This window comes from Rhinoraja longicauda, chromosome 2, assembly GCF_053455715.1.
Source record: "Rhinoraja longicauda isolate Sanriku21f chromosome 2, sRhiLon1.1, whole genome shotgun sequence".
Classification (NCBI taxonomy): domain Eukaryota; kingdom Metazoa; phylum Chordata; class Chondrichthyes; order Rajiformes; family Arhynchobatidae; genus Rhinoraja; species Rhinoraja longicauda.
The window spans coordinates 5359594-5431682 of record NC_135954.1 but is presented as its reverse complement, the minus strand read 5'-3'; the positions used below and the strand labels follow the sequence as shown (position 1 = coordinate 5431682).

The 72089-nt window shown below is 46.0% G+C and overlaps 2 protein-coding genes across 4 annotated transcripts; both read left to right on the top strand.

Annotated features, from left to right (window-relative positions):
• The first annotated feature begins 14871 nt into the window (after window positions 1-14871).
• On the top strand, window positions 14872-15636 carry LOC144608771 (regulator of G-protein signaling 9-binding protein C-like). The gene has a single exon (XM_078426859.1). It carries the CDS (start codon window positions 14872-14874, stop codon window positions 15634-15636), a length of 765 nt encoding a protein of 254 aa, XP_078282985.1.
• A 12090-nt stretch (window positions 15637-27726) lies between these two features.
• LOC144608755 (mitochondrial calcium uniporter regulator 1-like) lies at window positions 27727-71599 on the top strand. Of its 3 annotated transcripts, XM_078426829.1 has the most exons (9): window positions 27727-27961; window positions 34467-34583; window positions 52864-52967; window positions 54960-55061; window positions 61028-61069; window positions 63220-63291; window positions 65926-65979; window positions 67004-67118; window positions 70506-71599. In XM_078426829.1, exons 1-9 carry the CDS (start codon window positions 27739-27741, stop codon window positions 70559-70561), a joined length of 885 nt encoding a protein of 294 aa, XP_078282955.1. In that variant the 5' UTR covers window positions 27727-27738; the 3' UTR covers window positions 70562-71599. The 3 variants fall into 3 exon arrangements, with proteins under 3 accessions (XP_078282955.1, XP_078282973.1, XP_078282964.1); XM_078426847.1 differs by lacking the exon at window positions 34467-34583; XM_078426838.1 differs by lacking the exon at window positions 65926-65979.
• Window positions 71600-72089: the final 490 nt, after the last annotated feature.

The following is a 72089-nucleotide window of genomic DNA, read 5'->3' as shown; positions in this document are numbered from 1 at the left end:
AAGGGGAAATCAGGCTTGACTAATCTACTGGAATTTTTCGAGGATGTAACAAGTAGAATGGATAAGGGGGAGCCAGTGGATGTGTTGTATCTGGACTTTCAAAAAGCCTTTGACAAGGTCCCACACAAGAGATTAGTGTGCAAAATTAGAGCACATGGTATTGGGGGTAGGGTATTGACATGGATAGAGAACTGGTTGGCAGACAGGAAGCAAAGAGTAGGAATTAACGGGTCCTTTTCAGAATAGCAGGCAGTGACTAGTGGGGTGCCGCAAGACTCGGTGCTGGGACCCTAGTTATTTACAATATAAACGATTTAGTTGAGGGAATTAAATGTAACATCTCCAAGTTTGCAGATGACACAAAGCTGGGTGGCAGTGTGAGTTGCGAGGAGGATGCTATGAGGCTGCAGGGTGACTTGGAAAGGTTGGGTGATTGGGCACATGCATGGCAGATGCAGTATAATGTGGATAAATGTTAGGTTATTTACTTTGGTGGCAAGAACAAGAAGGCAGATTATTATCTGAATGGTGTCAGATTAGGAAAAGGGGAGGTGCAACGAGACCTGTGTGCCCTTGCACATCAGTTACTGAAAGTAAGCATGCAGGTATAGCAGGCAGTGAAGAAAGCCAATGACATGTTGGCCTTCATTGCGAGAGGATTTGAGTTTAGGAGTAAGGAGGTCCTACTGCAGTTGTACAGGGCCCTGGTGACCAAACCTGGAGTACTGTGTGCAGTTTTGGTCTCCTAATTTGAGGAAGGGCATTCTTGCTATTGAGGGAGTGTAGCGTAGGTTCACCAGGTTAATTCCCAACATGGCGGGACAGACATATGATGAAAGAGTGGATCATCTGGGCTTGTATTGACTGGAATTTAGAAGGTTGAGAGGGGATCTTATAGAAACATGTAAAATTCTTAAGGGATTGGACAGGCTAGATGCCGGAAAAGTGTTCCCGACGTTGGGGGAGTCCAGAGCCAGGGGCCACAGTTGAAGAATAAGGTTGTAGGCCATTTAGGACCGAGATGAGGAAAAACTTTTTCACTGAGAGAGCTGTGAATCTGTGGAATTCTCTGCCACAGAAGGCAGTGGAGGCCAATTCACTGGATGTTTTCAAGAGAGAGTTAGATTTAGCTCTAAGGGCTAATGGAATCAAGGGATGACCAAAATGGCGGCGCTGCCCTAGCAGCTGCGGCTTACCTGCGGTCCATTTGTCTTTGTGTTTTTGTTGTTTTTTTGTGTCTTAATTGTCGATGTGATGTGGTGTTTTTGTGTTTGTGTACTATGTTTGTATGTGGGGGGGAGGGGGGGAACTGTAAAATTGTAAATATGTGTCCCTTCCGAACGGAGACCCGACCTTTGTGTTCTGGGTGTTGTCTCCGTTCCTGCTGCGGCCTACCATCGGCCCAACTCCTGGAGCTGGCGGCCTCCAGGGCTCCGGTTCGCAGAGCCCGCGGACCGGACTTACCATCAGTGGAGCCGGCCGTCCTCGGAGGCTGCGGGAGCGGCTGCGACTCGCCTTAGGCTCGGGCCGCATGGATGCCGACATCGGGAGCTCCGGCAGCGGCAGCGGCAGAGGCAGTGTGTTCGCCCGCCCCGGATCGCGGGGCTTGGGTCGCGGACTTTTCACCGTCCAGCGCGGCCTAAGATAGGCCGCGGGATGTTTCTCTGCTGGGCGGGGTCTTCAATGTCGGGAGCCACGACCGCCCCGACGTGCAGCAACAGCGGCAGCGACAGCGTGTTCGCCCGCCCGGATCGGACTTATCATCGGCGGAGCCGGCCGTCTTCGGAGGCTGCGGGAGCGGCAGGGACTCGCCTTGGGCTGGCCCGCTGCGGACCGTCCGGCGCGGCCTGCAACCACAACAACCTGACTGCGGGAGAGGACAGCAGGAGAAGGGAAAAGACATTGTGGCCTTCCATCACAGTGAGGAGAGAGAGGACTGGAGGAGGAGACTCACTATGATGGATGTTTCTTTGATGGATGTTTCTTTTTTTGTGTGTTTTTGGGGTTGTGTAATTTTAATGCCTATTTAATGCTTTTATTGTTGGACTGTGGGTGACTGAATTTCGTCCAATATTGGATGACAAATAAAGCTATCTTGAATCTTGAATCTTGAATCTTGAATATGGGGAGAAAGCAGGAACGGGGTACTGATTCTGGATGATCAGCCATGATCATATTGAATGGCGGTGCTGGCTCGCAGGGGCGAATGGCCTCCTCCTGCACCAACTTTCTATGTTTCTATGTTTCTATAACCTTTTACGTAGAAACCAATTAACCTACAAACCTGCACGTCTTTGGGATGTGGGAGGAAACCGGAGCACCCGGAAAAGCCCACGCAGGTCACAGGGAGAACGTACAAACCCCGCACAGACAGCGCCCGTAGTCAGGATCGAACCCGGGTCTCCGGCGCCGTGAGGCAGTAGCTCTACCCACTGCGCCACCGTGCCGCCCCTGTTATTCCGCTCTCGCTGTAAACATTATTTTGCTGTAAAGAATTGCCGACCCAAATTGACACCGATCAAAGCACATCGAAACAGATTATTGCAGGGGGAGTTCCCGCCACTCAGTGCAACGTTATTATGTTCTACAAAATATCCTTCACTGTAAAAGGATTTGCCTTGTCAAGCCAGCGGAAGATAATTTCAATGACAGACTCGGAGCTAAAAAGCTAAAAAGCGAGAGAGCTAAAAATCGTACGGCTATTGGCATGATTTAAATTACATAAATGAAAATTGGTTACTGCACTAAAGAAATGGTAGCCTGAGGCATTTCCCGGGTGGCACTCCAATCTTTCATGATTACTCTACGATCTTATATAAGTATTTCACGGATTTTCTTAAAAGCTTCTTCTCAGCTGCAAGATATTGAATCAGTCCGAAATCGACTGTAAGCTGTTTCTTGTCAAAGCTCTCTGAAATGACCTCTTCAACCCATGCTAGCATCTTGATAAACACAAAGTAAATGAATCAGAAAACATTAAGTGCCCTCCTGAGTGTTTCCAGCAAAATGAATCCAAGCAACTCATATGAGGCAGAGTTGGTTTAGACAATAAACAATAGACAATAGGTTCAGGAGGAGGCCATTCGGCCCTTCGAGCCAGCACCGCCATTCAATGTGATCATAGAAACATAGAAACATAGAAAATAGGTGCAGGAGTAGGCCATTCGGCCCTTCGAGCCTGCACCGCCATTCAATATGATCATGGCAGATCATCCAGCTCAGTATCCCGTACCTGCCTTCTCTCCATACCCCCTGATCCCTTTAGCCACAAGGGCCACATCTAACTCCCTCTTAAATATAGCCAATGAACTGGCCTCAACTACCTTCTGTGGCAGAGAATTCCACAGATTCACCACTCTCTGTGTGAAAAAAAACTTTCTCATCTCGGTCCTAAAAGACTTCCCCCTTATCCTTAAACTGTGACCCCTTGTTCTGGACTTCCCCATCATCGGGAACAATCTTCCTGCATCTAGCCTGTCCAACCCCTCATGGCTGATCATTCTCAATCAGTACCCCGTTCCTGCCTTCTCCCCATACCCCCTGACTCCGCTATCCTTAAGAGCTCTATCTAGCTCTTCACAGCACATAAGGCTGGAATTCACATGCAAGGCAGAAAGGTAAGACACAAAAAGCTGGAGTAACTCAGTGGGACAGGCAGCATCTCTGGAGAGAAGGAATGGGTGATGTTTCGGGTCGAGACCCTTCTTCAGACTGGTTAGGGATAAGGGAAACGAGAGAGATAGACGGTGATGTGGAGATAAAGAACAATGAATGAAAGATACGCAAAAAGTAACGATGGTAAAGGTAACATTGTTAGCTGTTTGTAGGGTGAAAATGAGAAGCTAGTGTGACTTGGGTGGGGGAGGGATGGAGAGAGAGGGAATGCCCGGGCTACCTAAAGTGAGAGAAATCAATATCGATACCACTGGGCTATAAGCTGCCCAAGCAAAATATCAGATGCTGTTCCTCCAATTTGCGTTTAGCCTCACACTGACAATGGAGGAGACCCAGGACAGAAAGGTCAGTGTAGGAATGGGAAGGAGACTAAAAGTGTCCAGCAACCGGGAGATCAGGTTGGTTCACGCGGGCTGAGCGAAGGTGTTCCGCGAAACGATCGCCCAGTCTGCGTTTGGTCGCGCCGGTGTATAAGAGTCCACATCTTGAACAACGGATACAGTAGATGTGGTTGGAGGAGGTGCAAGTGAACCTCTGCCTCACCTGAAAGGATTGTTGGGGTCCCTGGACAGTGTCGAGGGGGGAGGTAAAGGGACAGGTGTTGCATCTCCTGCGGTTGCAGGGGAAGGTACCTGGGGAGGGGATGGTTTGGATGGGAAGGGATGAGTTAACCAGGGAGTTGCGGAGGGAACGGTCTCTGTGGAAGGCGGAAAGGGGTGGAGATGGGAAAATGTGGCCAGTGGTGGGATCCCGTTGGAGGTGGCGGAAATTTCGGAGGATAATGTGTTGTATGCGACGGCTGATGGGGTGGAAGGAGAGGACTAGGGGGACTCTGTCTCTGTTGCGACTAGGGGGAGGGGGAGCAAGGGCGGAGCTGCGGGGTACCGAGGAGACACGAGTGAGGGCCTCATCAATGATGGGAGAGGGGAACCCCCGTTTCCTAAAGGATGAGGACATCTCGGATGTCCTGGTATGGAACACCTCATCCTGGGCGCAGATGCGGCGTAGACGGAGGAATCAGGAGTAGGGGACAGAGTCTTTGCCGGAAGCAGTGTGGGAAGAAGTCAGTTGTTGGAGTCAGTGGGTTTGTAATAGACGTCAGTCATTAGTCTAGTTCCTGTGATGGAGACTGTGAGATCAAGAAAGGGGAAGGAGGTGTCGGAGGTGGCCCAAGTAAATGTGAGTGAAGGATGAAAATTGGTGGTGAAGTTGATGAAGTTCCCCCATGTTCTGCATGGATGCAGGAGGCAGCAACGATACAGTCGTCAATGTAACGGAGATAGAGTTTGGGGATAGGGCCGGCGCTGGAAACGATACTGTATTGTACACTCTGTATCTTCCCCTTTGCTCTACCTATTATTACCACTATTATCTACCTTTATCATATCATATCATATATATACAGCCGGAAACAGGCCTTTTCGGCCCACCAAGTCCGTGCCGCCCAGCGATCCACACACATTAACACTATCCTACATTGTTATAGACAATAGACAATAGGTGCAGGAGGAGGCCATTCGGCCCTTGGAGCCAGCACCGCCATTCAATGTGATCATGGCTGATCATTCTCAATCAGTACCCCGTTCCTGCCTTCTCCCTTAAGAACTCTATCTAGCTCTCTCTTGAATGCATTCAGAGAATTGGCCTCCACTGCCTTCTGAGGCAGAGAATTCCACAGATTTACAACTCTCTGACTGAAAAGGTTTTTCCTCATCTCAGTTCTAAATGGCCTACCCCTTATTCTTAAACTGTGGCCCCTGGTTCTGGACTCCCCCAACATTGGGAACATGTTTCCTGCCTCTAACGTGTCCAACCCCTTAATAATCTTATACGTTTCGATAAGATCTCCTCTCATCCTTCTAAATTCCAGTGTATACAAGCCTAGTCGCTCCAGTCTTTCAACATATGATAGTCCCGCCATTCCTGTTAATATTTATTTATTTGTCTGTTTGTTTTATCTTAAATACAGGACTTAAAAAAAATATTGATTATGGGTTTTACAGAGTACTATGTTTACATATCTGCTGTGCTGCTGCAAGTAAGAATTAACAATTTTACTTGAGTTTGGCTTGATTGTATTTATGTATAGAACATACACTGATCAGCCAAAACATTATGACCATTGACAAGTAAAGTGAATAACATTGATTATCTTTTTACAATAGAACCTGTCAAGGGGTGGGATATATTAGGCAGCAAGTGAACAGTCAGGTCTTGAAGTTGATGTGTTGGATGCAGGAGAAATGGGCAGGAGTAAAGACCTGAGCGACTTTGACAAGGGCCAAATTGTTATGGCCAGACGACTGGGTCAGAGCATCTCTGAAACAGCAAGGCTTGTGGGGTGCTCCCGGTCAGCAGTGGTGAGTACCTACCGACAGTGGTCCGAGGAGGGACAAACCACAAACGGGCGACAGGCAGGGTGTTGGGCGCCCAAGGCTCATCGATGCGCGAGGGCAACGAAGGCTATCCCGTCTGGCCCGAACTGACAGAAGGTCGACTGTGGCACAAGTCACGGAAAATGTTAATGGTGGTCACGGGAGGAATGTGTCACAATACACAGTGCATCGCACCCTGCTGCGTATGGGGCTGCACACAGAGGACCAACAGCACATTAGGCAGGTGGGCATAATGTTTTGGCTCATCAGGTCATAATGTTTTGGCTGATCGGTGTATATAGAACGATATGTATTGTCACAGAAGGCTGTGGAGCCAAAGTCAGTGGATATTTTTAAGGAAAGAGATAGATTCTTAATCAGTGCGGGTGTCAGGAGTTATGGGGAGAAGGCAGGAGAATGGGGTTAGGAGGGAGAGGTAGATCAGCCGTGATTGAATGACAGAGTAGACTTGATGGGCCGAATGGCCTAATTCTACTCCTATTACTTTTGATCTTATGATCTTACAGCATTATCTGATCTGATTGGAAAACATGCAAAGCAGGTTCAGTATTAGGTTTGTTATTGTGATGTGTACTGAGGTACAATGGAAAGAACAGACCTAAAAGTTGATGTTGGAAAGGAAAGTTAATAAAATAAAAAAATGCCAGTCCCGATCAGAAACATCACCTCTCTACGTTTAGAGTTTAGACTATAGAGATAGAGCGCCCTTCAGCCATTTGAAAGGTGTAACTTATTCACTCAAAGGGTGATGGGTATATGGAATGAGCTGCCGGAGGAGGTGTAAGAAAATAACTGCAGATGCTGGTACAAATCGAAGGTATTTATTTCACAAAATGCTGGAGTAACTCAGCAGGTCAGGCAGCATCTCAGGAGAGAAGGAATGGGTGACGTTTCGGGTCGAGACCCTTCTTCAGCCGGAGGAGGTAGTTTAGTTCAGTGTAGTTTAGAGATACAGCGTGGAAACAGGGTTCGTGTCGACCAGCGATCCCCGCACACCAACACAATCCTACGCACACGTGGGACAATTTACAATTATACCAAGCAAATGAGCCTACCAACCTTTGGGGTGTGGGTGTGAACCGGAGCACCTGGAGAAAACCCACGCAGGTCACGGGGAGAACGTACAAACTCCGTACAGGCAGCGCCCGTAGTCGGGATGGAACCTGGGTCTCTGGCGCTGTGAGGAAGCAGCTCTACCTGCTGCGCCACCGCGCCGCCCCAGTTGAGGCAGGTCCATGGATAATTTGAGTTTAGTTTACTGTCACATTTACCTGAGGTACCGTGAAAAGCGTTTGTTGCATGGTACAGATGGAAGAGGATTGGAGGGATGTGGGACAAACGCGGGCAGGTGGGACTACTGTAGATGGGACATGTTGGTCGTGGAATTCTCTGCCACAGAAGGCGATGGAGGTCAATTCACTGGATGAATTTAAAAGAGAGTTAGATAGAGCTCTAGGGGCTAGCGGAATCAAGGGATATGGGGACCAACGTGGGCAAGTTGGGCCGATGGGCCTGTTTCCAACCTGTATCCCTCTATGTGGCGTTTGGTAGGTTCCGATATCCTGGTTAAAACATTGTGCTGGAGTTTAGAAGGATGAAAGGGGATCTTATAGAAACGTATAAAATTATAAAAGGCCTGGACAAGCTAGATGCAGGAAAAATGTTCCCAATGTTCGGGGAGTCCAGAACCAGGGGCCACACAGTCTAAGAATAAAGGGGAGGCCATTTAAAACTGAGGTGAGAAAAAAACATTTTCACCCAGAGACTTGTGAATTTGTGGAATTCTCTGCCATAGAGGGCAGTGGAGGCCAATTCACTGGATGACTTTAAAAGAGAGTTAGATAGAGCTCCAGGGGCTAGCGGAATCCAGGGATGTAGGGAGAAGGCAGGCACGGGTTACTGATTGTGGATGATCTGCCATGATCACAATGAAGAGCGGCCTATGAAAAATGGCCTCCTCCTGCACCTATTTTCTATGCTTCCATGTGCTGTGAATTGGGCAGGTTGTTATCACGATCGAGTGCTGGTTCATTCTTTCCACACACTGCTGCTGATGAAGACGCCAGTGAACCATTCCTCCCCTAATCACTGCACCAGCAGCCCAGTGGCACCACGCCTGGGGGTTTGGGTAAGTGTTTGACACCTGTGTCGGTCAGGGAAGAAGCACAAGTTCTTGTACCTGAGCCTTCAGCGCAAGGCTTAGTCCATCAGGAGCACTAATTAGCAACTCCAGTGTGTGTGTGCTCCCTGATTTTCTTTTCATTAAAATTAATGAATGGAATTCACGGAAGGCGCTTTTCCCAATTCCCGAAACATATTCCCAACGGTGAAGCCACAATGCAGGGAAGCCACTGGAACTGTTTTTAACTTTCTATTTATGAACCAAAAGGACACAGAGTGCCGGAGTAACTCAGCGGGTCAGACAGCATCTCTGGAAAACATGGATAGGTGACGTTTCACAGAGTGCTGGAGTAACTCAGCGGGTCAGGCAGCATCTCTGGAAAACATGGATAGGTGACGTTTCACAGAGTGCTGGAGTAACTCAGCGGGTCAGGCAGCATCTCTGGAGAACTTGGATAGGTGACGTTTCACAGAGTGCTGGAGTAACTCAGCGGGTCAGGCAGCATCTCTGGAGAACATGGAGAAGTGACGATTTGGGCCGAGACCCTTCTTGGTTTAGTTTAGTTTATTGTCACGTGTACCGAGGTACAGTGAAAAAAAATGTTGTTCCGTGCTAACCAGTCAGCGGAAAGACCTTACATGATTATTACTGAGCCGTCCACAGTGCACAGGTACATGACGAAGGGAATAACGTGAATAACGTTTAGTGCACGGCAGAGCCAGATCAAAGATAGTCCGAGGGTCTCCAATGTGGTAGATAGTAGTTCAGGACTGCTCTCTGGTTGTTGATAGGATGGTTCAGTTGCCTGATAACAGTTGTGAAGAAACCGTCCCTGAATCTGGAGGTGTGCGTTTTCACACTTCTGTACCTCTTGCCCGATGGGAGAGGAGATGAATGGTCTATCTCCACATTGTATAACTCGAGGAAACTGAGCGGAAACTTTTTTACGTAAAGGGTGGTGGTTCTATGGAACGAGTTACGGGCATTTTTTTGAATGGTGGGGTAGACTTGATGGGCTGAATGACCTCATTCAGTTACCTGAGGCGGTGCAGCTTGGTTTCACCAGGTTGGTCCCCGGGATGGCAGGACTGTCATCTGGGGAGAGGTTGGAGAGACTGGGCTTGTATTCACTGGGGTTTGGAGGGGCGAGAGGGGATCTTGTAGGAACATGTAGAGTTCTTGGTGGAATGGACAGGCTAGATGCAGGGGGGGTGGGGGCGGGGGGGTGTTCCCGATGTTGGGGGCATCCAGAAGCAAGGGCTACACAGTCTGGGAAAGGGGGGGTCGGCCATTTGGGACTGGGATGAGGAGAGGCTTTTTCATCCAGAGAGTTGTGAGTCTGTGGAGTTCTCTGCCACGGAGGGCAGTGGAGGCCGGTTCACTGGATGTTTTAAAGAGAAAGAGTTGGATTTGGCTCTTGGGTCTAGAGGAGTCGGGGGGTATGGGGAGAGGGCAGGAACGGGGTACTGGTTGTGGATGATCGGCCATGGTCATGTTGAGTGGCCGTGCTGGCTCGAAGGGCCGAGTGGCCTACTCCTGCACCTATTTTCGATGTTTCGATGTTTCTAATTCTGCTCCTAGGAGTCATAGGGTCATGGAAACAGGCCCTTCGGCCCAACTTGCCGACACCTGCCAACATGCCCCATCTACACCTGCCAACATGCCGCATCTACACCTGCCAACATGCCCCATCTACACCTGCCAACATGCCCCATCTACACCTGCCAACATGCCCCATCTACACCTGCCAACATGCCCCATCTACACCAGTCCCTGCATTTGGCCCATATCCCTCCAAACCTGTCCTATCTATGTACCTGTCCAAATGTTTCTTAAACGTTGCGATAGAACCCGCCTTGACTATCTCCTCTGGCAACTCGTTCCATACACCCACCACCCTCTGTGTGAAAAAGTCACCCCTCAGGTTCCTATTAAATCTCTCCCCCACCCCTCACCTTAAAACTATGTCCTCTGGTTCTCGATTCCCCTACTCTGGACAAGAGACTCTCTGCATCTACCCAGTCTATACCTCTCATGATTTTGTACACCTCGATAAGATTCATGAGTTCATAAGTTATATGAGCAAAATTAGGCCATTCGGCCCATCAAGTCTACCCAACCATTCAATCATGGCTGATCTATCTTTCCCTCTCAACCCCATTCTCCTGCCTTGTCCCCATAAAACCTGACACCCTCATCCTCCAGTGTTTCAAGGAATAGAGTCATTGCCTGCTCAATCGCTCCCTGTAGCTCAGGCCCTCGAGTCCTATGGCTTATGAACTGATGAACATCTTGGTTAGCATGGGCAAGTTGGGCCAAAGGGCCTGTTTCCACACTGTATTACAAAGAGAAATAAACAGCATCGCTGAAGGAGTGGCACGGTGGCACAACGGCAGAGTTGCCGCCTTACAGCGTCAGAGACCAGGGTTCGATCCCGACTACGGGTGCTGTCTGTACAGAGTTTGTACGTTCTCCTTGTGACCGTGTCGGTTTTCTCCGGGTGCTCCGGTTTCCTCCCACAGTCCAAAGGAGGACAGGCTTATAGGTTAATTGGCTTCGGTAAATTGTAATTTGTCCCTAGTGCGTAGGATGGTGCTAGTGTACGGAGTAAACCTGGGCTGGCATGAACTCATTGGGCCGAAGGACTTTTTTTCGCACTGTATTTCTAAAGACTAAAATCCCTCCTTGGAGCTAATACTCTGTAATCCAGGCAGCATTCTGATAAGCCTCCTCTGCACTCTCTCCAACGTTGGTTTCCACACGGTATCTCTAGAGTCTATCCAGGAACTTGTCCAATTGCCTTAGAAATGTTTAGGAAAAAAACTGCAGATGCTGGTTAAAATCGAAGGGTCTCGACCCGAAACGTCACCCATTCCTTCTCTCCAGAGATGCTGCCTGACCTGCTGAGTTACTCCAGCATTTTGTGTCTACCTGTCTTTTAAATGTTTTATACGATACAATACGATACAATAGACAATAGACAATAGACAATAGGTGCAGGAGGAGGCCATTCGGCCCTTCGAGCCAGCACCGCCATTCAATGTGATCATGGCTGATCATTCTCAATCAGTACCCCGTTCCTGCCTTCTCCCCATACCCCCTGACTCCGCTATCCTTAAGAGCTCTATTTAGCTCTCTCTTGAATGCATTCAGAGAATTGGCCTCCACTGCCTTCTGAGGCAGAGAATTCCACAGATTCACAACTCTCTGACTGAAAAAGTTTTTCCTCATCTCAGTTCTAAATGGCCTACCCCTTATTCTTAAACTGTGGCCCCTTGTTCTAGACTCCCCAATAGAACTTTATTTATCCCAGGAGGGGAATAGATCTGCCAACAGTCATAAAAACACAAAATGCGTGAAACATGAAATTAAAGTGACGAGTGGAAAGGATTGGGGATTATCGTTAGGTTGGTGGGTACATATAGTTTAGTTTAGTTTAGAGATACAGCGCGGAAACAGGCCCTTTCGGCCCACCGGGTCTGCGCCGACCAGCGATCCCCGCACATTATCACTGTCCTACACCCACTAGGGACAATTTTCTTTCATTTACCAAGCCAATTAACCTACAAACCTGTACGTCTTTGGAATTGTGGGAGGAAACCGGAGATCTCGGAGAAAACCCACGCAGGTCATGGGGAGAACGTACAAACTCCGTACAGACATCACCCGTAGTTGGGATTGAACCCGGGTCTCCGGCGCTGCATTCGCTGTAAGGCAGCAACTCTACTGCTGCGCCACCGTGCCGCCTTACATGGAACGAGCTGCCAGAGGAGGCATTTGAGGCAGGAACTGTAACCACATTTAAAAGATACTTGGACAGGTACATGGATAGGAAAAAGGCTTAGATGCATATGGGTGAAAGGTTGGACAGGTGAGACTAGCTTACAGTAGGTAGGACATCTTGGTTGGCATGGGCTAGTTGGGCCAAAGGGCCCGTTTGCACGTTGGATGACTATATGACTCTGCAACCCCCCTGGCTATCTACACTCCTAACCACGGAGTATTCACTCTCAACAGGCTATGTGTAGTTCAGTTTAGTTTATTGTCACGTGTACCGAGCGAGGTACAGTGAAAAGCTTTTGTTGCGTGCTAACCAGTCAGCGAAAAGACAATACCTGATTACAATCGAGCCATTCATAGAAACATAGAAACATAGATGCAGGAGGAGGCCATTCGGCCCTTCGAGCCAGCACTGCCATTATTGTGATCATGGCTGATCATCTACAATCAGTAACCCATGCCTGCCTTCTCCCCATATCCCTTGATTCTACCAGCCCCTAGAGTATCTAACTCTCTTTTAAATTCATCCAGTATACAGATACATGATAAGGGAATAACATTTAGTGCAAGGTAAAGCCAGCAAAGTCCGATCAAGGATAGTCTGAGGGTCACCAATGAGGTAGATAGTAGTTCAGCACTGCCCTCTGGTTGCGGTAGGATGGTTCAGTTGCCTGATAACAGCTGGGAAGAAACTGTCCCTGAATCTGGAGGTGTGCGTTTTCACACTTCTGTACCTCTTGCCCGATGGCAGAGGGGAGAAGAGGGAGTGGCCGGGGTGAGACTGGGCCTTGATTATGCTGCTGGCCTTGCAGAGGCAGCGTGAGGTGTAGATGGAGTCAATGGAAGGGAAGTTGGTTTGTGTGATGGTCTGGGCTGCGTCCACAATTTGCTGCAATTTCTTACAGTCTTGGATGGACAATGTGGTTAACTGCAAATTAGGTGACCATTTCGCTGAACACCTCCGCCCAGTCTGTCTGGACCTATGTGATCTCCTGGTTTGCTAGACACTTTAACTCCCCCTCCCATTCCCAATCTGACCTTTCTGGCACCTCATATTTCGCTTGGGCAGCTCACACCCCAGCGGTATGAACATTGACTTCTCTAACTTCGTAACCCTTGCTTTCCCTCTCTCTCCCCATCTATCCCCATCCTAGTTCTCCGACAACTGTCCTCCTGATTAACTTTACTGTTTGCATGCCTCTTTGTCACTTTCACCTCAGTTAACGATCAACCATTCACCCTCGGACTATCTTGGATCGGACTTCACTGGCTTCACCTTGCACTAAACGTTATTCCCTTTATCATGTACACTGTAAATGGCTTGATTGCAATCATGTACTGTCTTTCCGCTGACTGGTTAGCACGCAACAAAAGCTTTTCACTGTACCTCGGTACACGTGACAATAAACAAAACTGGAACTACATTTACAGAAGGCTCTCGACTCAAAACGTCACCCATTCCTTCTCTCCAGAGATGCTGCCTGTCCCGCTGGGTTACTTCAGCATTTTGTGACTATCTATGGTCTAAACCAGCACCTGCAGTTCTTTCCCACACTCAACATTTTCCCTGATCAACGTCTGCCTTTGATCTGTGTTTTCACACCTTGGCCTTTCATATCTCTATGTCTCCCTCTCCCCTGACTCTCAGTCTGAAGAAGGGTCTCGACCCGAAACGTCACCCAATCCTTCTCTCCAGAGATGCTGCCTGACCCGCTGAGTTACTCCAGCACTCTGTGAAACGTCACCTATCCATGTTCTCCAGAGATGCTGCCCGACCCAATGTTCCCAATGTTGGGGGAGTCCAGAACCAGGGACCACAGTTTAAGAATAAGCGGTAGGCCATTTAGAACGAAGATGAGGACACACTTTTTCAGTCAGAGAGTTGTGAATCTGTGGAATTCTCTGCCTCAGAAGGCAGTGGAGGCCAAGTCTCTGAATGCATTCAAGAGAGAACTAGATAGAGCTCTTAAGGATAGCGGAGTCAGGGGGTATGGGGAGAAGGCAGGAACGGGGTACTGATTGTGAATGATCAGCCATGATCACATTGAATGGCGGTGCTGGCTCGAAGGGCCGAATGGCCTCCTCCTGCACCTATTGTCTATTGTCTATTGACTATTGACCCGCTGAGTTACTCCAGCACTCTGTTGTCTATCTGCAGTTGTAACCCTCCCTGTCGCTTGCGTCACTGGAAGCGCTGTAATCTCAAGAGATGCATTTAAGCAGCTCGCAGCTCGTTGCAAGACCAGGCGAGAGAGAGAGAGTCCGACAGAGAGTCAGGGAGGGACAGAGAGAGAGAGACAGAGAGAGAGAGAGAGAGAGAGAGAGAGAGTGTGGGGGAGAGAAATGCGGACAGAGGTGGGCGCGGCGAAGAGGGATTGTGATCTTCTGCAACGAGGAGTAAGGTGGATCTGAGACTTGTACTTGAACCAAGCAGAACCAGAACTTCCCCAGGAGCTGCAGATTGTGGACGGAGGGGTTGGGAAGAGGTGGGGTTGCATTGAGAAAAAGGTTAGATGTCTCCTCGTTTGCGAGGGTGCCCGCTGCTCCTCTCCGCCCGGTGACAGAAGCGTCTCTCCACCCACCCACTCACCCACCCACCCACCCAAACACCCACCCACCCACTCACCCACTCACCCACCCACCCACCCAAACACCCACCCACCCACCCACCCACCCACCCAAACACCCACCCACCCAAACACCCACCCACCCACCCAAACACCCACCCACCCACCCAAACACCCACCCACCCACCCAAACACCCACCCACCCACCCACCCACCCACCCACCCAAACACCCACCCACCCACCCAAACACCCACCCACCCAAACACCCACCCACCCAAACACCCACCCAAACACCCACCCACCCAAACACCCACCCACCCACCCACCCAAATGCCAATCCACAACACCAGGGTCGCGGATGAAGCCGCCGCCGCCTCTGCCCGGGCGAGGGACGAGTGCAAGTCGCTGGTGGAGTCGCTGGCCAAGCTGACGAGCTGCTACAGGCACCTGGCCATGGGCGTCGGGGGCTCGTCCGACTCGGCCGAGCTGCGGGACGAGTTGTGGAGGACCGGGGAGAAGACCCAGGACGTGTCCGTGGTGGTCAGGGACAAGCTGACGGCTGTGCTGAGGGACAAGCGGCTGGGGGGCGACCAGAGGGCGGAGATGGAGCGCCTGTGGGTCGCCTTCAGCTCTTGCCTGGAGCTGTTCCAGGTGGACCTGTCCAAGGTGCTGAACTTGTGCCGGGGATTCCCACTGGCCGGGAGGTCCCCTCTGCTGGTCCGCACAGGGATGTCGGGGGCGGTGAGCGTCCAGGACAACTGCTCTTCCACGGACCCCCCTCCCAGCGCCCTGGAGCAGGACGAGGAGCTGAGGGAGCAGATCGCCCGGGTGGACAGGATGGTGGAGAGTATGGAGACCAAGGTCAACGTCCTCCGATGGACAGTGGAGTCCAAGGGGGACTCGCCTTACCTGTCGGCGCTCAGCAACGACTCCTCCTCGGTGGCCTTGCTGTCGGTGGACGAGGAGGGTCGGGGTCGGGGTCGGGGTCGGGGCTGGGGCCGGGGCTGGTGGTGTTGCGGCCGGGGTACAATGTGCCTCGGCTCGGTCCTGGTCTGCACCGTCGCCGCCGCCGCCGCCGCGGTGCTCTCGGTGTGAGTGGCCTGGCCTGACCTGGTTCGCTCTTCAACCCCAACCCACCCCCTAACCCCAACCTTCCCCCTCCCAGAAGCGGTGCCACACACAACACAACAAGCAGCGTCCTGGTCTCTCCGGACCAGGACACCGAACCGAGCCGCGCAGAACTGGAGATCTGACTAGCTCTCCTTTTTTTTTGTTTAAAGAGTCATAGAGTGACACCGTGTGGAAACTTGCCCACACCGTCCAACAATGTCCCAGTTCCCAGTTACACTAGTCCCACTTGCCTGCGCTTGGTCCATAGTATCCCTCCAAACCTGTCCTATCCATGTACCTGTCCAACTGTTTCTTGAATGTTGGGATAGTCAACTACTTCCTCTGGCACCTCCTCCGGCTTGTATACACTGGGATTTAGAAGGATGAGAGGAGATCTTATCGAAACGTATAAGATTATTAAGGGGTTGGACATGTTAGAGGCAGGAAACATGTTCCCAATGTTGGGGGAGTCCAGAACAAAGGGCCACAGTTTAAGAATAAGGGATAGGCCATTTAGAACGGAGATGAGGAAAAAAAATTCAGTCAGAGAGTTGTAAATCTGTGGAATTCTCTGCCTCAGAAGGCAGTGGAGGCCAATTCTCTGAATGCATTCAAGAGAGAGCTAGATAGAGCTCTTAAGGATGGCGGAGTCAGGGGGTATGGGGAGAAGGCAGGAACGGGGTACTGATTGAGAATGATCAGCCATGATCACATTGAATGGCGGTGCTGGCTCGAAGGGCTGAATTGCCTCCTCCTGCACCTATTGTCTATTGTCTAACCCCAACCTGCCCCCCAGAAGCTGTGCCACACACAACACAACAAGCAGCATCCTGGAGATCAGACTGACTCTCCTTTTTTTTTGTTTAAAGAGTCATAGAGTGACACCGTGTGGAAACTTGCCCACACCGGCTAACAATGTCCTAGTTCCCAGTTACAATAGTCCCACCTGCCTGCACTTGGTCTATATTATCCCTCCAAACCTGTCTTAGTTCTGCCCTCTGGTCGACGTTTCAGGTCGATCAAATCTCGCACAAACAGACTCAAGAACAGTTTTTACCCCAGAGCCATACATGAACTGAACAATGTCAAACACTGATACGCACTGTTACACTGACTTTCAGCACTAGGTTACACTTTTTAAACTGCACTACAATGTGATCCATATTCATTCCTGTATTTATTTATTTTATTTATTTATCAACTACTCGCTTGTTTGTTACATTTTGTATTTGCATTTATTGTATATGTTTTATTTCTCGTGTGGAAAAAGTTACCCCTCGGATTCCTATTAAATCTTTTACCCTTCACCTTCTGGTCCTCCTACTCTGGGCAAGAGACTCTGTGCATCTACCCGATCTATGCCTCTCATGATTTTGTACACCTCTGTAAGATCTCCCCTCATCCTCCTGCGCTCCATGGAATAGAGACCCAGCTTACTCAACCTCTCGCTGTAGCTCACACCCTCTAGTCCTGGCAACATCCTCGTAATTTGTTTCTGAACCCTTTCAAGCTTGACAATATCTTTCCTATAACATGGTACTCAGAACTGAACACAATTTGTCCTCAGTGGCCCTGGTCCAAACCTGTCCTGTCCATGTTCCATACACCCACCACCCTTTGTGTGAAAAAGCTGCCTCTCAGGTGTAAAAAAAAACTTTCCTTGCCGGAGGAGGTAATAGAGGCAGGGACTGTCGCAATGTTTAAGAAACAATTAGACAGGTACATGGATCGGACAGGTTTAAAAGGATATGGGCCAAACGCAGGTAAGTGGGACTCGTGTAGATGGGGCGTGTTGGTCGGGCGTACATGGATAGGACAGGTTTATAGTCATGGAGTCATACAGTGTGGAAACAGGCCCCTTCGCCAAATCTGTCCACACCGACCAACAATGTCCCATCTACACTAGTCGCACCTGCCTGCGTTTGGCCCATATCCCCCTAAACCTGTCCTACCCATGTACCAAATTTTTTTTTAAAACGTTGTGACATATAAAATTATAAAAGGACTGCACAAGCTAGATGCAGGAAAAATTTTCCCAATGTTGGGCGAGTCCAGAACCAGGGGCCACAGTCTTAGAATAAAGGGGAGGCCATTTAAAACTGAGGTGAGAAAAAACGTTTTCACCCAGAGAGTTGTGAATTTGTGGAATTCTCTGCCACAGAGGGCACTGGATGGATTTAAGAAAGGGTTAGATAGAGCTCTAGGGGCTAGTGGAATCAAGGGATATGGGGAGAAGGCAGGCACGGGTACTGATTGAGAATGATCAGCCATGATCACATTGAATGGCGGTGCTGGCTCGAAGTGCCGAATGGCCTCCTCCTGCACCTATTTTCTATGTTTCTATACCAGCCTCCACTACCTCCCCCTCACCTTAAACCTATGTCCTCTGGTTCTCAATTTCCCTACTCTGGGCAAGAGACTCTGTACGTCTGCACGATCTATTCTTCTCATGATTTTGAACATTTCTTTAAGATCACCCCCCATCCTCCTCAACTCCAAGGAATAGAGTCCCAGCCTGCTCAACCTCTCCCTATAGCTCAGACCCTCGATTCTGGCAACATCCTCGTAAATCTTCTCTGCACCCTTTCCAGCTTGACAACATCTTTCTTATAACAAGGTGCCCAGTACTGAACACAATGCTCAACTTGTGACCTCACCAACCGCAACATGACCTCCCAACCTTTCTAGTCAATGCAGTTGCATTCAGTTTAAAATATCGGTCAAAGTAACAAAAGTTAAATAGAAAAAAGGACACAAAGTGCTGGAGTAACTCAGTGGTTCAAGCAGCATCTCTGCAGGACATGGAGAGAAATCGGAAGAAGAGTCCCAACCTGAAACGTCATCTATCCATGGAGTCGTAGTCATAGAGTGATACAGTGTGGAAACAGGCCCTTCGGCCCAACTCGCCCACACCGGCCAACAATGTCCCAGCGACCCTAGTTCCACTTGCCTGCGCTTGGTCCATAACCCTCCAAACCTGTCCTATCCATGTACCTGTCCAACTGTTTCTTAAACGATGGGATAGTCCCAGCCTCAACTACCTCCTCATGTTTTCCAAAGATGCTGCCTGAAACTGCTGAGTTACTCCAACACTTTGAGTCTATCTTTGGTATAAACCAGCACCTGCAGTTCTTTGTTTCGACCATGGGTAGGCGACGTTTCGGGGTCGAGACCCTTCTTCATAAGCAGCATCTTGGACAAGTTGGGCTCCAAGGGCCTGTTTCCATGCTGTATGACTATGAATCTATGAAGGGTCGGTCTAAAGAAGAGTCCTGACCCAAAACGTCACCTGTCCATGTTCTCCAGAGATGCTGGCCTGACCTGCAAAGTTACTCCAGCACTTTGTGTCTTCTTGTGCATTAACCAGCATCTGCTGTTCTTTGTTTTGACTCTCTAAAGATTAAATATAAGTAGTTTATAGTTTATAGTTTCTAACCAGAGTAATGGAAACAAAATTTCAACGTTCAAAACAGTTTTCGAGAGGTTGTTCCTATAATTTTTTTAATAATCAATTCTCCCCATATGAGTGAGTCAATAATTATTCAATTAAAATGTTTCAAAGTGTTTGATAATATAGAATTTTTAAATGTTTATAATTGTTTTTGAATTCTGTTTTCCACTGGGATTTATTTTTTGCAATACTCCACAGTTTGAATTAAACAATGTAAATTAAGAATTGTACATAATATGAAGATTTAGAAAAAATATTTAATGACTGAAATAAATAGTCATACAGCGGAAACAGGCCCTTCGTCCCAAGGGATACGGGGAAAAAGCAGGAACGGGGTACTGATTTTAGATGATCTGGCATGATCATATTGAATGGTGGTGCTGGCTCGAAGGGCCGAATGGCCTACTCCTGCACCTATCTATTTTTCTATGTTTCTATCCTGGGGAAAAACATTCTGTGCACTCACCACTTATAAACAGCATCACAACAGGGGCAGCTGTAGAGTTGCTGCCTTACAGCGCCAGAGACCCGGGTTCGATCCTGACTACAGGTGCTGTCTGTACGGAGTGTTTGTATGTTCTCACTGTGACCTGTGTGAGTTTTCTCCGGGTGCTCCAGTTTCCTCCCACACTCGAAAGACCTACAGGTTTGTAGGTTAATTGACTTCTGTAAATTGTAAATTGGTCCCTAGTGTATAAGGATGGTGCTCATGTACAGGTGATCGCTGGGTGGCACGGACTCAGTGGGCCGAAGGACCTGTTTCCTCGCTGTATGTCTAAAGTCTAAAGTCAAAAACCAGAAAGGGTTTTTAAATGTTTATAGCATTTACGGTGAATATAGAAAAAAGATGCTGACTTTGTACCTTACTACTGTCAATATTAAATCGGAGACATAACCCTTGTTTGTCTATTATACATATAAAAAGATGTCACAAATGTTTAATGGGCTGATTTGCATGATCTTGAAGCCTGAAAGAGTGATGGGAAAAGATTCACTTGAAACTTTCACAAAGATGATTTGCTGTATCTCAGGAAAGCAATAATGAAAGACAAGGTTACCAATTAAGTGGAGTTAGTTAGCTTGTTCAGATCACAGATGCAGTGTAACTGGCTACCTTTTGGTAAGATTTTGACCTTAAATTGGTTTGTAAGTGCATCAAAGGTTATGGGAAGAAGGCAGGAGTCTGACCTCCTCTGTCATGGGCCTCCTCCATTGTCATAGTGAGGCCCACCGCAAATTGGAGGAACAGCATCTCATATTTCGCTTGAGCAACTTACACCCCAGCGGTATGAACATTGATTTCTCTAACTTTAGATAGCTCTTCTGTCCCTCTCTTCCCCTCCCCTTTCCCAGTTCTCCCACTGTCTTCCTGTCTCCAATTACATCCTTTCTTTGTCCCGCCCCCTCCCCTGACATCAGTCTGAAGAAGGGTCTCGACCCGAAACGTCACCCATTCCTTCTCTCCTGAGATGCTGCCTAACCCGCTGAGTTACTCCGGCATTTTGTGATACCTTGCGGCAGGAGAATGAGGTCGAGATAGAAAAAATAAATCAGCCATGATCGAATGGCGGAACAGACTCGATGGGCCGAATGGACTAATTCCACTCGTATGTTTTATGGTCTTGTGAGACTTTTCAGCCAATCTCACAACTTTGCAGACTAGGAATATTCCAAGAAATGGTTAGACTCTTCCACCAGTGGGAGAACCTTGGATCAGAGGGGGCAGCCTCAGATTAAAAGAACGCACCTTTAGAAAGGAGATGAGGAGAGGGTGATGAATCTGTGAGATTCCCACAATTGTTTGTGGAGGCCAAGTCAATGGGGATTGACAAATTCTTGATTAGTGCGGGTGTCAGGGGTTATGGGGATCGCAGGAGAATGGGGTTGAGAGGGAAAGTTAGATCAGCCATGATTGAATGGTGGAGTAGACTCGATGGGCTGAATGGCCTAATTCAGCTCCTATAAGTTACGTAACGAGCTGATAACTAATTTCTATAATTAATAATTGCGAAGGTTGCAATTACGTGTAGGCCGATGACACGATAGGCAACGAGAACATAGATAATAGACAGATAGGCAATGCAGGCACAGGCACTGGGTGCTGAAGGACCTGCTCCTGCCCTGTGATGTTCTATGTGAAACAGATTTATTGGGAATTTAAATGTAGAGGTTAGTGGGCAAAAATTTGTTACTGTGATCTGAATGCACAGTGCTTGCAGCGCCGGAGACCCGGGTTCGATCCCGACTACACAAGAACACGTCCAAGTTGGGTCGGCATGGTGGCACAGTGGTAGAGTTGCTGCCTCACAGCGCCAGAGACCCGGGTTCGATCCCGACTACGGGCGCTGTCTATACGGAGTTTGTACGTTCTCCCCGTGTGTTTTCTCCGAGATCTTTGGTTTCCTCCCACACTCCAAAGAAGTGTGGGATGTAGGTCACTTGGCTTGGTGCATGTGTAAAATTATCCCTAGTGTGTGTTGGATGGTGATAATGTGCGGGGATCGCTGGTCGGTGCGGACTCAGTGGGCCGAAGGGTCTGTTTCCGCGCTGAATCTCTAAAGCATGTATTCACCCACCGAATCCTCGTCGACCAGCGATCCCCGTACACTAGGGTCAATTACACACTGGGGACAATTTTTCAGAAGGCAATTAACCTACAAACCTGCATGTCTTTGGCATGTGGGAGGAAACGGGAGCACCTGGGAAATGCCCATGCAGTCACGGGGAGAACGTACAAACTCCACACAGACAACACCCGTAGTCGGGATCGAACCCGGGTCTCTGGCGCTGTGAGTCAGCAACTCTACCGCTGCGCCACCGTGCCGACCCAACTTGGACGTGTGTTCTTGTCTGGCTATATGGTGAGGTCAGGACTGAGCATGTATGTGATGCTTGTGTGATTGAATGCCCTGCTAAACTTCACTGTCAATGTTTACATGGATAAAATGGTCATTTTTGCAAAGAAGCAGCAACTTCCTCCAGCTGACGAATGTGAAGACTGGATCACAAAATGAAAGATCACCTTAAAATGAATGAAACATGGTATCTCATGGTGAAGACACCAATGTATTTCTTGCTCATTGAATATTAATAGAAAAATATAGAAAAATAGGTGCATGAGTAGGCCATTTGGCCCTTTGAGCCAGCACTACCAAAATTAATATTAATTTCATCCCATTAAGGCAAAGAATTGTACACATTATGTACTTTTAAAGCGGAGATCTCATGAGATGTTGCCTGTTACGCTGTGTTGCCCCAGCACTGTTTTTTTTGCTTTCGTTTCACTGATGTTGGTTGAAGGAAGTAGATTATACTGAAGTTTCTCTTATCCTTAACCAGTCTGGTCTCGACCCAAAACGTACTTCGCGCCAGAGATGCTGTCTGTCCCGCTGAGTTACTCCAGCTTTTTGTGTCTATCTAGGATTATACTGAATACTGAATGAATATTCAATATTGCCAATGGGTGCTTTTTGTCCACTTAAACTGGAGGTTTAACATCTGTTTAACAGGGCGGCACAGTGGCGCAGCGGTAGAGTTGCTGCCTCACAGCGCCAGAGATCAGGCTTTGATTCTGACTACGGGTGCTGTCTGTACAGAGTTTCTACCTTCTCCCTGTGACCACGTGGGTTTTCTCCGGGTGCTCCGGTTTCCTCCCACACTCCAAAGACGTACAGGTTTGCAGATTGCAATTGGCTTTGGTGTGTAGAATAGTCCTAGTGTACGAGGATCGCTGGTCAATTCAGACTCGATAGGCCAAAGGGCCTGTTTCTGCGCTGCATCTCTAAACTAAACTAAATCGCAGGTGTCAATAGTTTTGTAGAGAAAATTCATAACTTGAATGCTCATGAAATAGTCTATTTCCAATCTGTTTACATTGCTTTTTCCTCCTTCTCCAATGCCGTTATTCCCTTTATCCTGCCATCTGTACACTGTGTATGGTTCGATTGTAATCATGTACGGTCTTTCCGCTGACAGGATGGCATGCAACAAAAAGATTTTCACTGTACCTTGGGATACGTGACAATAAACAAAACTAAACTAAATTAAATTATCTGGTGATGGCGTGGAATTAAACCAAAGATATGAAAACTAACTAACTCCACTGAGCCATCAAGTAGGCAGACAAATGGGAAATTAAATTTACTTTAATTTTTTTAATAAAGGACATCTAACATCATACAGGTTCCATTTTTAAAGGGATTAAATTAATTTGAATAAAATTTAATTAATTTATTTTACATTTTTACAGGCATTGAATTCGTTTTTAATAATTTTAATTAAATAAATAAATTGATTTTACCCTTTAGTCAGAAAATACAATACATTCTATTAGGGCGGCACAGTGGTGCAGTGATAGAGTTGCCGCCTCACAACGCCAGAGACCCGGGTTCAATAGACAATAGGTGCAGGAGGAGGTCATTTGGCCCTTCGAGCCAGCATCGCCATTCAATGTGATCATGGCTGATCATCCACAGTCAGTACCCCGTTCCTGCCTTCTCCCCATACCCCCGGACTCCGCTATCCTTAAGAGTTCAATCCTAACTGCAGCTACTGTCTATACGGAGTTTGTACGTTTTCCCTGTGACCGCGTGGGTTTTCTCCGGGTGCACCTCCCGCATTCCAAAGACGTACAGGTTTGTAGATTGATTGGCTTGGTATAAATGTAAAGCGTCCCTGGTGCCTGTAGGATAGTGTTAATGTGCGGGGATCGCTGGTCGGTGCAGACTCGGTGGGCCGAAGGGCCTGTTTCCGCGCTGTATCTCTAAAGTCCAAAAGTGGCGACTCTTTGTGCGCTGCCTAGGTGTGGTCTGCTGTGTGATTTTAGCGGGTTGTACGCAAAACATGGCATTTCACTGTACCCAGGTACACGTTATAATAAATTATCATTGAATATCATTGACGATGGACAGAGCCCACGCCCGGAGACTGTGCCGAATGGAACCGGAGGTTTCGCCGCCGGGAACAAAAGATGAGAACGATACGACAGAACTTTATTCATTCCAGGAGGGAAATTGGACTGCCAACAGTCACAACACACAAAATACATGAAACATGTAATTAAAGTGACGAGTGGAGAGGATTGGGGATGTGCAAAGATTGGGTGGGGGGGGGGGGGGGGGAGGAGAGTCAGTCTGCCCCACGACAGCAGGTGGAGGAGTTGTACAGTTTGATAGCCATAGGGAAGAGGCATCTCCTGTGGCGTTTTGTGCTGCATCTTGGTGGAACCAGTCTGTTGCTGAAGGTGCTCCTCAGGTTGACCAGTGTCATGGAGGGGGTGAGCTGTATTGCCCAGGATGCTCCGCTGTTTGAGGAGCATCCTCCCCTCCAAGACCGCCTCCCATGAATCCAACTATGCCCCAGGATGGAGCCAGCCTTCCTGATGAGTTTGTTAATCCTACTGCCGTCCACGTCCACGAACAAAGGAGGACGGGGGGGGGGGATAAAGGAGGACCTGGTGTGGTATGCTTTATAACTTTGTCAGTGCCCTTTATGTAGTGACTATTTGCATACCTTGGGTATGCAAAAGAAAGAATTTCACTGTGATTCGTCATTCATTCACTCATGGTGCCAAGCGGCCCGCAGTGAGTAGCCGGGTGGACAGCGTTGGAGCCTGATCCGCCTGGTGGTTAGCACGAGGTTTGTGCGCAACTTGTCTGGTGAAGGGTCTCGACCTGAAACGTCACCTATTCCTTTTCTCCAGAGATGTTGCCTGTCCCGCTGAGTTACTCCTGCATTTTGTGTCTATCTTGGTCGTGGTGTAAACCAGCATCTGCACTTCCTTCCAGCAAAATGGAAAACTGTACTTACTGAATAGTGAAAGGCTTGGATAGGGAGGATGTTTCCAGTAGTGGGAGAGTCTAGGGCCAGAGGTCATAGCCCCAGAATTAAAGGAAGTTCCTTTAGGAAGGAGATAAGGAATTTCTTTAGTCAGAGGGTAGTGAATCTGTGGAAGTCATTGCCGCAGAAGGCCGTGGAGGCCAATTCAATGGATATTTTTAAGGCAGAGATAGATAGATTGAAGTCAAGTCAAGTCAAGTCAACTTTAATTGTCACATACACATACAAGATGTGCAGTGAAATGAAAGTGGCAACGCCTGCAGATTGTGCTAAAACGACAAAACAGAATAGGTTTTTTTTAACACAAAAAATAAATTAATATAGTAAATTAAATTAGTCCCTGGTGATATGGGAGTTAACAGTCCTGATGGCCTGTGGGAAGAAATTCTGTTTCATCCTCTCTGTTTTCACAGCGTAACAGCGGAGGCATTTGCCTGACCGTAGCAGCTGGAACAGACCGTTGCTGGGGTGGTCGGGGTCCCCCATAATGTTGCTGACTCTGGATCTGCACCTCCTGATGTATAGGTCCTGCAGGGGGGGCGAGTGTAGTTCCCACAGTGCGATCGGGTGTCAGAGGTTATGGGGAGAAGGCAGGAGAATGGGGTTAGGTGGGAGATGGATCAGCCGTGTTTATGTGGCGGAGTAGACTCGATGGGCCGAATGGGCTAATTCTGCTCCTGTGACCCATGACCTTCCCTCCCACACACTTGCCTCTTGCGTCACCTGGGGCCGGGCATCACGTCACTTGGGGGTGACGTACAACGGTGGGCAGAGTCAGTCATGGATAACGAAGGAAGGTCCCTGCAAAGGCTACGTACCTGCGTTACGGCATCACGTGACACATGGGGGCGAGGCCTGACAACGTTGACGGTTGACGGCGCTGGCGTCCTGTGACGTCGTGTGGCGTCACGTGCGACCAAAGATAACAGAGCTCCGTTCTATTATCTTTGCGTGAGACGTTTGGGGGGCGGGACCTGGCGGTGGCGACGTCGCCTCAGCACGCCAGCAGCAGGGGGCGCTAGTGACCTCATATTTCGCCTGGGCAGCTTGCAGCCCAGTGGTATGAACATTGACTTCTCCAACTGTAGGAGTGTCCCTCTCTTCCCCTCCTTCTTCCCAGATCTCCCACTGTCTTCCTGTCTCCACCTATATCTTTCCTTTGTCCCGCCCCCTTGACATCAGTCTGAAGAAGGGTCTCGACCTGAAACGTCACCCATTCCTTCTCTCCAGAGATCCTACCTGACCTGCTGAGTTACTCCAGCATTTTGTGAATAAATACCTTCGTGACAGTGATGAAGGAGGGTTCTGGTTCTGTTTGATTGCCTCATAAGTCAAGTCAAGTCAAGTCAAGTCAAGTCAATTTTATTTGTATAGCACATTTAAAAACAACCCACGTTGACCAAAGTGCTGTACATCTGATTAGGTACTAAGGAAAAAAAATGAAACATACAGTAGCACGCAAACAGTTCACAGCGCCTCCTCAATGAGCCTCAAACGCTAGGGAGTAGAAATAGGTTTTGAGCCTGGACTTAAAGGAGTCGATGGAGGGGGCAGTTCTGATGGGGAGAGGGATGCTGTTCCACAGTCTAGGAGCTGCAACCGCAAAAGCGCGGTCACCCCTGAGCTTAAGCCTAGACCGCGGGATAGTGAGTAGCCCCAAGTCGGCCGACCTGAGGGACCTGGAGTTAGAGAGGGGGGTTAGAAGATTTTTGATGTAGGGGGGGGAATGTCCATTTAGGGCTTTATACGTGAATAGGAGGAGCTTGAAGTTGATTCTGTACCGTACAGGGAGCCAATGGAGAGAGGCCAGAATCGGGGTGATGTGGTCCCTTTTACGGGTACCCGTCAGGAGTCTCGCTGCGGCGTTTTGGACCAGTTGCAGGCGGGACAGGGAAGATTGGCTGATCCCAGTGTATAGGGAGTTGCAGTAGTCTAGGCGGGAGGAAATGAAAGCGTGAATGATTTTTTCTGTGTCGTCGAATTGGAGGAAAGGTTTGATTTTAGCTATGGTTCGAAGTTGGAAGAAGCTGGCTTTTACCACAGCGTTGACTTGCTTGTCAAATTTTAATGCAGAGTCAAATATCACGCCGAGGTTTTTGACATGCGGTTTGACTAGGCAGGATAGACTTCCAAGACTGCCTGTTATCGATTTGATGGAGTCAGGGGGGCCGAATAGGATGACCTCAGACTTGCTCTCATTTAATTGGAGGAAGTTCTGTGCCATCCAACATTTTATGTCCTCAAGGCAGTGCTATCTCGCGCTGGTATTGACCCGAAACGTCACCCATTCCTTCTCTCCAGAGATGCTGCCTGACCCGCTGAGTTGCTCCAGCATTTTGTGTCTACCTTCGGTTTGAACCAGCATTTGCAGTTCCCTCTTACACTTAGTTCCCTCGACGTCGGACGTCAGACGAAGGGTGCGTGGGCCGCGGTGGTGACGACGTCAGACGCAGGGTACGGGGCCGCGGAGGTGAAGACGTCAGACGCAAGTGAAGGGCAGCGGTGATGACGACGTCATACGCAAGGTGGGGAGGGAGCACGGTAACGTTGACGTCTGACGCAGGGTGCGGGGCAGCGGTGGTGGCGACGTCATACGCAAGGTGGGGAGGGAGCGCGGTAGCGTTAACGTCAGACGCAGAGTGCGGGGCAGCGGTGGTGAGACGTCAGACGCAGAGTGCGGGGCCGCGGTAGTGACGACGTCAGACGCAGCATGCGGGGCCACGGCGGTGACGACGTCAGACGCAGGGTGCGGGGCCGCGGTGGTGACGACGTCAGACGCAGGGTGGAGGGCCACGGTGATGATGACGACGGCCGTCGCCCGGCGATGGAGACCGCTGTTGCCCCCGTTGCTCCCCGGGGCTCGACGACCAGCCTCACCCGCTGGGATCTACAGTTGCACGGCTCGGCAGCGAGGAGGCGAAGGCCATGCCGTGCGCTCGGGGGGAGAGCGGGCGCTGGAGCCGGGGCCGGCTCGGATGCCTCGGTGGGAGGCGGCGCTGGGCCGCAGGCTGGCGCGGAGAGGTGAGTGCAGGCCCGGCCCGCATGGCGATGAGCCCTCCATCCCTCCCTCCCTCACCCCCCCAACGACAGGCCCGGAGACCCTGGGCTCTGTCTGTTGCAGTAGGGTCCCCTCTGTAATGCGCCGACCAGCGCTCCCCGCACACTAACACTATCCTACACACTCAACGACACACATCATCTACTCCCTACATCCAGTCAATCTCCCTCTGGAATACCCTCACACGATCCTCTGTTGGCATTGCCCACCTACGTACGCAACCTTCAACGCCTCCACCCAGGCCCACAGTCTGACAGCAAAGCCCCCGCTAGCCCAAACCCACTCTCATCAACTTCCAGATCAGTCTGAAGAAGGGTCTCGACCCGAAACGTCACCCATTCCTTCTCTCCTGAGATGCTGCCTGACCCGCTGAGTTTACTCCAGCATTTTGTGATACCTTCGATTTAGACAATAGACAATAAGTGCAGGAGGAGGCCATTCGGCCCATCGAGCCAGCACCGCCATTCAATGTGATCATGGCTGATCACTCTCAATTAGTACCCCGTTCCTGCCTTCTCCCCATACCACCTGACTCCGCTATCCTTAAGAGCTCTATCTAGCTCTCTCTTGAATATATTCAGACTTGGCCTCCACTGCCTTCTGAGGCAGAGAATTCCATAGATTCACAACTCTCTGACTGAAAAAGTTTTTCCTCATCTCAGTTCTAAATGGCCTACCCCTTATTCTTAAACTGTGACCCCTGGTTCTGGACTCCCCCAACATTGGGAACATGTTTCCTGCCTCTAATGTGTCCAACCCCTTAATAATCTTATACGTTTCGATAAGATCCCCCCTCAATCTTCTAAATTCCAGCGAGTACAAACCGAGTCTATCCAGTCTTTCTTCATATGAAAGTCCTGCCATCCCAGGAATCAATCTGGTGAACCTTCTCTGTACTCCCTCTATGGCAAGAATGTCTTTCCTCAGATTAGGAGACCAAAACTGTACGCAATACTCCAGGTGTGGTCTCACCAAGGCCCTGTACAACTGCAGCAGAACCTCCCTGCTCCTATACTCAAATCCCCTCGCTATGAATGCCAACATACCATTCGCTTTCTTCACTGCCTGCTGCACCTGCATGCCTACTTTCAATGACTGGTGTACCACGACACCCAGGTCTCGTTGCATCCCCCCTTCTCCTAATTGGCCACCATTCAGGTAATAGTCTGCTTTCCTGTTCTTGCCACCAAAGTGGATAACCTCACATTTATCCACATTATACTGCACCTGCCATGCCTCTGCCCACTCACCTAACCTATCCAAGTCACGTTGCAGCCTCCTAGCATCCTCCTCACAGCTAACACTGCCCCCCAGCTTCGTGTCATCCACAAACTTGGAGATGTTGCATTCAATTCCCTCGTCCAAATCATTAATGTATATTGTAAATAGCTGGGGTCCCAGCACTGAGCCTTGCGGTACCCCACTAGTCACTGCCTGTCATTCTGAAAAAGACCCGTTTATTCCTACTCTTTGCTTCCTGTCGGCCAGCCAGTTCTCTATCCACATCAATACTAAACCCACAATACCGTGTGCTTTATGTTTGCATACTAATCTCTTATGTGGGACATTGTCGAAAGCCTTCTGGAAGTCCAGATATAACACATCCACTGGTTCTCCCTTATCCACTCTACTAGTTACATCCTCGAAAAATTCTATAAGATTCGTCAGACATGATTTACCTTTCATAAATCCATGCTGACTTTGTCCAATGATTTCACCACTTTCCAAATGTGCTGCTATCCCATCTTTAATAACTGACTCTAGCATTTTCCCCACTACCGATGTTAGACTAACTGGTCTGTAATTCCCCGTTTTCTCTTTCCCTCCCTTTTTGAAAAGTGGGGTTACATTAGCTACCCTCCAATCCTCAGGAACTACTCCAGAATACAAAGAGTTTTGAAAAATTATCACTAATGCATCCACTATTTCTGGGGCTACCTCCTTAAGCACTCTGGGATGCAGCCTATCTGGCCCTGGGGATTTATCGGCCTTTAATCCATTCAATTTACCTAACACCACTTCCCGACTAACCTGGATTTCACTCAGCTCCTCCATCTCATTTGACACCCGGTCCCCTGCTATTTCCGGCAGATTATTTATGTCTTCCTTAGTGAAGACAGAACCAAAGTATTTATTCAATTGGTCTGCCATGTCCTTGTTCCCCATGATCAATTCACCTGTTTCTGACTGCAAGGGACCTACATTTGTCTGACTGCAAGGGACCTACATTTCTCTTCACATATCTATAAAAGCTTTTGCAGTCAGTTTTTATGTTCCCTGCCAGTTTTCTTTCATAATCTATTTTCCCTTTCCTAATTAAGCCATTTGTCCTCCTCTGCTGGACTCTGAATTTCTCCCAGTCCTCTGGTAGGCTGCTTTTTCTTACTAATTTGTACGCTTCATCTTTTGTTTTGATACTATCCATAATCTCCCTTGTTAGCCACGGATGCACTACCTTCCCTGATTTATTCTTTTGCCAAACTAGGATGAACAATTGTTGTAGTTCACCCATGCGGTCTTTAAATGCCTTCCATTGCATATCCACCGTCAACCCTTTAAGAATCAATTGCCAGTCTATCTTGGCCAATTCACGTCTCATGCCCTCGAAGTTACCTTTCCTTAAGTTCAGAACCATTGTTTCTGAATTAACTAAGTCACTCTCCATCCTAATGAAGAACTCAACCCTATTATGGTCACTCTTGCCCAAGGGGCCACGCACATCAAGACTACTAACTAACCCTTCCTCATTACTCAATACCCAGTCTAGAATAGCCTGCTCTCTCGTTGGTTCCTCTACATAAAAGTACCATTAGCAAATTTGCAGATGATACTAAGCTGGGGGGTAGTGTGAATTGTGAGGAAGATGCAATAAGGCTGCAGGGTGACTTGGACAGGTTGTGTGAGTGGGCGGATACATGGCAGATGCAGTTTAATGTAGATAAGTGTGAGGTTATTCACTTTGGAAGTAAGAATAGAAAGGCAGATTATTATCTGAATGGTGTCAAGTTAGGGCGGCACGGTAGCGCAGCGGTAGAGTTGCTGCTTTACAGCGAATGCAGCGCCGGAAACTCAGGTTCGATCCTGACTACGGGTGCTGCACTGTAAGGAGTTTGTACGTTCTCCCCGTGACCTGCGTGGGTTTTCTCCGAGATCTTCGGTTTCCTCCCACACTCCAAAAACGTACAGGTATGTAGGTTAATTGGCTGGGTAAATGTAAAAATTGTCCCTAGTGGGTGTAGGATAGTGTTAATGTACGGGGATCGCTGGGCGGCACGGACTTGGAGGGCCGAAAAGGCCTGTTTCCGGCTGTATATATATGATATGATAGGAGGAGGGGGAGTTCAACGAGATCTGGGTGTCCTAGTGCATCAGTCAATGAAAGGAAGCATGCAGGTACAGCAGACAGTGAAGAAAGCCAATGGAATGTTGGCCTTCGTAACAAGAGGAGTTGAGTATAGGAGCAAAGAGGTCCTTCTACAGTTGTACCGGGCCCTGGTAAGACCGCACCTGGAGTACTGTGTGCAGTTTTGGTCTCCAAATTTGAGGAAGGATATTCTTGCAATGGAGGGCGTGCAGTGTAGGTTCACTAGGTTAATTCCCGGAATGGCGGGACTGTCGTATGTTGAAAGGCTAGAGCGATTGGGCTTGTATACACTGGAATTTAGAAGGATGAGGGGGGATCTTATTGAAACATATAAGATAATTAGGGGATTGGACACATTAGAGGCAGGAAACATGTTCCCAATGTTGGGGGAGTCCAGAACAAGGGGCCACAGTTTAAGAATAAGGGGTAGGCCATTTAGAACGGAGATGAGGAAGAACTTTTTCAGTCAGAGTGGTGAAGGTGTGGAATTCTCTGCCTCAGAAGGCAGTGGAGGCCAGTTCATTGGATGCTTTCAAGAGAGAGCTGGATAGAGCTCTTAAGGTAGCGGAGTGAGGGGGTATGGGGAGAAGGCAGGAACGGGGTACTGATCAGCCATGATCGCATTGAATGGCGGTGCTGGCTCGAAGGGCTGAATGGCCTACTCCTGCACCTATTGTCTATTGTCTATCCCGTATACATTCCAAGAAATCCTCTTCCTCAGCACCTCTGCCAATTTGATTCACCCAATCTATATGTCGATTGAAGTCACCCATTATAACTGTTTTACCTTTGTTACACGCATTTCTAATTTCCTGTTTGATGCCATCCCCAACTCTACTACTACTGTTAGGTGGCCTGTATACAACTCCCACTAACGTTTTCTGCCCCTTAGTGTTTCGCAGCTCTACCCATATCGATTCCACATCCTCCAAGCTAATGTCCTTCCTTTCTATTACGTTAATCTCCTCTCTAACCAGCAACGCTACCCCACCTCCTTTTCCTTTCTGTCTATCCCTTCTGAATATTGAATATCCCTGGATGTTCAGCTCCCAGCCTTGGTCACCCTGGAGCCATGTCTCCGTAATCCCAACAATATCATATTCATTAATAACTATCTGCACATTCAACTCATCCACCTTATTCCGAATGCTCCTTGCATTGAGACACAAAGCCTTCAGGCTTGTTTTTACAACGCTCTTACGCCTTATACAATTATGTTGAAAAGTGGCCCTTTTTGATTTTTGCCCCGGATTTGTCTGCCTGCCACTTTTACTTTTCACCTTGCTACCTATTGCTTCCACCCTCATTTTGCACCCCTCTGTCTCTCTGCTCATGCTCCCATTCCCCTGCCACATTAGTTTAAATCCTCCACGACAGCACTAGCAAACACTCCCCCAAGGACATTGGCTCCATTCCAGCTCAGGTGCAGACCGTCCTGTTTGTACTGGTCCCACCTCTCCCAGAACTGGTTCCAATGCCCTGGAAATTTGAATCCCTCCTCCTTGCACCATTTTTCAAGCCACGTATTCATCTGAAATATCCTCCTATTTCTACTCGTGGCACTGGTAGTAATCCAGAGATTATTACCTTTGAGGTCCTACTTTTAAGTTTATCTCCTAGCTCCCTAGGAGCTGCCTGACCCGCTGAGTTACTCCAGCATTTTGTGTCTTCCTTCGATTTGTACCAGCATCTGCAGTTATTTTCCTATCCAGGGTAGTCCTCTTCGGAGGTGATGACTACAAGACACCTACCATACAAGACATGACTACCCGCCCCCTGACATCAGTCTGAAGAAGGGTCTCGACCCGAAACGTCACCCATTCCTTCTCTCCTGAGATGCTGCCTGACCCGCTGAGTTACTCCAGCATTTTGTGAAATAACTACAAGACACAAGATATACTAGGCATAAATTACAATTTTACCGAAGCCAATGAACCTGCAAACCTGTGTAGGAAGGAACTGCAGATGCTGGTTTAAACCGAAGATAGACACAAGACGCTGGAGTAACTCAGCGGGACAGGCAGCATCACTGGAGAGAAGGAATGGGCAACATTTTGGGTCGAGACCTTTCTTCAGACTGGTTAGGGATAAGGGAAACGAGAGATATAGATGTTGATGTGGAGAGATAAAAAAATGAAAGATATGCAAAGAAAAAAACAATGATAAAGGAAACAGGCCATTGTTAGCTGTTTGTAGGGTGGAAACGAGAAGCTGGTGCGACTTGGGTGGGGGAGGGATAGGGAGAGAGGGAATGCCGGGGCTATCTGAAGTTAGAAAAATTAATATCCATACCACTGGGCTGTAAGCTGCCCAAGATATGAGGTGCTGTTCCTCCAATTTGTGATGGCCTCACTCTGACAATGGAGGAGACCAAGGACAGAAAGGTCAGTGTGGGAATGGGAAGGAGAATTAAAGTGTCCGGCAACCGGGAGATCAGGTTGGTTCACGCGGGCTGAGCGAAGGTGTTCCGCGAAACGGTCGCCCAGTTGCGTTTGGTCGCGCCGATGTATAAGAGTCCACATCTTGATCAACGGATACAGTAGATGAAGTTGGAGGAGGTGCAAGTGAACCTCTGCCTAACCTAAAAGAACTGTCAGGGTCCCTAGAAAGAGTCGAGGGCGGAGGTATAGCAGCAGGTGTTGCATCTTCAGTGGTTGCTGGGGAAGGGAGGTGGTTTAGGTGGGAAGGGAACCTACAAGCATGTTCGTCTTTGGAGTGTGGGAGGAAACCAACGGTCTCTGAGAAAACCCACGCAGGTCACGGGGAGAACGTACAAACTTCGTACAGACAGCACCCGTGGTCGGGATCAAACCCGGGTCTCTGGTGCTGTAAGGCAGCAACTCGACTGCTGTGTCACTGTGCCACCTGTAAATGAATGAATGGTGTGTGAAATAAATGAGCTAATCATTATCAAAATGCCACTTGTGGAAGCTGCTGTGCACAAATTACTGCCTTGTTTCCTGCATTAACTACAGTACATTTGGGCTCCTTCCCAAACAACAACTTTGGCTGTAAAACATTTCGAAAAGTCATGGGATGGACCTGAAACATGCTGTAAGAGATGTTTATTTCCCTGTTTAATATTCGTTTCAATCTTGTTTTAGGGTTAAGCATGTCGGTGGCATATTTGCAATATAATCCAAAACAAGTAGCTTCGTTGGAAAGTCAAAAATTCTTCCTTTTCGATACACATGCAGTTGTGCAACATTTGGAAGAATGTGGTAAATATTGTTATCTTTATTGCTGAAGTGTTGTTTATTTTGCCGTCACATTTTAAATCGCTTTACCAGAAGGTGTAAGGGGTTTCTGCGCCGAGCTTTCGCCCGACCTAAGGTCCCCGTGCCTTGCTCTGATCCCTTGACCAGGCCGTGCACACTGGTTCCCCGTGAGTGGTTCGACCCACTCACCCCTTACGGTTCTAGACACTGGGCTTAGATGCAGGAGCTCTTATAGTGCAGAAAAAATTCAACCAGACCAGATTTTAAAACCAGGGTTTAAATGAAAAAGGCTTTTATTCAGCACTTGGGACTATTGTCCATGAATACTTATACAGTTCTATAATACATGTCTATGAAACACATACCGAATCACACGAATACTTATAACTATGAATCATAAAACACACACAGTTCTATAAGACACATACACGAATACCTTTTACTTATGAATTCTTAAACACAGTTCTGCAAGACACACACACGACTGTAAGATGGGGAACGCACGACGCATCGCAACCTTGACCAACACATATTTTAGTACACACCCAACGTTTATTCACAACCACCCTCCCCTCTACACTAAACTATGTCCAGGATATGTAGGATTTGGAATGCATGCTCACCATGGGGCTATTACTGGGGTTACTGGCTGTTCGTTTGGCAGTATTTCTCCTCGAGTTGCGTGCCTGTTCCTCTCTCTTGCATCCGTTTTTCTTGCCTGTCTTTTCTTCCTCCTGCATTCGTTTTCTTGCCTGCTTGCGTTTCTTGCAGGTTTTCTTCTAGCTTCAGCTTCTTCTTCCAGTATTTCTTCTTCACTTCAGTTGACTTCGAACCCGGTTTTCTCTGCGCTTCTTGCCTCCTGTCCGTCTTCTTGCCTGCTTGCGTTTCTTGCATGTTTTCTTCTAGCTTCAGCTTCTTCTTCCAGTATTTCTTCTTTTGTTTAAAACCCAAAAGTAGTGGCCAGTTATACTGTTTCTGACCCGTCCTATCTCACGCCAGATCTTGGAATCTCTTTGTTCAAAAAGATATGTATGAGGTTTTCTTCTGATCTGCGCTTATGTTCGGGGATACCGGGGATGGCCAGAAGGTGTAAATTGGGATTTCATTGTGAGGTGATGGGTGTTAACTGGTTTCCCATCACCTACCAGGTAGTTTTCTATGGGCTATTGTGCCCCCTCACTGAGATGAACTGTTTAGGTCGGCTTGGGGCATTGTGAGTATGCTGATGTCAGCGCCCCAGTGTCTGGACTCCGACCTGGTTTCGTAGGTTTCTGCATGGCCAATACCCATCCTTTGTTCTGGCCATGGCTTTGCAGAAAACCTAGAGACTGGGATGTAAGGTTTTTACCTTTTTTTTTGTGGCTGGTCACGAGGTCCTGCAGCCATTTTAGGACCCACAGATTGTGACATCCTTTGGTAAACTGACTGCAGCCTTTCTCCGCTATCAGCCCCAGTCTCCCGTTTAAAATGTCCAAACTGCAGCTCTTTGGTTTTGTGTTGATTTCAGAATGAGGGAAAACTTCTCAAATCTTACAGTCCCTCCTGTTGATTTGCATAACCCCAGCTTATCGAATCAATTAAATAATGTGGTTGAGCAATGTTTTCCCGATTCTCCATATCCAGACCCCTGAGGTTTTAACTAAACTAGTGTTTCATTGCGAACGTACAGTCCCCATCTCTTAGGCTGACCTTTACTGCCCGTGTCCCGGGCAAAACTATATTACAAGTATGTACATTTTCATGTCAGACATATACACCTACACCTTGTCCCAGGCCGATGCCTCCGCCATCCTCCTACTGGTGTCAGCTGCAATGTAGGACATGAAAACAACACAACAGCAAAACGATACATTTTGTACATTTCTTCACAATCACTCTTGATACAAATTTGAAGAAAACAATACAAAAAACACAGTTTATACAAATTTTAAAGGGGACAATATAAAACACAGTCTACTCGGTGTGGAGGGGGGGCACGTCCTCCTAGCAGCTTGCGGCTGGGTCCTGCTCGCCCACCCGCACGTAACGGTCTCTCCATTCTCCTTGATATACCCGGTAAGTCTTTCAGTTTCCCTGGGGCACCACTCCGGCAACCGCACCTCGGTGAGGTTTAAAATCACCGAGGCTACCGCATAGCGCACCCCCTGGTACAATACCTGGTCAGTCAGTATCAGTACCAGGCCATTCCCGGGCCCCTTAGTGGTTTTTGGGCACTCACCCTCCTGTGCTACTGCCAGTGGAACTGTGGGAGGTGTCATGCGTGGTCTGGTGATGAGTTCAGTGGCGTTTACCGGGATCGGGGAAAGGGGGACCCCACAAGCCCGCGAGCTATCATCCCACCTCATCCCCTTACCGTCATCCTGCCACTGTCTCTGAAAAAAATATGCTGTTGCCCGTGGGGCAACGATACCTTGAACCCCACATACACATATAAATCCCCTCATCCGGTTCCCACCATTTGTCCCAACACACACTCAACTGTTCTGTAGTCCCAGAAATAGTTCTGTGAGTGTTGTTGTTGAGTCTCTCCCACTCAACAGTGGAGTTGGCCATTGTCCTGCTCGTTTTCCTCAGCCACCACCGCCTGCTCGCGGGGACCTTCCCCGTGCATACCAGGCAGATCCTTTTGCCAACGGTGGCGCTGATCTTTTGGGCGATGATCTTGATCCTCGGGCACAATAATGAAGCGTCCCGATAAGCAAAACCTGGGGCGCTGGAATACTCTGAAGAGTTCGATCCCAGCCACCCCGGCCATCATGGAAGTAAACTGCGGTCTCCTCCGCTTCTCTCCTTCCAGTCCCATCGGTCGTGATGGGAGCCGTGTCCCCGGAGCAGCCGTAGACGATGATGTCCTTGGTGTGGCCCCGATAGGTCCACCCACATCCGATCGCCGTGGCAAAGATCCACCACACGAGTGCCTCCTTCCACTCCAGAAAACAGATAAAGGAGAATGGTATAGCCAGCCTCTTGGGGAGCGCTTGGCTTTGTTAAACGCCTCTGCGGGCAGGACTCTTGACCCCCAGCCTGCACCCCACACCCACACATCCTGGACGCATCATCTTTATTTAAACGCTAACTATCCCCACAAAACTTATCTAAAATAGCTTATCCTTATCTAAAATACCTATCCTTATCTATATTACCTAAAATATCTTAAATAGCTTATCCTTATCTAAAATACCTATCCTTATTTATATTATCTAAAATATAATACAGTGCCGCCTTCCCAGGGCGGCTCAGCTAATCCCTGTCAGGGCTGCAGCGGGTCGTCTCCTGCGGCTGTACCACGCTGTCTCCCACCTTTGATCCTCCGCAGCCTGTCGCTGCCTGTCGGGGGCTAAACCTCCGCTGAAACGTAAGCTCCCTCCTCCCTACTTGGCTCCCGTACCTCGGGGCGTGATTGACCTCTGGCCAAAACTTCCTAAGTTGGGGTTTCCTGCTGGACCTACGGAGGATCACCTTAGACACTACCCCCTGGACAGCCTGGCTGAGGACCGGTTCCTGCCGTGCCGCAGCTCGGGTACCCCCCGCAGCTGCAGACCCTGGCCCCGCCTCATCCAGCTCTGCCCCCTTGGTGCTGGGTATACCCGCGGCATCCGGCCTCACTCTACCTGTATCTACAGGTGGTGAGCCTTCGCTCGCTACCCCCGACTTCCTGGTGCTTGAGTCGGGGACGTTACTGTCGTCCCCCTCCGACTCCTCTTCCTCCGTAATGGGATCCAGCCCCTGGTCGAGCTGATCAGGCTCTTCCTCACCTGAATCCCACCCAAAACGGGAGACCCTCCATTCCTGGAGAATGTCCTCCCCCCTCACGCAGGCAACCTTGCCTGTCTGCGTGACCTGCCTCATCCTTGGCTGTGAACGCGCGCCAGCCTGTTCCTTCCCTGTGAACCCCGCCAGTGCGAAAGGGACCCCCGTGGACAGGGGAGAGTCAAAGGGTTGCTCTGTGTGGACCACGGTGCATGAAGCCCCCGTGTCCAACAGATAACTGCCCCTTTGCCTCTCCACTACCATCTCCACAAGCGGTCTCTTCCACGCATCGTAGCGGAGAGGACACAGATAGGCAGGCTGCACGGGCTGATGTCATTGGGGAATGTCCAGTGCCCCCCTCGCACCCGGGGAGCCGGTAGCGACTGCCACCTTCCCCTGGGCGGCCATGAGGGACTGCATCACCTCGATCATCGTTTCGATGATCTCGGGCTTAACTGGGACCTCGGCGCGCTGGGTGGTGCCAACCCTATCTTCCTTGGTGTGGGCCCTGCAATCCTTCCGCCAGTGCCCCACCTTACCGCACCTGAAACACTTGGACTGTGCGGTAGGGTTACCCTCCTGTCGCCACTCCTTTTGGGCCGGTGCAGTAGCCTCCGCTACGTGCACCTTCCCTGTTACGAGTCGGGTAGACGTACTCCGGGTGTTTCTATACCCTACCGTGAGATGGTCTAAAACTGCCTCCTCCGTGCTATTTGTGGGATCAAACCAGGCTTTCGCCTGTTCCCTGACGGCTGCCAGGCTGTTTGACACCAAGCATCGGAGCCACTGGGCTCTCCCATTCCCGGCCAGGTCATCCCGCGCGGGGACGTGCGGGCAACTGCTCTGATATACTGTCCATAGTCGCGCCGCAAAAACTCTTGGGGGTTCTCCCTCCATCTGGAGGGTCTTCCCTAATCGGGCAAAAGGACCCTCATCCCCCACCCCCAAGACTTCCAGGACCTCGTCCCGCAGGAGATCGTAGGTCCTGGTCCCTCTTTTACTCTCATCTGAGAGGCATTGGAGGATCGAGCTGTCCAGGGAGAACAGCAACAATTTTGCCCGTTCTCCCTCGTCGCAACCGTTGATTGCGGCGGTTTGCTCGATCTCCCTGAAATGTATTGAGGGGTCCCCTGATCCGGACAATTTAATTACATGCCCGATCATAGCTCTTAAATGCTGGGAGTTGTGGGGCACCACGATCTCGCTCTGAAAGGGTCCTGTGTCCCCATTCTCCATGGGGGGTCCCCGTCTGGTTTCCAGGACCGGGCACATGGGTGCCGGTGCCGAGTATTCTACCGGGAGCTCCTCTCTCTCTCTCTCCCCTACACTACCCCTTTCCCAGGATGCCTCGTAGCTAGGGGAATTGTGGAGTCTGGGGGCTGAAGCCACCATGGTCTTTCTAGGGATCGGAACCGGGACCTTCACACCCGCTAGTGACTGGCCCGCGGGGGGGTTCATCAAACAGACCAGCCCGCTTGCTTTATTTAAAGCACCCCGCAGACCCTCTATCTCCTGCAGGCAGGCCCCGTGGTCGGCCCCTTCCGACCTGTCCTCCAAAACCATTTTATAGGCTGCCCTAACTCCCTTAAGTTTCTCTTCCTGGGTCTCCAGCTGGTGGCTCAGGGAAGCGCACTGCTCCCTGAGCTTGCCGTTACTGCGCATAGCCTCAGTGATCTGACACTCCATCAGCTCTACCCTGGCTTCATGGCGGTTGGTCACGACCCGGCGCTCTTTGTTTAAAGAGTCCAGAGCCTCAATCAACTGGTTCCCACCCGCAGCCTTCTCCTCTACCTCCTCCTGAAGGTCCCTGATCTGGGCTGCCTGTGCCACAACCACGCGGTCCAAAAGCTGGACCTGCTTTTTATAGCAGGTCAGCCAGACCGCCTTCTCTACAGATTTCTTGTGGGCTTTACTGGCCGTCCACCGGATTGCTGCATCCAGTGGGCGCTTGTCATCTAGTAACGCACACATCCATTGTTTGGTGATATTCACCTTACTAAACACATAGTCCGTAATGCGCTCGTCCATTATGTCCCTAGTTTTAAAATCTTTTTCTGGTACACTATCATCCTGCTGCCAGTGTCCCTTCGTGGTCGCCATTATCTGTAAGGGGTTTCTGCGCCGAGCTTTCGCCCGACCTAAGGTCCCCGTGCCTTGCTCTGATCCCTTGACCAGGCCGTGCACACTGGTTCCCCGTGAGTGGTTCGACCCACTCACCCCTTACGGTTCTAGACACTGGGCTTAGATGCAGGAGCTCTTATAGTGCAGAAAAAATTCAACCAGACCAGATTTTAAAACCAGGGTTTAAATGAAAAAGGCTTTTATTCAGCACTTGGGACTATTGTCCATGAATACTTATACAGTTCTATAATACATGTCTATGAAACACATACCGAATCACACGAATACTTATAACTATGAATCATAAAACACACACAGTTCTATAAGACACATACACGAATACCTTTTACTTATGAATTCTTAAACACAGTTCTGCAAGACACACACACGACTGTAAGATGGGGAACGCACGACGCATCGCAACCTTGACCAACACATATTTTAGTACACACCCAACGTTTATTCACAACCACCCTCCCCTCTACACTAAACTATGTCCAGGATATGTAGGATTTGGAATGCATGCTCACCATGGGGCTATTACTGGGGTTACTGGCTGTTCGTTTGGCAGTATTTCTCCTCGAGTTGCGTGCCTGTTCCTCTCTCTTGCATCCGTTTTTCTTGCCTGTCTTTTCTTCCTCCTGCATTCGTTTTCTTGCCTGCTTGCGTTTCTTGCAGGTTTTCTTCTAGCTTCAGCTTCTTCTTCCAGTATTTCTTCTTCACTTCAGTTGACTTCGAACCCGGTTTTCTCTGCGCTTCTTGCCTCCTGTCCGTCTTCTTGCCTGCTTGCGTTTCTTGCAGGTTTTCTTCTAGCTTCAGCTTCTTCTTCCAGTATTTCTTCTTTTGTTTAAAACCCAAAAGTAGTGGCCAGTTATACTGTTTCTGACCCGTCCTATCTCACGCCAGATCTTGGAATCTCTTTGTTCAAAAAGATATGTATGAGGTTTTCTTCTGATCTGCGCTTATGTTCGGGGATACCGGGGATGGCCAGAAGGTGTAAATTGGGATTTCATTGTGAGGTGATGGGTGTTAACTGGTTTCCCATCACCTACCAGGTAGTTTTCTATGGGCTATTGTGCCCCCTCACTGAGATGAACTGTTTAGGTCGGCTTGGGGCATTGTGAGTATGCTGATGTCAGCGCCCCAGTGTCTGGACTCCGACCTGGTTTCGTAGGTTTCTGCATGGCCAATACCCATCCTTTGTTCTGGCCATGGCTTTGCAGAAAACCTAGAGACTGGGATGTAAGGTTTTTACCTTTTTTTTTGTGGCTGGTCACGAGGTCCTGCAGCCATTTTAGGACCCACAGATTGTGACATCCTTTGGTAAACTGACTGCAGCCTTTCTCCGCTATCAGCCCCAGTCTCCCGTTTAAAATGTCCAAACTGCAGCTCTTTGGTTTTGTGTTGACTTCAGAATGAGGGAAAACTTCTCAAATCTTACAAAGGGAAAGATAGGGTTACTTGAAGTTATCGAGAGAAGTTAACATTTATACTGCGGGGTGTAAGCTACCCAAGCGAAATATGAGGTGCTGTTCCTCCAATTTGCACTGGGCCTCACTCTGTCAATGTAAACCAGCATCTGCAGTTCCTTCTTACACATTTGATGACAGCTGGTCTTTGTTTTTGAATACATAGTCATAAGGGTGTGATAAAAATTCCACCCTGTTAATTCACCCAAAAATGATGATTTCAGCAAATAAGCTTTGCTTCAGCTTGTTTCCATGGTTGTAAATACAGTAAACCCTTGCTATAAAGGACCACACAGGAGGAGATGGTGTCCATTTTTAAACGACAGTCCACTATAACCGAATAAGCGTGTTAATATGTATAGTATTAATGGAAAAACAGCCAATAAACTAACGTACATGACACAGGGATGTAATGCTGAGTCTCTATAAGGCGCTGGTCAGGCTTCATTTGGAATGTAGGAAGCAATTTTGGGCCCCATATCTGAGGAAGGACGTGCTGTCCCTGGAGAGGGTCCAGAGGAGGTTTACAAGAATGAGTGGGTTAACCTGTGATGAGTGTTTGTCAGCACTGGGCCTGTACTCACTTGAGTTTATAAGAATGAGGGGGGGGGCCTCATTGAAACATACAGAATAGTGTAAAGCTTGGATAGAGTGGATGTGGAGAGTAGGAAAGAAAACTGCAAATGCTGGTTTAAATCGAAGGTAGACACAAAATGCTGGAGTAACTCAGCGGGTCAGGCAGCATCTTGGGAGAGAAGGAATGGGTGATGTTTCGGGTCGAGACCCTTCTTCAGACTGATGTCAGGGGATGTGGAGAGGATGTTTCCACTAGTGGGAGAGTCTAGGACCAGAGGTCACAGCCTCAGAATTAAAGGACGTTCTTTTAGGAAGGAGATGAAGAGGAATTTCTTTAGTCAGAGGGTGGTGAATCTGTGGAATTCTTTGCCACAGAAGGCTGTGGAGGCCAAGTCATTGGATATTTTTAGGGCAGAGATAGATAGATTCTTGATTAGTACGGGTGTCGGGGGTTATGGGGAGAAGGCAGGAGAATGGGGTTAGCAGGGAGAGAGAGCAGTCATGATTGAATGGTGGAGTAGACTTGATGGGCTGAATGGCCTAATTCTACTCCTATGTGATAATCAGGAAAGGACACAAAACGTACAATACCGTGTGGCGCTGCACTAGAGTGTCTACCGTACAGCGCCAGAACCCCGAGTTTGGTCTTGAACTCAGGTGCTCCCCATGGCAGGGTGGGTTTCCTCTGGATTCCTCCCACCTTGCAGAGTCAAAGTCAAAGTCAAAGTCAACTTTATTGTCAATTTCCAGTTAGTTTACACAGACAGAAAATCGAAATACCGTTTCCCACAATCCCGAGGAATAAAGTGCATTAAATTAAGTTAAAATTAAAAAGGCACAGCAAACAACAATCAATATAAAATATAGTCACTTCAATGAAAAAAAGATGAAGATGAATATATTACAATAATATAGTCGTTCAGGTTTGTAGTTTGATTGGCTGCTGTGGGTCGCTGGTTCTAACCTGCACTCGCCTCGTGTGTGGTGGAACTCGACCGAGAATCGCTCCATCCACCTGGTGGTTATTCCGTGAAACAACAAACTGGGTCCACAACACATTTGGCGTGTTCTAAGTGAAATCCGTTACAAAGAGATCTGTTACAGTGTGGGTTTACTGGACTGTACTTCTGAAGCTTGTGTTTAAAGGCAATTTATTATTGATTCAGACTGCAGTTTCTGTCTCTCAAACTCAACCGACCATGTACTAGTGAATTCTATTTAAAAACACGAATCTCATATGCCTGCATATGACCCAATCATGAGTAGTTTAGAGATGCAGCGCGGAAAAAGGCGCTTTCGGCCCACCGGGTTCGCGCCGACCAGTGACACATTAACACTATCCTATACCCGCTAGGGACAATTTTTACATTTACCAAGCCAATTAACCTACAAACCTGTACGTCTTTGGAGTGTGGGAGGAAAGCGAAAATCTCGGAGAAAACCCACGCAGGTCACGGGGAGAACGAACAAACTCCGTACAGACAGCACCCAAGGTCGGGATCGAACCCGGGTCTCCGGCGCTGCATTCGCTGTAAGGCAGCAACTCTACCGCTGCGCCATCATGACCGCCCTGTTCTTTGAAATCTCTTTTACAATTGAAACAATTTATACATTTGTTTTGTAATTTCCTTTACAAGGCACATTGATCGATGACTCCAAACTATCCAGATTTGTAAAGTGTCTATCACTGAGCTAAAGGTCAAACAGTTGTACAGGGCCCTATCTGGAGTACTGTGTGCAGTTTTGGTCTCCAAATTTGAGGAAGGATATTCTTGCTATTGAGGGCGTGCAGCGGAGGTTTACTAGGTTAATTCCCAGAATGGCGGGACTGTCGTATGTTGAAAGCCTGGAGCGCTAGGCTTGTATACACTGGAATTTAGAAGGATGAGAGGGGATCTTATCGAAATGTATAAGATTATTAAGGGGTTGGACACGTTAGAGGCAGGAAACATGTTCCCAATGTTGGGGGAGTCCAGAACCAGGGGCCACAGTTTAAGAATAAGGGGTAGGCCATTTAGAACGGAGATGAGGAAAACCTTTTTCAGTCAGAGAGTTGTAAATCTGTGGAATTCACTGCCTCAGAAAGCAGTGGAGGCCGTCTCTGAATGCATTCAAGAGAGAACCACATAGAGCTATTAAGGATAGCAGAGTCAGGGGGTATGGGGAGAAGGCAGGAACGGGGTACTGATTGAGAATGATCAGCCATGATCACATTGAATGGTGGTGCTGGCTTGAAGGGCTGAATGGCCTACTCCTGCACCTATTGTCTATTGTCAAACTGTAAGAGTTTCTGTTATTCTGTCAAGAAATTAGACTCTTTGTTATTTCCCAATAGATACGGATGATTGGGTTAACATACGAGGAGCTCAGTTACAATGACGTACAACATAACATATGAGGTGGCTCTGGGCCTGTACTCACTGGAATTCTGAAGGATGAGGGGAGATCTTATTGAAACCCACCGATAATGAAAGGCAATCTGGTGATGAGGCTGTTTCTAGTGGTCGGAGAGTCTAGGATCAGAGAGAGCAGCCTCAGAATAAAAGGACGTGCCTTTAAAATGGGGGTGAGGTGGAATTTCTTTAGCCAGAGGGTGGTAAATTTGTGGAACGCATTGCCACAGGTATGAACTACACTGATTCGATACTTCCTGTGCGGATTGGCAGTAGATTGAAATCTCTGAAGGGACGTGTGTGCGTGAGAGCAGCTGGTGGTATTTGGGGGCAGTACGACTGACAATAGGCAATAGACAATAGGTGCAGGAGGAGGCCATTCGGCCCTTCGAGCCAGCACCACCATTCAATGTGATCATGGCTGATCATTCTCAATCAGTACCCCATTCCTGCCTTCTCCCCATACCCCCTGACTCCGCCATCCTTAAGAGCTCTATCTAGCTCTCTCTCGAATGCATTCAGAGAATTGGCCTCCACTGCCTTCTGAGGCAGAGAATTCCACAGATTCACAACTCTCTGACTGAAAAAGTTTTTCCTCATCTCAGTTCTAAATGGCCTACCCCTTATTCTTAAACTGTGGCCCCTCGTTCTGAACTCCCCCCAACATTGGGAACATGTTTCCTGCCTCTAACGTGTCCAACACCTTAATAATCTTATACGTTTCGATAAGATCTCCTCTCATCCTTGGACTGGTGCTTGGAGAGCAGAGCAAAGTGTAACAAGTAAGAGAGAAAACATGGAAAAGATTCTAAAATGTGGCAGCGCAGCGGTAGAGTTGCTGCCGTACAGCGCCAGACACCCAGGTTTGATTCCGACTATGGGTGCTGTCTGTACAGAGTTTGTGCGTTCTCCCCTGCGACCGTGTGTGTCTACTCTGGTTTCCTCCCACACTCCAAAGAGGTGGCAGGTTTGTAGGTTAATTGGCTTGGTAAAATTGTAAATTTGTTCCCAATATGTCGGGTAGTGCTGGCGTGCTGGTTGGCCTGGACAATGTGGGTCGAAGGGCTTGTTTCCGTGCTATGTCTCCCTCTCCCTCTCCCAACAATGGACCAGTGTGGGCTCCATAGAGTCGAATTGCTGGAGTAACTCAGCGGGACAGGCAGCATCTCTGGAGAGATGGAATGGGTGACGTTTCGGGTCGTTGCAGCTTTTTGTGTCTACCATTCAGATAATCTGCCTTCCTGTTCTTGCCACCAAAATGGATTACCTCACATTTATCCACATTATACTGCATCTACAATACCATACAATACAATATATCTTTATTGTCATTGTACAGGGGTACAACGAGATTGGGAATGCGACTTCCATTCGATGCAATAAATTAATGAACTATTCAACAGAAATGTAGACATGCATCTGCCAAGCATTTGCAAGAATCTGCCATGCATCTGCCCACTCCACCCAACCTATCCAAGTCACCCTGCAGCCTCATAGCATCCTCATCTCAGATCACACTGCCACCCAGCTTTGTGTCATCTGCAAATGTGGAGATATTACATTTAATTCCCTCGTCTAAATTGTAAATATATATTGTAAAGAACTGGGGTCCCAGCACCGAGCCGTGCAGCACCCCACTAGTCACTGCCTGCCATTCTGAAAAGGACCTGTTAATTCCTACTCTTTGCTTCCTGTCCAACAACCAGTTCTCTATCCATGTCAATACCCTAACCCCAATACCATGTGCTCTAATTTTGCACACTAATCCCTTGTCAAAGGCTTTTGTTGCGTCCTAACCAGTCACCGGAAAGACTACATGATTGAAATCGAACCAACCAGAGTATACAGATACAAGACAAAAGGGAATAATGTGAATAACATTTAGTGTAAGAGAAACCCAGTAAAGTCCGATTTAAGATAGTCCGAGGGTATCCAATTAAGTAAATAGTAGTTCAGCACTGCTCTCTGGTTGTGGTAGGATGGTTCAGTTGCCTGATAACAGCTGGGAAGAAACTGTCCCTGAATCTGGAGGTGTGCATTTTCACATTTCTTTACCTTTTGCCTGATGGGGGAGGGGAGAAGAGGGAGTGGCCAGGGTGCGACTCGTCCTTGATTGTGCTGCTGGCCTTGCCGAGGCAGCGTGAGGTGTTGATGGAGTCAATAGAAGGGATTTTAGTTTGTGTAATGGTCAGGGCTGCTTCCCCAATTCGCTGCAATTTCTTGCAGTCTTGGATGGAGCTGTTCCCAAACCATTCCAAAGACATACAGGTTTGTGGGTTAATTGGCTTGGTAAATGTAAAAATTGTCCCTAGTGGGTGTAGGGTAGTGTTAATGTGCGGGGATCGCTGGTCAGCGCGGACCCGGTGGACTGAATGAGCCTGTTTCTCTGCAGTATCTCTAAACAAAACTAAACATGCTGCGAAGCATCCCAATAAAATCTTTAGAAGAATGAGAGGGGATCTTATCGAAACATATAAGATTATTAAGGGGTTGAACACGTTAGAGGCAGGAAACATGTTCCCAATGTTGGGGAAGTCCAGAACCAGGGAACCACAGTTTAAGAATATGGGGTAGGCCATTTAGAACGGAGATGAGGAAAAACATTTTCAGTCAGAGTTGTAAATCTGTGGAATTCACTGCCTCAGAAGGCAGTGGAGGCCAAGTCTCTGAATGCATTCAAGAGAGCTAGATAGAGCTCTTAAGGATAGCGGAGTCAGGGGGTATGGGGAGAAGGCAGGAACGGGGTACTGATTGAGAATGATCAGCCATGATCACATTGAATGGCGGTGCTGGCTCGAAGGGCTCAATGGCCTCCTCCTGCACCTATTGTCTAAAATGCTTTCTATGGCGCATTTGTAGAAGTTGTGAGAGTTGTTGGGGACGTGCCGAACTTCCTAACCCTTCTAAGGAAGTAGAGGCGGGTACAATTACCGCACTTAAGAGACACTTAGACGTGTACAGAGATGTGAAAGGGTTGGAGGGACATGGGTCAGGTGCAGGCAGCTCAGTTAAGCATTTGGTTGGCATGGATGAGTGGAGCTGAAGAACTCGTTTCCATGCTCTATAACTGGGTGACTGTCATTCTTCCCTCGAGGCCCCTACAGCACAATGTTCATTATTAATGAACATTTTTACATTGGACTATACTAAATCAGAAATTGCGTGTTCCCCGGTTGGTTCTTCTGTATAGTGGCCTAGAAATCTATCGTGAATAGAGTCGTACAGCGTGGAAGCAGGCCCAACTGGCCCACACTGACCAACATGTGCCATCTACACTACTCACACCTGCCTGTGTTTGGCCCATCTATATACTGAAACGCTCATCTTGTTGGTTTGTTTGTTCCTGAACTACATCAAAACGGTGCACGATAGCGCGACAATTTTAGGCCCACCTTACTCACTATCGTCCTGTGGTGCTATGGATGAAGTGGAGGGGAGGGTTGAGGAGGGAGAGCGGGAGAGGAGGAGAGGAGGAGAGAGTGCTGCACCAATGCAGGAGAGGTTTGGGCCCAACGGGTCCACTTGGTCTAGTATATATCTCTCTAAATCTGTCTTATCCATGCCTGTAATTGCTTCTTAAACTTTGCGATAGTACCTACATCCTCTGACAGCTCATTACATGTCGCCACCATCCCTTGTATAAAAAAAAAAGTTGCCTCTCGGGTTCCTATTAATATGAAATTAAATGAATATACACTATTAATTTGTCATCCACTCAATCGGTGCTAATTTGGTTTCCCAGTCAAGATGATTCAGGGCGTTTCTTCCCAGCTGTTGTCAAGCAATTGAACCATCCTAGCAACAACTAGAGAGCGGTCCTGAGCTACTATCCACCTCATTTGAAGACCTTCGGACTATCTTTGATCGGACGTTACTGGAATTTATCTTGCACTAAATGTTATTCATATTATTCCCTTTATCGTGTAATCGTACATTGCGGATGGCTTGATTGTAATCATATGTTGTCTTTCCGCTGACTGGTTAGCACGCAACAAAAACTTTTCACTGTACTTCTGTACATGTGTCAATAGACAATAGACAATAGACAATAGGTGCAGGAGTAGGCCATTCAGCCCTTCGAGCCAGCACCGCCATTCAATGCGATCATGGCTGATCACTCTCAATCAGTACCCCGTTCCTGCCTTCTCCCCATACCCCCTCACTCCGCTATCCTTAAGAGCTCTATCCAGCTCTATAAACTAAACTCAAACTCAAGAAGTGGATTAGTATCTCGCACATCCTACCCTCATGATTATCCTATTACCCTTGTTACGATTACACAAGACTACATTTGGAGCACTGTCTGCGGTTGTGGTCACTCTGCTACAGAAAGGATGTCATTTAGTTGGAAAGGGTGAGAGGGAATTTATTGAATAAATTTTTTATTGGAGATAGGTACATCACCTGTTTACCTCTTTACAGTCATACATTTTTAAATTGATAATATTGTCAATTATTATTATATTGTCTCCAATACCTTTTGCCCCTTTTTTTTTTTTTTAAACTAGATAGAACTAAAGAAATAGATGAAGTAAAGAAAGAAAAAAGAGAGAAGAAAAATAAAAACAAAAACAAAAACAGATTATAAAGATAAGGAAAAAGTTAGTTAAAGAAGAGTGGAGAAATTTATTAAAATAACAAAAACTTCATTCGAGATATATTCGTACATTTCAAAGTATAGCATTTCATCCATTCTTTAGTCCGAGTGCTAGTCAGGTTCCTGTGCTGAACCATTCTGACCCTTTAAGTAATCAATAAAAGGAGACCATATTCCAATAAATAATTCCTGTTTATCCAACAGGGAAAATCTGATTCTTTCCACGTTTAAGGTCTCCGTCATTTCTATAATCCACATTTTGATTGTGGGGGCCGTAGGGCCTTTCCAAAATTTTAGAATTAATTTTTTTCCTGTTATTAAACTATAATCCATAAAGTTTCTTTGTGTTGTTCTAAATGTTTGATTTAATTCTAATATTCCGAGTATAATTAATTTTGGATCTGGGTCCAATTGTGTGCTGGTTACTTTAGATATTATGCTAAAAATATTTACCCAGAATTTTTTAATTTTTATACAGTTTGCAAACATATGAAATAATGTAGCTTCTAAATGTTGACATTTATCACATTTAGGTGAGATATGTTGGAAAATTTTATGTAGTTTTGTTTTTGAATAGTGTAACCTATGTATTACTTTAAATTGTATTAGAGAATGTCTGGCGTTTAGTGAACACTGATGTATATGTTGCAAACTTTCTTCCCAAGTATCTTTCGTAATTACTTGGTTTAATTCTTTTTCCCATTTTTGTCTGTATAAGTCCGTGGAGGGAATGTCACTGTCTAATAAGATATTATATATATAAGATATTAATTTTTCTGTATTAGGATGTTTGTTCCAACATTCATCAAGAATTTCTGAATTTCTAATTCGAAAATTTTGGGAGTTCGATTTTACATAATCTCTAAGTTGAAGATATCTGAAATAATCATTTCCACGAAGACCATAAGTCTGTTGCAACTCCTGAAATGTCAGAAAAGTGCCTTCCTTATAAAGTTGTCCCATATTTTTAATTCCATAATCCTTCCATTGTGTAAAACCCCCGTCTACCCATGAAGGCTTAAACAAAGGATTATTCACAATTGGAAGAAAAAGTGATAAATTATCTAATTTTAATGTCTTTTTTAATTGTTTCCAAATTCGTATAGCACTAAATATTATAGGGTTTTCCCTATAAATTTTTTTGTTTAATTTAGACGTAGCAAATAATATCGAACCAATATCAAAAGGTAAACAATCTTCCTTTTCCATTTTTAACCAGTCTGGTTGATGATCTATTTCTTCCAACCAGAAATTCATATTTTTAATATTAACTGCCCAGAAATAAAACAAAAAATTGGGTAAAGCCAGGCCTCCATTTATTTTTGATTTACACAAGTGTCTTTTGTTTATCCTATGATTCTTATAATCCCAGATAAAATCATTAACAATAGAGTCCAATTTTTTTAAAAAGTTTTTTGTCAGATATATCGGAATTGTCTGAAAAAGGTATAATATTTGCGGTAAAAAAATCATTTTTATGGCATTAATTTTGCCAACCATTGAGATAGGGAGTGTTTTCCAATATTGAATATTCTTATGTAGTTTGTTCAGTAATGGGGGGAAATTTGCTTTAAATAATGATGTATATATCTTAGTTACATAGATACCTAGATATTTAAATTTTTCATTTACTATTTTAAATGGAAATTGTTGTATTATCTGTTTATTATGTTCCCTTATTGGCATAATTTCGCTTTTATTCCAATTTATTCTGTATCCTGAAAGTGAACCAAATTGGGTTATTAGCTTTAATAAGTTTGGAATACTAATTTCTGGTTTTGTAATGTAAATTAATACGTCATCTGCGTATAGAGAAATTTTATTCACTGTGTCCTTTGTGTTATATCCATGTATTTCCGGATGCCCCCTAACTCTTTCTGCCAGTGGCTCAATAGCAAGCGCAAATAATAATGGGGATAACGGGCATCCTTGTCTACAACCTCTAGATAGGCTAAATTTCGATGACAACCTTTGGTTTGTAAATATTCTGGCCGTGGGATTTGTATATAACAGTTTTATCCATGTACAGAATTTCTCCCCTAGCTGCATATTTTCCATCACCGAAAATAAATAAGACCATTCAACCTGATCAAATGCTTTTTCAGCATCAAGTGAGATTATTGCTAGATCTTCATTAATACTTCTCTTGGAATATATAATATTAAATAATCTTCTTAGATTATAGTATGAATATCGTTTCTGAATGAAGCCTGTTTGGTCAGGGTGTATTAATTTATTCATCACTGTACTTAATCTATGCGCTAGTATTTTAGTTAAAATTTTTTGATCTGTATTTAAAAGTGCAATTGCTCTGTATGATCCCGGGTCTTCCGGATCTTTATCAGCTTTAGGAATAAGTGTTATTATAGATTCATTTAGAGTATCTGGAAGTTTCTGTTGAGTATATATATACTCATACAGTCTATGTAAACGTGGGCTAAGCAAATCATAAAATTTTTTATAAAATTCGGAGCCTAAACCATCTGGGAATTTAGAAGGATGAGAGGAGATCTTATCGAAACGTATAAGATTATTAAGGGGTTGGACACGTTAGAGGCAGGAAACATGTTCCCAATGTTGGGGGAGTCCAGAACCAGGGGCCACAGTTTAAGAACAAGGGGTAGGCCATTTAGAACTGAGATGAAGAAAAACGTTTTCAGTCAGAGAGTTGTGAATCTGTGGAATTCTCTGCCTCAGAAGGCAGTGGAGGCCAATTCTCTGAATGCATTCAAGAGAGAGCTAGATAGAGCTCTTAAGGATAGCGGAGTCAGGGGGTATGGGGAGAAGGCAGGAACGGGGTACTGATTGAGAATGATCAGCCATGATCACATTGAATGGCGGTGCTGACTCAAAGGGCCGAATGGCCTCTTCCTGCACCTATTGTCTATTGTGAAGGAATGATTCACTAGGATGTCACCAGAACCTGAGGGCTTGAGTTATAAGGAGAGGCAAGGTGACCTGGGTCACGCGATCGGTGTCAACCAGCATAAGGTCATGTGATAGGAGGAGAATTAGGACATTCGGCCCATCGAGTCTACTCCGCCATTCAATCATGGCTGATCTATCTCTCCCTCCTAACCCCATTCTCCTGCCGTCTCCCCAGAACCTCTGACACCCGTACTAATCAAGAATCTATCTATCTCTGCCATAGCTACTGCAGTTTCCTTGCTACACATTTATGGTCTTGGGGCATAAGTCCAAAGCAAGGAGCAAACAAGAGTACTCATTAACAATGTTCATCAATAATTTTGAATACCATTTATCAAAATTGATGCAGCTGTGTTAACCCCTCCCGGTAAAGTTCCCATAAATTTTACTCAATCACCTTTGGTCCAGCCAACTTTCTTCTTAGTCTTTTGCTGTTATTTCTCTTTCAGGTTTCAGCACTATGCAATCGGAGGTTGTGGTAGCCACACTGCTGAGAATCACGAATTCCAATATGGAAATCACACACAAAGACATGGCCACCAAAATTCAACAAGTAAGCCCGCAGCTAAAGTTAAACCATCCCATTTACCACGGCTAGGCACGAAAAGCTGGAGTAGCTCAGCGGATCAGACAGCATCTCTGGAGAAAATCGAACAGTTGACATTTCCGGTCAAGACCCTTCTTCAGACTGAAGAAGGGTCTCGACCCGAAACGTCACCTATTCATTTTCTCCAGAGATGCTGTCTGACCCGCTGAGTTACTCCAGATTTTTGGGTCTACCTTCGGTTTAAACCAGCATCTGCAGTTCCTTCCTACACATTTACCACAGCGATTGGAAATTGTACAAAAACAGAAAACATTGGGTCAGTCGACAATAGTTTAAAAAATGCATATCAAGTTAACTGCCTTGTTTTTCCACTGGATGCTGACTTGTCAACTGAGCATCTGGTATTTTCCATTTTGTGCTTAGACCCAACGATATGGTTAGTTGAGAATTGTTCATAAATTCATAAATTATAGCAGCAGAATTCGGCCATTGTGCCCGTCAGGTCTACTCCGCCATTTAATATAGACATAGAAAATAGGTGCATGAGGAGGCCATTTGGCCCTTCGAGCCAGCACCGCCATTCATTATGATCATGGCTGATCATCTACAATCTGTGCCTGCCTTCTCCCCATATCCCTTGATTCCACTAATCTAACTAACTCTCGAACTAACGAGCTCTATCTAACTCTCTCTTAAATCCATCCAGTGATTTGGCCTCCACTGCCCTCTGTGGCAGAGAATTCCACAAATTCACAACTCTCTGGGTGAAAAGGTTCCTTCTCACCTCAGTTTTAAATGGCCTCCCCTTTATTCTAAGACTTTGGCCCCTGGTTCTGGACTCCCCCAGCATTGGGAACATTTTTCCTGCATCTAGCTTGTCCAGTCTGTTTATATTTTTATATGTCTCTGTAAGATCCCCTCTCATCCTTCTAAACTCCAGTGTGAATACAAGCCTAGTCTTTTCAATCTTTGCTCATATGACAGTCCCGCCATCCCAGGGATCAATCTCGTGAACCTACGGCTGCACTGCCTCAATTACAAGGATGTCCTTCCTCAAATTAGGAGACCGAAACTGTACACAATACTCCAGATGTGGTCTCACCAGGGCCCTATACAACTGCATCTCTGCTGATCTATTTTTCCCATTCGACTGCATACTCCTGCTTTCTCCCCATAAGCCTTGATACCTGTACTATCCTGTATAATCAATCAATCTTGCCATAAAAATCTCCATTGATGCCCTTTCTGTCCTGGGCCTCCTCCATTGTCAGAGTGAGGCCAAAATGCAAATTGGAGGAACAGCACCTCATATTTCGCTTGGGCAGCTTACAATCCAGCAGTATGAATATTGATTTCTCTAACTTCAAGAAACCCTTGCATCCCCTCTCTCTCCGCCCCTCCCCAACCCTAGTCCTTGTACTAGTTTCACCGTCGTCCTGGTGAGTCTCATTGTAACTCGGTTTCACCTCGCGCACAGCGAACAATGGCCTGTTTCCTTTATCATCGTTACATTTTTTGCATATCTTTCATTCATTTGTTCTATATTACCATCTATATCTCTTGTTTCACTCTCCCCTGACTATAGTCTGAAGAAGGGTCACAACCTGAAACATCACCTATTCCTTTTCTCCAGAGATGCTGTCTGACTCGCTGAGTTACTCCCGCTTTTTGCGTCTGCTGTTTTGCTTTATGGTTAATCTGTTTAAATGGACCATCTGTATTCATGTCATCGGGTAGCGGGTGTATGGAGCGAGCTGCCAGAAGAGGCAGTTGAGGCAGGGACTATCACAACATTGAAGAAACAGAGAGGGATATGGATGGGACAGGTTTACAGGGATATGGGCCAAATGCAGGCAGGTGGGATAAGTGTGGATGGGGCATGTTGGTCGGTGTTGGCAAGTTGGGCCGATGGGCCTGTTTCCACACTGTATGAATTTATTTGCATTGAAATGATGATACGTCTTGCATTAAATATTTCTGTTGTGATTTTAATTTCAGGAGATGATGCTGCAACATATTATGTCACACATAGCAGCTGTGAAGAAAGACATGATTATATTAGAAAGGAGTGAGTTTTCAGCACTACGAGGAGCAAACGAGGTGAGCGTGTGTCAATTTGAAACTGAATTCCCGTATCAGTAAAGTCTAGGACACTGGGATCTCAGCAACGGAAAATAACCGCCATTGCGGAAAGATCACAGCGTGGTGCAGCGGTAGAGTTGTGGCCTTACAGTGCCAGAGACCCAGATTTACTCCTGACTAGGAGTGCTGTCTGTACAGAGTTACGCCCTCTAGTGTTGAACGTTCCCCCCCCCCCCCCCCCCCCCGGTGAGAAAGATTCTGATCCTCAACCTTGTCTAATAATTGTATATACTTCTATCATGTCTTCCCCTCAATCTATTTGGGTCAAATTGATGCAATTTGTTTCTTTATGAAAATTAGATTTTTACTTTAGGCTTCTGGAGATCCAATGTGGAAACAGGCCCTTTGGCTCTCCGAGTCCGCACCAACCAGCAATCACCCCGTATCTCTTGTCGGCTAAAGTAAAAATCAAATTTTCATAAAGAAACAAAGCTTAACCCACACGGTCACAGAGAGAATGTACAAACTCCATACAGACAACACCTGCAGTCAGGATCAAACCCGGGTCTCTGGTGCTGTAAAACAGCGACTCTACCGTTGCACCACCATGCGCCCAAAAGATGATTTGACCAGGTTAAGAATGAAAAAAGTATTTTTGTGTAGACTGAAAGCTGGTGGAGGTTTTTTAAATTTAACGTGAAAGTTCTATGGTGTAGGTTATTATTACCACAGTGTACTGAGATACAATGAAAAACATTGTTTTGCATGCAATCCAAACAGATCTGATATTGTATTTGTAATTAATTTTATTTTTATTTTATTTTTTTTATTTTTTTTTTATTTTTGAAAAGCATATGTACAAATCGAAATTTTAAAAAAAACACATTTGTTACAAAGTTCTTACATAGCTTCAATTTTTGAAGAGAGAAAGTAAAAATAAAAATATAAAACTATAAACTTGGGGAGAGAGTAAGAGGGTTAAAAAAAAAAAAAAGATCTAACTATAAAAATTAACGGGAGTAGATCCGGGAGACAAAAACCACAGCTGTACATCCAACCCCCAACTCAAGTTTCAACTTTTTATTTAAATTTTTAAATTTTTAAATTTTTTTTAATTTATTTATTTATTTTTTTTTATTTTTTTAAATTTTTTATTTTAGTCCTGTGCCAAACCCATTTACTTTTCTAAAAATTCAATAAATGGAGACCATATTTTTAAGAATAACTCAGGTTTGTCGATTAAGGCAAACCTTATTTTTTCCAAATGCAGGGTCTCTGTCATTTCCATAGTCCACATTTTAATTGTGGGGGTTATTGGTTTTTTCCAAAATTTAAGTATTAGTTTTTTCGCAGTTATTAGACTGTAATCAAGAAAATGTACCTGACTTACTGTAAAATTTGTAGTATGTTCTGATAATCCTAATATAATTAATTTTGGGTCCATATCTAATTTTTTATTAATAACTTTAGAAACTATTTTAAAAATCTCCAACCAGAAGTTTTGCATTTTTATACAAGTTACGAAAATATGAGTTAAATTAGCTTCTTGAAATTGACATTTATCACACATAGGAGAGATACTAGGAAAAATCCTATTTAATTTCGTCTTCGAATAATGTAATCTATGTATTATTTTAAATTGTATTAAGGAATGTCTAGTATTCAATGAACATTGATGTATATGTTGTAAACTTTCATCCCATATATCTTGCATTATAACTTGATTCAATTCGTCCTCCCATGCTCGTCTATAAGATTCTGATGACGGAATGTCAATGTCAAGGAGAATATTGTAAATAAAAGATATTAATTTATTTGAGTTATAATGTCGATTCAGGCATACATCAAGTATTTCTGGACCTCTAAACTTATATTCTTGCATGTGTGATTTTACATAATCTCTAAGTTGTAAATATCTAAAATAATTATTAACATGTAATCCGTACTTCTGCTGTAACTCCTGAAACGAAAGAAAAGTTCCCTTATGATAAAGATCTCCCACCCTTTTGATTCCATAACTTTTCCATTGAGCAAAGCCTCTATCTAAGACAGACGGTTTAAAAGAAGGATTATTCGCAATAGGAAGGAAAACAGATAATTTACTCAATTTTAACGTAAGCTTTAATTGTTTCCAGGTACGGATAACACTATGTATAATGGGATTACCTCCATATGTTTTTTTATTTAAATTTATTGGAGCTAAGAGGATCGCACCAATATCAAATGGTAAACAATCCTCTTTCTCCATCTTTAACCAATCCGATTGTTGATCAGAATCATCCAACCAGCAGGTTATATTTTTAATATTAACCGCCCAATAATAAAATAAAAAGTTAGGTAAAGCAATTCCTCCATTAATTTTAGACTTACATAAGTGTCTTTTATTTATTCTACGAGTCTTGTAGTCCCAAATAAAATTAGTAACAATTGAATCAATTTTTTTAAAAAACTTTTTTGGCAGGTAGATTGGAATTGCTTGAAATAAATATAATAGCTGTGGAAGAAAGATCATCTTTATAGCATTACTACGACCAACTAATGATATAGGAAGTGTTTTCCAATATTGGATATTTCTGTGTAATTTAGCAAGTAAAGGAGGGAAATTTGATTTAAATAAAGAAGTATATTTCCTAGTCACGTAAATTCCAAGATATTTAAACTTTTCATAGGCAATTTTAAAAGGAAATTGTTGAAGTATGGCCGGATTATGCTCCATTATTGGCATAATTTCACTTTTATACCAGTTAATTCTATAACCTGAAAATGAACCAAATTGAGTTATGAGATTTAATAAATTCGGAATGCTAATTTCTGGCTTTGTAATATATATTAATACATCATCCGCATATAAAGAAATTTTATTGGTTGTATGTTTAGTGTTGTAGCCATAAATATCTGAATTTGATCTAATACTCTCAGCAAGTGGTTCTATAATAAGGGCAAATAAAAGTGGTGATAGTGGACATCCTTGTCTACAACCCCTAGCTAAATGAAATTTAGATGACAGCATTTGATTAGTTAATATTCTAGCTGTTGGGGATGTATATAAAAGTTTCACCCATGCACAAAAATTTTCACCTAGTTGAAATTTTTCCATCACTGAGAAAAGATAGGGCCATTCTACTTGATCAAATGCTTTTTCAGCATCTAGCGAGATGATTGCTAAATCTTCATTTAATAGTCTATTTGAATAAATTATATTAAACAAGCGTCTCAAGTTGAAAAATGAATATCGTTTGGCTATAAAGCCTGATTGATCGGGGTGTATCAATTTGTCTATAACTAGACTTAATCTCTGAGCTAAGATTTTCGCTAATATCTTCTGATCAGTATTTAAAAGAGCTATCGCCCTATACGAACCAGGGTCTTCAGAATCCTTATCTTTTTTAGGAATGAGGATTATTGTTGATTCAGTCAGAGTTTGTGGCAATCTCTGTTGTTTAAAGGCGTGACTATATACAGTTTGCAAACGTGGAGAGATCAAACCACTGAATTTTTTATAAAACTCATTATTTAAGCCATCAGGGCCAGGAGTCTTCCCATTTTTCATGGATTTAATAGTCTCTTCAACGTCTTTCATAGTTATTTCTGCGCCCAGTAAATTTCTATCACTCACATTCAAACCAGGAAGGTTACATTCCTGCAAAAACTTTTGCATCTGCGCAGAAGTATCTGTTATTTTTGATGAATATAATGACTGATAAAATTGCAAAAATCTCTGATTAATATCCTTAGGTAGTTTAAGCAAATCTCCATTTTCTGATCTAATTTTATGAATTGTAGAATCATCTTCTAATTTACGGAGTTGACGTGCTAGCAATTTCTGTGGTTTATCTCCAAATTCAAAATGTTTTTGTTTAGTATATTGAAAAAGCCTTAAAATATGAGCTGAAAGGATATAATTTAACTTATATTTGAGAACTGCAATTTTATTATGTATTTCAATAGAGGGAGCGATGGCATTTGTTATGTCTAACTGTCTTATCTGACTTTCCAGGTCATTCTGTTCAGCTCGGTTCTTCTTGTTTTGAGACGCTTGAAAAGCAATAATACATCCTCTCACAAACGCTTTAAATGTTTCCCAAAGCAGGGACGCAGGTGTTTCAGGAAGGTCATTTGCGTTAAAAAAAATCTCAAATTGCGATTTAAGATAATCATAACATGCTTTTTCATTTAAGATTTGCGGATTAAATCTCCAATTAGTCTGTTTCCCCGTTACTCCTTGGAGTTTTACCCTAAATGTTAAAGGGGCATGATCGGATATAATAATAATATGATATTTTGAATTATACGTATAAGGAATAAGTTTGGAGTCCACCAAGAAATAATCAATTCTTGAATAAGTTTTATGCACAGGTGAATAAAATGAATACTCTCGGCCTGAAGGATTATCAATCCTCCAAACATCTTTTATATTTGCATTATTTATATAAGAGTTTAATAATTCACACGACTTGGATTTTGTTTTCCTTTGAGTTGAAGATCTATCCAAATAAGGATCTAATGTACAATTTAAATCTCCTCCAATTATCAAGTTATATTGTCCAAATTCTGGAATGGTATTAAATATTTTTAAAAAAAATAACGGATTATCAAAATTTGGTGCGTAGACATTCACCAATATCAATTTTGTAGAATATAGTTCTCCCACTAATATAACATATCTAACTTCAGTGTCGACTATAGAGGAAGTATTTATAAATGGTATACCCTTACGAATTAAAATAGCAACACCTCTTGATTTAAAGGGAAACGATGAGTGAAATACTTTATCAATCCATTTGCCTTTCAGTCTATTATGTGCTACATTTTTAAGATGAGTTTCCTGAAGGAACATTATGTCTGCATCAATAGATTTTAAATGTGAAAGTACTTTACCTCTTTTAATTGGTTCATTAACACCCTTGACATTCCAACTACAAAATGTAATACCTTTAACCCCTGTTTTCCTAATAGAATCTTGCATCTTAACCGATAAATGGTCTATAATAAAGCAAATGGTCTGGCACCCGGACTACAACATTTTTCTTGAATGAGGGGTGGATGATCTTTTGTACAGCGTAGAGTGCCTCCCGGAAATATCTCCCAAAAGTATATAATTTCTGGAGGTTTTTTAAATTTAACGTGAAAGTTCTATGGTGTAGGTTATTATTACCACAGTGTACTGAGATACAATGAAAAACATTGTTTTGCATGCAATCCAAACAGATCTGATATTGTATTTGTAATTAATTTGTAATTAATTTTATTAGCCAAGTAAGTAAACATACAATATGTAAACACACAAAGAATTTGATTTTAGTTTAGTTTAGAGATAAGGCACAGAAATAGGTCCACTGGGTCCGCGCCGACCAGCGATCCCCGCACATTAACACTATCCTATACCCACTAGGGACAATTTTTACATTTATACAAAGCCAATTAACCCACAAACCTGTACATCTTTGGAGTGTGAGAGGAAACCGAAGATCTCAGAGAAAACCCACGGGGAGAACGTACAAACTCCGTACAGACAGCGTGGTCGGGATCGATCCCGGGTCTCCGGCGCTGCATTCGCTGCAAGGCAGCAACTCTACCGCTGCGCCACCATGCCAACAGTCATACAAAAAAAAGCACCAATATACATTAAAATTAACATAAACTTAAACAGCCACCACAACGACGTGATAATCCCCAGAGTTTTTTCGGAGACTGCACATTCCCCGCTGTGATGGAAGGCAATATAACTTGTATCTACTTTCCTCCTTTTCTCCCGCGGTCGGGGCGATCGAAGCTCCCGCGGCCGGCGTAATACATACATGATAAGTACAGTCATATATAGACAATAGGTGCAGGAGTAGGCCATTCAGCCCTTCGAGCCAGCACCGTACAGTCAAGTCAAAACTCGGGTAGCTGAATGATAATGTTTTAGGAACTGTGTAAATCAGTAAACTGTAACTGGATTTCTCTACATTAAAAAAAAAATCGGACTTTTTCTCTTTCAGAAACTGAAGATTGAATTGAAACAATTAAAGAAACAGTTATCCGTAAGTCTTTTTTGAGTGCATTGCAAAGATACTGATCACTGAGACTGAAACTTTTATATGTTAACTGCAGTTTTTTAAAGAGTAAAGATTCTTGCTATTGAGGGCGTGCAGCGTAGGTTTACTAGGTTAATTCCTGGAAGGGCGGGACTGTCAGATGTTGAAAGACTGGAGCGGCTAGGCTTGTATACACTGGAATTTAGAAGGATGAGAGGGGATCTTATCGAAACGTATAAGATTATTAAGGGGTTGGACACGTTAGAGGCAGGAGACATGTTCCCAATGTTGGGGAAGTCCAGAACAAGGGGCCATAGTTTAAGAATAAGGGGTAGGCCATTTAGAACGGAGATGAGGAAAAAAGTTTTCAGTCAGAGAGTTGTGAATCTGTGGAATTCTCTGCCTCAGAAGGCAGTGGAGGCCAATTCTCTGAATGCATTCGAGAGAGAGCTAGATAGAGCTCTTAAGGATAGCGGAGTCAGGGGGTACGGGGAGAAGGCAGGAACGGGGTACTGATTGAGAATGATCAGCCATGATCACATCGAAGGGCCGAATGGCCTCCTCCTGCACCTATTGTCTATTATAATGGGTTTTAAATGTATTTCTATATTATTAGTCATTGTAGAGGAAACCAGTACTTTAAATATTTCTGAAGGAAGACGATTGTAGAACTTTGCAAATTCATGTTCCCTGGGTTCCTCTCTCCACCTGACCCCACTCTCTTCACATCTGAGCTCTGAGTTTGGTGACAGCCTCCATCAGAGTCTTTATGGCCTAATTCTGCTCCTACGACTTATGAACATATTAAGGCTTCTGGTTCTGGTTGATTACTGCGCAAACACCTCATAAGTGGTTATCTCGCGCAGGTCGGAGTGAGGAGAGTTGTGATTAAATTTTGAAGTGGGCCTTTTTTACCAAGTTGAGGAGATCTAGTTGCTCAATCCTCTTTTTAAATGACTGAACATCGGGAGCGGCACGTGTGTTAGGTGGTGACATATTCCATTCCCATATCGTCCTTGGGTAAAGGGAATATTGGTAGCAAAGTTTATTAAAGGTCTCAAAAAATATCTGATTTTTAAAATAAATTGTTGATTTTTGCTTATTTCTGATAACGTACTCTAACAGAGCATAGGAACAGTAACACTAGAATTTAGAAGGATGAGAGGGGATCTTATCGAAACGTATAAGATTATTAAGGGGTTGGACACGTTAGAGGCAGGAAACATGTTCCCAATGTTGGGGGAGTCCAGAACAAGGGGCCACAGTTTAAGAATAAGGGGTAGGCCATTTAGAACAGAGATGAGGAAAAACTTTTTCAGTCAGAGAGTTGTGAATCTGTGGAATTCTCTGCCTCAGAAGGCAGTGGAGGCCAATTCTCTGAATGCATTCAAGAGAGAGCTAGATAGAGCTCTTAAGGATAGCGGAGTCAGGGGGTATGGGGAGAAGGCAGGAACGGGGTACTGATTGAGAATGATCAGCCATGATCACATTGAATGGTGGTGCTGGCTCGAAGGGCCGAATAGTCTACTCCTGCACCTATTGTCTATTGTCTAACAGGAATTGGTCATTCAGTCCCCTGAATTTGTCCCTACTGTTAAGTCAGATTGTGACTTAAATCTGTTGGATCCATTTTAAACGTTGCGTTTAGGATTCTATGTACATATTTAGTTTAGTTTAGAGATACAGCGCGGAAGCAGGCTCTTCAGCCTACTGAGTCCGCGCCAACCAACGACCCCAGCACACTGGGATCCCAGAATACTATCCTACACGCACTAGGGACAATTTATATTTATACCTAGTTAACTAACCTATAAGCCCAGACGTGTTTAGAGTGGGAGGAAACCGAAAATCTCGTAGAAAACCCACTCCGTACAGGCAGCACCCGTATTCAGCATCAAACCCGGGTATCTGGGGCCTTTAGGCAGCAACTCCACCACTGCGCCACTCACTACATGTGACAAATCCAATGACTTCTCCAAATGCACTGTAGGGGAATTTTTAACATAACCTTAAAGGGTGTTGTTTTGTTAATTTAATGAATGATTGATAAATACCGGGAATACCAAGCAAAATACCCTGACTTATTGTTCCTTGAACTTCAACAATTTCAACACGCTTCCACATTTAGAATAATGTTTCTAAATGCTTCTTTTTAGGATGAAGTTGTCAAGGTTTCATCGAACAACAAACTAGACCAGAATTTGCAAAAAGGAAGAGTCCAAGAAATGGTGAGAAATCTTCAAAGTTACCAGCACCTTTTTGTTGCTTAATTAATGTGGAATTGAGACATACAGTGTGGGAACAGGCCATTCAGCCCAAGGTTCCTATTAAATCTTTTCCCCCCTCACCTTAAGCCTATGTTCTCTGATTCTCGATTCCCCTACTCTGGGCAAGAGACTCTACCTGATCCAGTCTCCTCATGATTTTGTACACTTCTATAAGATCACCCGTCATCATCATCGGCAGTCACTCGAAGCGAGTATGACTGTCCTCTCAATAGGGTCAATTCCCTTTATGAAGGATGCCTGTGAGTGACTTTGTTTAACGTGGGGAGACTGATTCACAGACAGCCACCACACTGTCCTTGACAGATTTAGTTTTTTTTATTTTAGAGATTCAGCGCAGAAACAGGCCCTTCGGCCCACCGGGTCCGCGCCGCCCAGCGATCCCCGCACACTAACACTATCCTACACCCACTAGGGACAATTTTTACATTTGCCCAGCCAATTAACCTACATACCTGTACGCCTTTGGAGTGTGGGAGGAAACCGAAGATCTCGGAGAAAACCCACGCAGGTCGAGGGCAGAACGTACAAACTCCGTACAGGCAGCACCCGTAGTCAGGATCGAACCTGAGTCTCCGGCGCTGCATTCGCTGTAAGGCAGCAACTCTACCGCTGTGCCGCCCGAGTTACTCCAGCATATTATGTTCCACGTAAACCCCGTGCTTTTCTGCTGACCTTCGGTGACTCTCTGTCTGTATTCTGCTGATTCTGCATAAAGTCTAGCAGCGAGATACTTAACAATTATTTTATTGCTTATGACCTCATGTTCCTGCTATTATATCTAGTGCAATGGTAGCCAATGTTTCCAAAGTGATATTCAGAAATCAAATTCAGAAACCGATTTATATTTTCCAGCTCCACTTTAACATTTTAACCACCATGTCTTGTTTACTGCCTGATCTATCTACTCTTCACTCCGTGGAATAATTCTACTTTTTCTAGTAAGATGATTTTCACCAAGATTTCTAGAGCAGATATATCTTTATATCCTACCGAAGTGTACAAAATCATGAGAGGAAGAGGCATGACAGTTTTTTGTCCATAGTAGGGGAATCAAGATCCAGAGGACATGGGTTTAAGGTGAGGGGGTTAATTAATTAAGATTAAGATTTAGTAGGAACCTGAGTGATAAAGGGTGTAGGGTGTATGGAACGAGCTGCCAGAGGAGGCAGTTGAAGCAGGTACTATCGCAACGTTTGACAAACATTTAGACAGGTACATAGATAGGACAGGTTTAGAGGGACATGAGCCAAGTGCAGACAGGTGGGACTAGTGTAGAAGGGGCATGTTGGTCGGTGTGGGCAAGTTGGGCTGAAGGGCCTGTTTCGTGCTGCATAACTATGACTATGGTCTCTGTGACAGTCTCTGATTTTGATTGAAAGTACAGGCGCTCCTCAACTTACAATGGGGTCACGTTCCAATAAAGCCATCGCAAACCAAAAATATCGTACGTCGAAATGCATTTAATACGCCTGATCATGTGACTGGAAGTGAGCTACCGTTGCCCAGCGTCTGCACCATCGTAAAGTCGAAATATTGTTAGTCGGGGAGCATCTGTAGTATCTGATGCAACACTGCCGTGCAGTTGAAGCTGTGCATATTAAGTATTAGGCTGTGAAATATTTAATATCTTTCCAAATCAAGTGCCACAAAATAATTTCACCCCAGATTATCTGAACATCATGTCCTCTCACTTGGTGGAAAAGGATTCACGTCCCGTAAGAACATTTCATAGGTGCTCCTCAACTTACGATGCTTTGACTTACAATATTTTGACTTTACGCAGCTCATTTCTGATGTGTATTCAATGCATTTCGACTTACGATATTTTCTGTTTCCGATGGGTTTCTCATAGAAACATAGAAAATAGGTGCAGGAGTAGGCCATTCGGCCCTTCGAGCCTGCACCGCCATTCAATATGATCATGGCTGATCATCCAGCTCAGTAACCTGTACCTGCCTTCTCTCCATACCCCCTGATCCCTTTAGCCACAAGGGCCACATCTAACTCCCTCTTAAATATAGCCAATGAACTGGCCTCAACTACCTTCTGTGGCAGAGAATTCCACAGACTCACCACTCTCTGTGTGAAGAAATGTTTTCTCATCTCGGTCCTAAAAGACTTCCCCCTTACCCTTAAGCTGTGACCCCTGGTTCTGGACTTCCCCAACATCGGGAACAATCTTCCCGCATCTAGCTTCTCCAACCCCTTAAGAATTTTATATGTTTCAATAAGATCCCCCCTCAGTCTTCTAAATTCCAGCGAGTATAAGCCAAGTCTATCCAGTCTTTCTTCATATGAAAGTCCTGCCATCCCGGGGATCAATCTGGTGAACCTTCTCTGTACTCCCTCTAAGGCTAGAATGTCTTTCCTCAGATTCTCGAAACGTAACCCCATCGTAAGTTGAGGAGCACCTGTGTAACATTCTCCTTTAATGTATTAAGGTGTTTTCAGTGTAGCGTTTGGGTTAATGCAGTAGAACGATACTTCTGATCTTAAGCAGTGCTCCAATATAACCTTGTAAGCAACTTGTGTTATTTTTAGTATCACCTGGAACAATTTTGTATGTCTCCACAGTTAACAGAGCATGAAAAGAGAGTGTTGGAAACCAGGTCAGACATAGTGGAATTGGTGAGAATATTCTTTTGAAACTTGCATTATTCTTCGCAAACCTAGCTTTGGTTAAATTTCTAGGTATTGCCCAACCACCTGCCAATCAATTGCCCACCCCTCCCTCACACTTGTATCCACCTATCAGTTTAGTTTTTTTTTTGTTTAATTTAGAGATACAGCACGGAAACTGGCCCTTTGGCCCTCAGAGTGGTTGGAGTTCAGAAGAATGCCGACCGGTGATCCCCTGCACATTAACACCACACTACACACACTGGGGACAATTTTACGTTTATACCAAGCCAGTGAACCTACAAACCTGTACAGTCTTTGAGGGACGTGGGAGGAAACCGAAGATCTCTGAGAAAACCCACGCAGGTTTAGAGATACAGCGGGGAAACAGGCCCTTCTGCCCACCGGGTCCGCGCCGACCAGCGATCCCAGCACATTAACACTATCTGACACACACGCGGGACAATTTTTACATTTGCACCAAGCCAATGAACCTACAAACCTGTTTATTCACAAAATGCTGGAGTAACTCAGCAGGTCAGGCAGCATCTCGGGAGAGAAGGAATGGGTGACGTTTCGGGTCGAGACCCTTCTTCAGATAGAAGAAGGGTCTCGACCCAAAACGTCACCCATTCCTTCTCTCCCGAAATGCTGCCTGACCTGCTGAGTTACTCCAGCATTTTGTGAATAAATCGATTTGTACCAGCATCTGCAGTTATTTTCTTAACCTACAAACCTGTACGTCTTTGGAGTGTGGGAGGAAACTGAAGATCTCGGAGAAAATCTTTGGAGAGAACGTACAAACTCTGTACAGACAGCACCCGTAGTCAGGATTGAATCAGGGTCTCTGGCGCAGTGAGGCAGCAACTCCACCGTGCTGCCCATTGAAATGCTACTGTGCTGCCCACTCTCCCAATCTGTCCAAGTCCCTCGAGGATCGCTAGATTTATTTTGGTGCGTTGCTTTTGATCATTTGTAAACCATTTGACATTGCCGCCGGGAGCTTTGATGTGTGGGCTCGTTTAATTTGCAGAATTCGCTGCAAGGGCGGGCCGTCACGCAGGCCAACCAAAAGATCGACACCGAAGTCGCCGGGCTCAAAACTCTGTTGGAATCGCACAAACTCGACACCATTAAATATTTAGCAGGTACGGATTAGGTTTTCAGACTAGCCACTGCACCAGAGTGACTGACTCTCACCAGCGTCACTGATATCCGGTGTACTGGCAATGATGATACCTGTCCCTTCTGTAACCTTGCATGGATATAATGCTGAGGATAGACACAAAATGCCAGAGTAACTCAGCGGGTCAGGCAGCACCTCGGGAGAGAAGGAATGGGTGACGTTTCGGGTCGAGACTCTGCTCTATAAGGCGCTGGTCGGGCTGCATTTGGAGTATTGTGAGCAGTTTTGGGCCCCATATCTGAGGAAGGATGTGCTGGCTCTAGAGAGGGTCCAGAGGAGGTTTACAAGAATGATCCCAGGAATGAGTGGGTTAACGTATGATGAGGGTTTGTCGACACTGGGCCTGTACTCGCTGGAGTTTAGAAGGATGAGGGAGGACCTTTTTTTTTTTTTAGAGAGAGATACAGCGCAGAAACAGGCCCTTCGGCCCACCGAGTCCGTGCCGCCCAGCGATCCCCGCACATTAACACCATCCTACACCCACTAGGAACAATTTTCACATTTACCAAGCCAATTAACCTACAAACCTGTACGTCTTTGGAGTGTGGGAGGAAACCGAAGATCTCGGAGAAAACCCATGCAGGTCACGGGGAGAACGTACAAACTCCGCACAGATGGCGCCCGTAGTCAGGATCGAAACTGAGTCTCCGGCGCTGCATTCGCAGTAAGGCAGCAACTCTACCGCTGCGCCACCGTGCCGTCCTTAACCTAATTGACCTAATTGAAACTTGTCGAATAGTGAAAGGCCTGGATAGAGTGAATGTGGACAAGATGTTGGATGTGGAGGGGGAGAGTCGAGGACCAGAGGTCACAGCCTCGGAATTAAAAAGACGTTCCTTTAGAAAGGAAATGAGGAATTTCTTTAGCGGGTGGTGAATCTGTGGAATTTGCTGCCAGAGATGGCTGCAGAGGCCAAGTCTATGAATATTTTTACGGCAGCGAGATTAGCTGTGTGTCGGGTTACGGGGAGAAGGCAGGAGGATGGGGTCAGTCATGATTGAATGGCGGCTTAGACCTATGGGCCGAATGGCCTACTACTCTTATCACCTATGAACTTCACTGTTTTCCACCACAGCTTGCTCTTCCATCATTGCCTGTTTGCCTGCCCAACCTCTCCCTATAGCTCATATCCTGGCAACACTTTCGTAAATCTCTGCACTCTTTCCATCTTTGTGCCCTTCCCCCATCCCACCGATCCATTTCAAACACTTTCTGTCGAAGCAAAGACGTACAGGTTTGTAGGTTAATTGGCATGGTACAAGTGTAAATTGTCCTGAGGATAGTGTTTAAATGCTGGAGTCGTTGCGGACTCGGTGGGCGAAATAACCTAATTCCGCACTGTATCTCTAAACTAAACTATATATTAAGTCTGGACTGCAGCAGTGCCTGCTGATTTCATAAAGCTATGTTGCCACAATGGACTGCCTCGGTTTAGTTTAGTTCAGAGCTACAGCTTGGAAATAGGCCTTTCGACCCACCAAGTCCGCAACGGTCACCCATCACCTGAGCTGTGAGGAAGATGAGGTTGCAGGGTGACTTGGACAGGTTGTGTGAGTGGGCGGATGCATGGCAGCTGCAGTTTAATGTGGATAAGTGTGAGGTTATCCACTTTGGTGGTAAGAATAAGAAGGCAGAGTATTATCTGAATGGTGTCAAGTTAGGAAAAGGGGATGTACAACGAGATCTGGGTGTCCTAGTGCATCAGTCACTGAAAGGAAGCATGCAGGTACAGCAGGCAGTGAAGAAAGCCAATGGAATGTTGGCCTTCATAACAAGAGGAGTTGAGTATAGGAGCAAAGAGGTCCTTCTGCAGTTGTACAGGGCCCTAGTGAGACCGCACCTGGAGTACTGTGTGCAGTTTTGGTCTCCAAATTTGAGGAAGGATATTCTTGCTATTGAGGGCGTGCAGCATAGGTTTACTAGGTTAATTCCCGGAATGGCGGGACTGTCGTATGTTGAAAGACTGGAGAGGCTAGGCTTGTATGCACTGGAATTTTGAAGGATGAGAGGGGATCTTATCGAAACATATAAGATTATAAAGGGATTGGACACGTTAGAGGCAGGAAACATGTTCCCAATGTTGGGGGAGTCCAGAACAAGGGGCCACATTTTAAGAATAAGGGGTAGGCCAATTTGGAAGATGAGGAAAAACTTTTTCAGTCAGAGAGTTGTAAATCTGTGGAATTCACTGCCTCAGAAGGCAGTGGAGGCCAATTCTCTGAATGCATTCAAGAGAGAGCTAGATAGAGCTCTTAAGGATAGCGGAGTTAGGGGGTATGGGGAGAAGGCAGGAACGGGGTACTGATTGAGAATGATCAGCCATGATCACATTGAATGGCGGTGCTGGCTCAAAGGTCTGAATGGCCTACTCCTACACCTATTGTCTATTGTCACCTGTTCTACGCTGTTATCCCACCTTTGCATCCACTCCCGACACACTCGGGGGCAATTTTAAGATGGCCAATTAACCTCCAGACCTGTACGTCCTTGAGATATGGGAGGAAACCGGAGGAAACTCCCTTAGTCAGGATTGAACCCGGGTCCCTGGTGCCGTGAGGCAGCAAGTCTACTGCCACTCCAGCATGCCAGCCAGCGGTCACCCCGTACACTAGCACTACCCTACACGTTAGGGGCAATTTACAATTCTACTGAGGCCAATTAACCTACAAACCTGTGCGTCTTTGGAGTGTGGGAGGAAACCGGAACACCCGGAGAAAAACCACGCGGTCGCAAGGAGAACCTAAAAACTTACACAGGCATATAAGAAGAGTCTGAAGAAGGGTCTCGACCCGAAACGTCACCCATTCCTTCTCTCCCGAGATGCTGCCTGACCTGCTGAGTTACTCCAGCATTTTGTGAATAAAAAAAAAAAACTTACACAGGCAGCTCCCGTGATCTGGATCAAACCTGGGTCTCCAGCTGAGGCAGCAGCTCTACCAGTTACAGTTAGTTCAGTGTATTGTCACGTGTACCGAGGTACAGTGAAAAGATATTAGTTGCATCCTATCCAGTCAGCGGAAAGCCAATACATGATTACAATCGAGCCATTTACAGTGTACAGATACATGATAAGGGAATAACGTTTAGTGCAAGGTAAAGCCAGTAAAGTCCGATCAAGGGTAGTCCGAGGGTCTCCAATGAAGTAGACAGTGGTTCAGTACTGCCCTCTGCTTGTGATAGGATGGTTCATGGCTGATAACAACTGCGCCACCCTAAATAAAGAGACTGATTTTTGCAGTGCAAAGTGCTTCCCTTGTGATCAATTAGAATTAAGTGCAGCTATTTTTTTTAAAGTGACATAATGTTGCTTGTAACATTGATCTTCATTTCAATGGCTGTTTCCCTGCAGGTTCGGTTTTCACCTGCCTCACCATCGTGCTTGGATTTTATCGTCTCTGGGTATGAAATTTAATTCCACGTTAGATCTTCACTCTAAAAGGATCAGCAGGGACATCCTTCTGAATTCTTTTTGTGAGCCGGAGAAACTATTTTTTTTGAAGTGTTTTACATGCGGCGGGGAACCAAGAAATTAACACGTTGATTTAATTTTATTTTAAATTGTGAACCCATTATTTTTAAAGAATATCTCAAGCTTACTTTGCACAATATATTTGACTACTGTAATGTAAACCGAGGATTGTGCCTGAAAATGTTGTATTAATTTAAAATGGAATTGCTATTTTTTCTAACCACAAATGCATATTAATTTAAAATGTTTTCCACTTGCACTGAGCAGTGGCAGATTAAATTAAAAAGGTGTCCATATTTTCAAACTGGTGTCTGCTGTCGTGCTGGCCAGTGTGCCTATTATTCAGCGCCTGTATTAATCAGCGTCAGCAGTTCTTTGTTTCTGCATGTTGCAGATACTCCACTGATTTTCCAGGCAGCTGGGGGTCTGGGCCCTCCTTTAATCTGGACAAAATCTCTCTTCTCCCTCCCCCTTCGGAAGTCCCTCCGAAAATGTGCCGCCCGAGATCAGGCAAAATGGCCGTTCTCGGCCTCATCGGGTCTCCCGTGCTGATCGGCTCTGGAACTCCAGCCCGGCCGGAGCCTGCACATCCGTTCCCATAGCTGACTTTGCGGGCCGGTATCTCGGCCCCCCCCAGCCCCCCCCCAGGCTATGACCTCTGTTGGACCGGCAATACAGATAATACGGTAAAGCCCCATAACCCAGGGTGCCAGAGAATTGTGGTGGACCTGTGCGAGTGTTTCTGAAATACAAGCATGAGACACAAGAGCTGCCAAGACCAACCGTTGCAGACTTGTAACGTGGAGATAATCTTGATGTCCACAACCACGAAAGTCAAGGCGACTTAATAGACAATAGACAATAGGTGCAGGAGGAGGCCATTCGGCCCTTCGAGCCAGCACCGCCATTCAATGTGATCATGGCTGATCATTCTCAATCAGTACCCCGTTCCTGCCTTCTCCCCATACCCCCTGACTCCGCTATCCTTAAGAGCTCTATCCAGCTCTCTCTTGAATGCATTCAGAGAATTGGCCTCCACTGCCTTCTGAGGCAGAGAATTCCACAGATTCACAACTCTCTGACTGAAAAAGTTTTTCCTCATCTCAAGAGAGTTAAGAATCCGTATTCTTTTTGATGCTTCTTGACGGGTGGTGCAGCGGGTAGAGCTGCTGCCTCACAGCGCCAGAGACCCGGGTTGCATCCTGACTACGGGTGCTGTCTGTACGGAGTTTGTACGTTCTCCCCGTGACCTGCATGGGTTTTCCCCTGGGTGCTCCGGTTTCCTCACACACTCCAAAGACGTACAGGTTGGTAGGTTAATTGGCTTCGGTAAAATTGTCCCTCGTGTGTGTGGGATAGTGCTGGTGTTCGGGGAGATCGCTGGTCGGTGGACTCGGTGAGCCGAAGGGCCTGTTTCTGCGCTGTGTCTCCAAAGTCTAAAGGCCTGTTTCCGATAGTTATGGT

Bases quoted from the DNA above. Each gene is read 5' to 3' on its own strand.
- LOC144608771 (XM_078426859.1), top strand. From the start codon at position 14,872: ATGCCAATCCACAACACCAGGGTCGCGGATGAAGCCGCCGCCGCCTCT.
- LOC144608755 (XM_078426829.1), top strand. From the start codon at position 27,739: ATGATGACGACGGCCGTCGCCCGGCGATGGAGACCGCTGTTGCCCCCG. The intron at 55,062-61,027 runs GTGAGCGTGTGT...TTTCTCTTTCAG, and splicing joins CACTACGAGGAGCAAACGAG to AAACTGAAGATTGAATTGAA. The intron at 65,980-67,003 runs GTGAGAATATTC...TTTAATTTGCAG, and splicing joins GGTCAGACATAGTGGAATTG to AATTCGCTGCAAGGGCGGGC.